General features: G+C 43.4%; 3 protein-coding genes across 4 annotated transcripts; 2 read left to right on the forward strand and 1 right to left on the reverse strand.

The window, feature by feature from the left end:
- The first annotated feature begins 10177 nt into the window (after window positions 1-10177).
- Window positions 10178-41199, forward strand: jam3b (junctional adhesion molecule 3b). The gene is made up of 9 exons (XM_023813597.2): window positions 10178-10315; window positions 34778-34846; window positions 35012-35125; window positions 35782-35934; window positions 36617-36819; window positions 37309-37408; window positions 37684-37813; window positions 38272-38326; window positions 38619-41199. Exons 1-9 carry the CDS (start codon window positions 10231-10233, stop codon window positions 38652-38654), a joined length of 945 nt encoding a protein of 314 aa, XP_023669365.1. The 5' UTR covers window positions 10178-10230; the 3' UTR covers window positions 38655-41199.
- Window positions 40601-57195, reverse strand: LOC140579388 (condensin-2 complex subunit D3-L-like). Of its 2 annotated transcripts, none has more exons than XM_072701892.1 (35): window positions 56613-57195; window positions 56093-56247; window positions 55814-55976; window positions 55291-55466; window positions 55026-55199; window positions 54517-54578; window positions 54329-54416; window positions 53766-53899; window positions 53156-53228; window positions 52913-53038; window positions 51877-52129; window positions 51643-51681; window positions 51377-51472; window positions 51006-51079; window positions 50767-50901; window positions 50452-50672; window positions 50065-50256; window positions 49816-49913; window positions 49597-49706; window positions 49273-49380; window positions 49040-49154; window positions 48203-48301; window positions 47400-47638; window positions 45838-45917; window positions 45349-45486; window positions 45123-45256; window positions 44716-44915; window positions 44384-44494; window positions 44031-44225; window positions 42500-42624; window positions 42251-42372; window positions 42093-42170; window positions 41692-41754; window positions 41554-41611; window positions 40601-41397 (listed from the first exon to the last, which is right to left on the reverse strand). In XM_072701892.1, exons 1-35 carry the CDS (start codon window positions 56662-56664, stop codon window positions 41328-41330), a joined length of 4356 nt encoding a protein of 1451 aa, XP_072557993.1. In that variant the 5' UTR covers window positions 56665-57195; the 3' UTR covers window positions 40601-41327. The 2 variants fall into 2 exon arrangements, with proteins under 2 accessions (XP_072557993.1, XP_072557992.1); XM_072701891.1 differs by having other exon boundaries at window positions 42251-42375; window positions 56613-57193.
- A 688-nt stretch (window positions 57196-57883) lies between these two features.
- On the forward strand, window positions 57884-62618 carry vps26bl (vacuolar protein sorting 26 homolog B, like). The gene is made up of 6 exons (XM_023813619.2): window positions 57884-58342; window positions 59367-59523; window positions 60005-60169; window positions 60447-60622; window positions 61685-61827; window positions 62342-62618. Exons 1-6 carry the CDS (start codon window positions 58120-58122, stop codon window positions 62474-62476), a joined length of 999 nt encoding a protein of 332 aa, XP_023669387.1. The 5' UTR covers window positions 57884-58119; the 3' UTR covers window positions 62477-62618.
- Window positions 62619-71587: the final 8969 nt, after the last annotated feature.

The raw sequence follows: 71587 nt of genomic DNA on the forward strand, positions 1-71587 counted from the left end.
AGTGTGACAGCTATTTTTCCTGTGCTAGGTTGGTGGGGGTGTGTGGACCAGCAGGTTAGGATGCTGGGTCTGTGTTACTGGTAATATAAAGACTACCAGCGGCTAAAAAGGCATCGTATCACCTCAGTTTAGTTCATTTTTTACATGAACCGGTCCATCCGGCTGTTAGCAAAAATTCTTCCACCCCTGTTTTCAGGTGAACAAATGGCTCCAGCCTGCGCCACATGCGCCAGTGTGGTAGGAATTTAGAAGTCGTCGGTTAATTTAAGAGTCTGACAAAACTTTATTTCTTTCGCGAAGCTTTGGGGAACAGACACTCAGCAGGTCTTTCATGCGTCTTGTGATCTGCTCCCCGAAAAACAGGTGCTTACATCTTTTATAGCCAAAAACGTGACCGTTTGGGGAGGGGTCTGATAGCCTCAAACACCAGTTACTTCTGTTGAGCCCAATACATTATCAGGTAAAAACTATTTTACCTTTTCATGATCACTTTTGTGATTACATCATCTCCTTAAAAACACATTTCTCTATTAGTTCGTTTAGTTCTCTTTTCCTGACTTTTGACTCCATATTTAGACAATTTTCTTACTGTTTACTGCAGTAGCCTTACTTCTTGAATCAAGTTGAATCAAGGCGGTTCCTTGACCTTTTACAAAAACAAGCTTTTTGTGCCAAAACATGTTAGTTCCCTTTACCTAGATGAAAGCCTATTATCTAAATGCAAGCTTATATTATATGTCTAGCAGATTAAAGGTATCAAATCATAATTCAATCATTACATCATCATATATGAATCAACAATGTTATCATAAGTTTAATTAGTAATTATTGATTAAATCTGTATTGGATTTGCATAATCGTGGATTTTTCTACCACACCAGATCATGGACCCCGTCCTGCATATACACGATTTTACACCTCAGGTTCCCCTGAGCCGTTTGAAGTCTTTTCTTTCTATTATGTCAATTATCATAATTATCTGGAATATCTGCAATAAATAGTGCAGTTTGTTATAGTAAAATATTCATCCTTGGGTTTGAATAAAAGACACCAGCAGCACAAATAAAGGTGTGAACTGTATGCATAGTCCAAAAAGACATGAAGCAGGAAATTTAAGTCCATCCCATCCAGAGTGTATCTCTGTGCTGGGATTGGCTGCAGGCTCCTCATGGCTCTGTCAAGATAACTGGCTGGATGATGGATGGATGGATGGATGGATGGATATTTGGGTCTACTTAATTGGCATACTTTACTAATCTACTTGATGGTAATTTGGGCATTACGGCAGCAAATATAAAAACAATAAAAGATAACAGAAAATAAGATACTCTGAGCCGATTTAGACGTCCTGCATGGTACATAATACACTCCACCTGTAATAGTGTGAATTAAATGGCTATTTCCTTGTCCCTCGCTTTCTTGTCCAAGTTTTTAAGGTGACGCTGTCACTCTTAGAATTATCAGGGACGCTCATCGTGGGCTAACTTATATACAGTTTTCATTCTGTCAACTCAGCCAAGCGTCCAGTCAAACTAATTATTATTCTAATTAAAGTACTTTCACCTTCTGTCTTCCTCTTAATAGGCCAAAGTCGGGATTACTGAGTGTTGTCAATCACTGCGTGCTGTCAATCACTGCGTGCTGTCAATCACTGCGTGCTGTCAATCACTGGCTGGTTGAAAGCAAGGCGACCAGTAGAGCAACAAATGGGAAGAGAGATATACCTGTGATTGACAGTGGCTCATGGTAATTCCAGCCACAGTTGGTTTAACTTCAAAGGGAGACAAAACACAGGCGCCTTAAGACCAGGGCTATAGATCCTTGCTTTCCAAATGCAGCTCTACTGTGCAGTTCAGCTTCTGCAGTACCCAGACCCCGGACTGCAACTCAGGTTTATGTTGTCATTTTGCCAATTCAGTTTATATGATGTACTTAACCTGGTGTGAAACCCATTCTTTATGTGTAATATGATTCCGACACCTTAGTTCTACAGTCTGTATTGTTTATATTACTTTATGTATATAATTTATATGTTGATTGTCTTGATTGTCCTTGCTTGATTTGCATGACATCCAAAAAAAGGAAACTCCCTGAATGTTGAAGTACTTGGTGATAAATGACTCTGATTCTATGGAAAAATCCCCAAAACCCATTGCACCCTTTAGGCAGTGCCAAGAGGAGCATAGCATAGCACTTTATAATCTTTGTTCCCAATTCGTAGTACTATATACTGTATCTAAAAAGGAGAATATGTAAAAAGAGGTCTTTAATTACTAGCAATATGTGTAATGTACTATATTTTCATCTTTGTGAAGGCATTCAGATGTCCTGCTTGAAACCAGGCAGCCTTATCAATTGATCTCAGCTAATGTGAACTGGTCTGCTTTCCTTATCAGCTGCTAAAGCTTGTAGTCAAATCTGGGCCATATCCACCTTTTCGGGGGCCTGGCCAAAGCTTTACTTGGGAGGCCCCCCTACCAAGAAAACTGATGATGATTCCACTTCCTCCACAGTGCAGGTAATTCGGGGGCCCTAGGCAGCTGCCTACTCTGCCTATAGCTAGAGCCAGCTGTGTATATAATATATATTTTTTCATGACTTTGTGCTGAATGGACTGTGGGCATCTGCCTGGAACTGGCCCTGGGTATGATATAGGTTCAAACCATTTTTAATTCCCACTTTGTTTATTCCCACTTTGTTTAATTCCTACTTTGTTTAATTCCTACTCCTATTAGAAGTATACAGGGCGGGGAGTAGATCCACACAGGAAGTAAACCTGATGTATGCTTACACATAAATCTCAGAATTCGCCACAGGATGAAATATTTGGCCGCTTTTACCTCCGGATTATATCTGTGTGGCTAAGAGTACGATAGAAACTCCATGCATGGTGTACTGCACAGCTGTGGAATTCCATAGAAGCATGGTGGCTCCTATCTGCTTGGAGGATCTGGTGCGTCAGTAGCCGTGCGATCTGGGGCAGGGAGGAGGCCTAACCCTAACCCTAACCCTAACCCTAACCCTTCCTGCAAACTTCCCCCTCGCGGCTGGGAATCTGCTTGCTGGCAGATGTCGGTGGTGCATCATTTGGCCCAGTATTCACCATGGAGGATGAGAAAAATGCAGGATTAAGGCTGGGGAAAAGCCTCGACGGCCGCTGCTGGGGACTGATGCCTCTCCCCTCTCCCAGCGAAGCCCACGCGTGCCTGGCATGCCGGGGACAGTGACAGCTGTGACCAGGAGGGTCGCCACTCGCTCAGCACTGGCGGGGTTGCGGCGGACAGGTGGGAAGAGCGTGTGCGTGCCGGGGGTGGGCTGAGGCCACGCCCCCAAGAGATGATCTCTTACCGTTACGGCGCATTCCAAGCTAGGCAGGGCTCAGCGGATTATGCCGACTGATAATCCACTCGCGACTAATTCCTGAAAGTAAGGAAGCAAGTGGACCGGGAGGAGACATCTGACAGCGTCAGCGGGGGAAGCCCCCTCACTTATCGGGAACATGAACAGGAGTCGACGCCCGCTGATAGCGCGGCGGAGTTGAGCGGTGATGCGTAACGGGAGGATACCTAGCAAAACACTCCTGTGCGTTGTACCCCCCCCACAGTTAGCGCTTACTGTTACAGCCTGCCTACAGCACTAAAAAAGGGGGGGGGGGAGAGAATTTTGAAATCCAGCTGCTGAGAAAACAGAGACTTTTAAAAATCTTTCAATTCTCATTCACATCAAAAGCTCTTCTGTTGTCCATGGATGGCATTACCCATAAGTCTTTGTGCTTCCCAAGAACCCATAGCCTAGATTTCAGTCGAATCAGCTGCTGCTAATCCCGCTTAATTTGGTCTCGTAAAACCAAGGAGAGCATATGGTTACTATGACCCAGACAACCTGAGGGAACAGGCACTGATGGGCTGCCAGCCTAATGTAGTTATTTGGAAGTGCTGTCAGATGAGGCTACCAGTGAGATGCTAACCTGTGTCCTGCCTCCATTCACTGTTGATGTGACTTGTGCAGTATCCTCATCCCACCCTGCCCCAGACCAGTGGTATTGGCCACAACTTGGCAACACACTCTGCCGGCATGTGTCCTTTGTGTGTTATCTGTCAGCACCCATTTCCTAATTGGAAGTGAGATGCTGCTGGACAGGGATCGCCATCCTGGCTGCGTCACTAGTTCCAGAAAAGCACCCTGTTTCCACCGGCCACCGGGCCCGCTGACAGTCCCTCCTTGCTGTGTCACGTTCAAAGCTGGTTCTCATCAGGAACTTTGGATTCACATTTCAGTTATGCAACCAACACATAGCACCCGGCAGCCAGTCTCCCTGAATTACTTTGCCTCCCAGCAACCATGAGACCCTGTCCAGCAAAAATGACTGGAAGAAGAATGTGTGGATGGAATCAACTAGTCCATCTGAAAACACACTAAAGTACTTACACACCTGTTACAACAGCCATGCTATCCATCCATCCTCTGACCACTTATCCTGGTCAGAGAGCAGGTGCATCGGGCACAAGGCAGGGGCACACCCAGGATGGGATGCCCAGTCTGTGGCAAGGCACACACAACTGGAATTTCAGAGATGCTACTTAGCATAACTGCATGTCTTTGGAAAACAGAACTTTAGTAGTCAGGCTGATGGCATCCTTAAACAGCATTGACATTACATTTTATTTCAACCAGTCTCTGGAACAATGGGGGGCGTGGACCTTGCTCAATGGCCCGACAGTGACATCACCAGGGATTTAGCCAGCGACTTTCTGATCCCAGGATCCATGGCCTAGTCCGCTGAGCCACGCGCCGCCCAGCACAACTCGGGCAGATGGAATTCACCATGAAACCACTGCATGTAATAGCTTGTGACATGCAGGACTCTCAGGGGAGACTTTGGACGAGACAGACCCTTTGAAACATTCACAAGGTAACTCTGTCGTGATGGAATACCAAATTGTTCTAAAAGTGGAATGAATAAAGCAGTTTGGAAGACTTCAAGGGAACAATAAATGTGTTGGATGTCTTCTCTTAAGTGCACCACTTTTTAAATGGGTCTCAAATATAGCCCTAGTGTTCAGGAACAATCTAATACACACACACACACACACACACACACCATCATAGTTGATAAATTTTAAAGTGTTGCAACTCTTGGCAATCATAAATATCGCAAATATCCATCTACAGACTCATCTGAGGGAACTGCATATCACATTGGAACACTCCGTAATGATAACAAGGTCATTATCTAAAGCAGTAAACATTAACTATGTATTCTCCCCACTGGGAGACTGATGTTAGGATACTTCCTAGCAATTACATATTTGTTGGCTTTTGCTCGGTGCTTGTCCCATGAGAGCGAGGGAAAGACACGGCCAAAAATGGAACCTGAAGTCGGGAGATGGTATTTCATAAGCAAGTTGGGCCCAGCAATGGATGGGGCGGTAGAATGGGCTCTTATAGGAGCTGTGGATATTTCCGGACACAGTCCAAGCTAATTATATAAAGAGGTGGCTCTGAATCAGCAGAAAACTGTGGATAACCTCCAGATTGTGCTGCTCCCAATTGACACTGTTCAACAGATGGGATTCTTTGGATAATTAGGAGGCTATGCAGACAGGATTATACCTCCAATGGTCATTTAAAAATATACTCATTAGCAATTCTGCGTGTGGGGGGGGGTTAGTTTCACAAAGAGGGTTACTGTGATCAGTACCAAGTGTGACAGTAGATGCATTCCTGGTTTTTGTATTGGTTCTAGGTGCATACAGAAGTGTGCACAGGGGCACTGGCCGCAGGTGAAAGCTGATTGGCCCGCAGAGTGCCTCCTCTCCTAAAATACTGTATATCATTGGCTAATGAAAACGTTGGCCCGTCTGTGTGAATTATGGCCCCATTTATATGCCTCCCCACCTTAAAAAAAAATCAGAGAATCGCCCCTGGGTGCATAGGTTAACCAAGAACATACTGCCTTATGAGGGGAGGCCTTGCTTTCCTGGAACAAGTTAGGGAGAGTTTTGTAAGGCTCTTTATGAGTTGGGTCAAATTACCAGGACATTCACTAGCATTTTGTTTATAATTCATACGAGGACAGAAATGAAGTGAATAAATAATTAATAGGGTGAAGGATACCAAGAAAGCTAAAATAGTTATTGTATTCTGACATCTGAATCTGTGCCCTATTATAGCTGTCTGTCTCTGCTTTAATGTCACTGCTTCTCGCAGGGGACTGTGATTTAGCAGAGGTCAGCTAGATGCCAAAAGAGTTATAGACCCCTGGGACGGCTTTGAGATGGAATCTGAAACAAACAGCAGCAACATTCTCACCTGAAGGCCTCGTATTTATGAGTTTGCAGGCATGTTCTCTCATCGCTGGGATGAGCTCACACTCACGATGCTGCCAGGTTAGGCTTTTCAATCAGTACTGTACTATCGCTGTCTTTCATATAAACCGCCACTGCTGACAAATTGACATGAGCATAATTAAAAAGTGCACTTTTTTGTTCTTTGGTTAGCAGACGCTTTTATCCAAAGTGACATGCATTTTTTTTTTCCTGATGAAACAGGGTCAGACAGTCCCTGCAACAACTGGGGGACAAGGGCCTGGCTCAGGGGCCCTAATGGTGACATCACTCTGCTGACTCTGGTTATTTGAACTGGCAACCTCCTCACTGCAGGCACATTGTCCTAATCCAGTGAGCCGCACACCACCCCCAAAGCACTGCGTTACATTAACAAACAAAAATAAGAGATTACGTTATAAGGATAAATACGTTATATGACAGCCTGTTCTTTTTTCTTCCTTGATTGATGGTTTCGGCTACGGTTTTGAGGGATTGCAGATGAGGTACGTCAGGGAATAGTATCACAAAGCTGGATTTTTGGGTTAGTAAGATACAGTAACTAGTCGGTAGTAAGATAACTAGTCGGCGGTAAGGTTGTCTGAGCAAAATTTAAGTGAAAAAAGATAAAGTCTGTTTAAACTGGGGTACCTTAAATCTGAAAAGTTATCTAGCTAACCAAAAAGTATGGCTTTCTAATGCATGCCCCTGGTTTGACCAGGGCCTACGGGTCATTTGGAGTGTCACCTTAATTAACGATAGAACCATCTGAGGCTTACATGAGATTCAAAACATAGAAGAGTTACATGAGATACACCTGAGGTGGAATGAGATCAATCTCGGCACATTATCAAATACATATAATCCAATCTGATAATAATCCATAATACTACTTTTCATATTCATCAATTTCATTTTAACCAGGTTCCGAAGAGGAACCGAAATTAGCAGCAACGTGATGAGCCCACTGCATCATGATTTAATTTTAATCTCCGTAATTGCTTTTTCAGTAAATATCTTCCAGCGTATTAACTCATGACTTCATGAGGTGGGCACTGTGTTTTCTCGTCTTGTAAACTCTATATATAAAACATGAAACTTCAGTGGTAAAAATACACTGGTGTGATATGCTTGTCTTTGGTGTTTGCCAGATAAAGTCTCATGTGGAGAGTTACCCCGGCACCAGGCAGAACACAAGAGCGCTGCTTAAATGGTGATATCGGTCTACTACTCTTTCAGTTAAACTCCCCAAGTCATCACATTCAATCCACCCTTTAAATATATTTAAATATATATATATATGTGTGTGTGTGTGTGTGTGTGTAGGATCTACCAAAAAAGGCGAAAATGAAAAAAAATGCCAAATTGTATAGTTCATGTGCATTTATCTCAAGCTACAAATCTTGTTGTTCGCTGTAGAAACTAAACAATGATTAACAGGAATAAACATTTCATGTGACAACTTGCACAATATGAACATCACAATGCATAATGTATTAAAATAATAATAATAATTTATTGTAACATTTTATTGCTTTTGAATGTCCTTCTCCTGACCTTGTACTGCTGACCCAGAAGAACGGAATTGCGTTTATAAAAACTTATATACTCTCACAGAGTGTAGTACTAAGCCAAATGTGTTTCAGAGCGAAGAAAACACATAAATCAAAGTTTTACACCGCGATAAAAAAAAAGTAATTTCTTGTGGTGTTGGATCTCCTCATCGGGTCAGAACAGGCAGGGTTTATAAAGTTTACTTAGAATACTTGACTTATAAACACAGACTATTAAAAAATAGAGGTAACTGTATTCAGAATGGTGCCGAACCTCTTCCTGATCCTCTTGTGTTCACATGAAAAGTCAATGCTGTGTTTCTTTTTTACGCCTTTTGTGCCTGTATTGCAGTGTGGATTATGTGTTTTATTGCATTTCGACCTAATTCATCATGTAGCTTTAAGGGAGAAGCGGCCTCGGAACTAACGTAGCTAGCTGAGGGTAAAATGTTACTTCATGAGTAATTGTAAAAGCAACATCTTAATACAAAAGAATAATAAAAAATGAATAAAAAGAGAAACGCAACAGCTTATTTTTATTTTATTTTTTTGCTTGAGGTTAATTCCAGTACACAGACATTATCCAGTAGGCCTATTTACACTTTTCAGGCCAGAAATGTAACAAGCAACATAGGCCTATGTCATTTCCCTAAATCGTTCGTGTACCTAGGATAAACCACATGACTAGACGTTTACAGGAACCGTTTTTAAAATAAATTACATTTTACATAGTCGGTGCTCAACATTAGTCTGTTCTTTTGTCTCCTTTTAAAACGCCTGTAAATGCCTTTTTATTCTTGTGAACAGAGGTGAACTATTTAGGTAAAATGTGTTCTCAGAAGCAGCTGCCAAGAGCAAGTTGACGAATGCCCAGCTTTCATAGTTATTACCTACATCTTTCAACCCAGTTGCCTATAAAGCACTGAGAGTGAGATGCAGCTGAATATTATTTCCAACACTCACTCCGCGGAGGTCCGCAAACACAACAAGCCCCGCAGCGCGTCCCACCTCCCAGGGCAGTAGTCAGTTTTAAATAAATTTTCATTTTCAGTAAGTTTTAAACCAGCAGCTCCGGACGGCTCATCACCATTTCACCGCCATAAAAATGTAGGAAATTACCTTGCAAAATTTGTTAATGTTGCAGTTGACCGTGTTAATATTCAAATTTTATCCTTATAGGTTTTGAAGCCTAAGTTTTCCAATTGCCAGTACTGAGCAAGTTTAAGTTACAGATACCGTGCTGATTATATAACGGTCATAAACACTATTATACAGTCAGTTATTGTAAGTTTATTTTCTCATGTTATATTTTAAAAGACGCACTACTTCATCTTATCCATGGCGTAGTTTTAAAATATTTTATTTGCCAAAAACACAGAAATCTGAAGGCAACACAAATGCAAGAAACCAAAAAAGAGGAGCATTTTCTGAAAGCTTTGTCACTGATATAATTTATATACTAGTATTAAAATGAGCCGAAAAGCCTGCAAATACAGCTAGCTGCCACGGGGAATTAGCAGTTTCTTTGAGCATCCTAAAATTTTAATTAGCGCATTTTCACGGCACTGAGGTGACTGAGAAGCCAGACCTGAGCATCACGTGACGGCTCATGAATTTAGATTAAGTACATTTCTTATGCTTGTGCAATATGTATGCCGTTTTAAACCCATAAGGTCTTTGTTTAAATGTTTCGTTTGTTCATTTTATAGAATTATTATTAGTACGTGTACAATAGAAATTTTAATCCAATTATGACAGAAATAGCCGAAAGGTTCAGAATATTGAATTAGTAAATACTAAATTAATCTTCTAAGCATCTTTGTTTAGAAGCCAAACCATAATTCTGAAAAAAGAAAGACCAGCAATAGCGAGAAATACGTATAGTACACGATAGGTAGTTATTATGAAAAATGTCTTAAAATAGTGCATCACAAAGCATATACACAACATTTTAAAAAGCGGTAGCAGTAACAATATTAGTCGCAGTACTAGTCCTATAGTAGTAATAATAATAATCATCATCTTCGATTGATTTCTACATTGAAGGATCAAAGCGAACTTAAAATTTAGGGTTTGAGTGGAAAGTGCTCTAAATAAGCTTCTACAAAGCACTAATATTAGGATGACAAATGCAATTGCATCTCACAAAATAAACCTGGACGGGGATAACGAGATTTTTTATTATTTTTTTGCTTCTTTTAAACAACGATTTACTAAATAATACATTACGATCATTTCCGACAAAGTGATGCTTTGCGTCGTCATGGCAACTCGATACAACAGGAGCCGCCCGCGCCCCTCTCTCTTTCCAGCCGGTCCACCCCATCCCCTCAAAACGCCGTATTTTGCGCATGTACCACCAAACGGGAGCATTCATCGACTCCAAGATGGCGAAAGCAGCGCTGGTCTCCTCTATGGTCCTCCTGTGTACACACTGTAAGTCCAGGCACTGCTTCGATTTTTACGCCTTTTCTGCCTTTATTACCTGAAAGAGGTCGACTGTTGTGTTTTATGATTTATTGCATTTCGAGCGGCTTAATCTTGTTGGTTTAGGGGAGCGACGGCGTCTGAACCAACTTAGCTAGCTAACGGTAAAATGTGGGATGCTCAGATAGTAATTGGAAAAGCAATAGAGTCACGCCGAAAATAAGAAATGAACAGATAAAAACAGTGATCGTATTCAGCAATGTTTGTTAGTTTTTTTGCCTGCACTTAATTCCAGCGAACAAACGTTATTTTCAAGTATCTACACTCTGAACGGTTCCAGCCCAGAAAGCCAACAAGCAACGTATCTGCTCTTGCTTAAATCCTTCTTTTGACTATAGGATAAATATCACATTTACTTAAGGTGACGATGTATCTTCACATAGCGGGTGAATATCAGCGATGAGTAGATGTTTTCAGGAACCATAAAAAATTAAATTACATTTTGCACAATCGGTGCTGAAGATGAGTCTGTTCTTTTGTGTTTTTTTAAAACGCGTGTAAAAGTTTTACTTTTGCAAATAATATCGCTTGCTTGACATGAAATCATTGTATTAATTATCCACTGTCATTACGTGTTTTCGGTGTATTACAGAAAGGTCGCGAAAGATTTAAATAACTCTGGAACATGACGAGACAAGCTCTTGATTTTAATGATAGAGATAACGGAATGTTTTTCTAGGGCTAGATTAAACTCAGCGAGAAAGAACCTGCGATGCATCACTATAGTCGTGTATTTAAAGACTTTGACTACTCAGGCAAACTGAGTGCGTTCTTATCCTTTTTTCTGCATATTGTTTTCGTGATTAAGTTATGGTGTCCCCATCTCCGCTAGCTTAACTAACCAGCGTATGCTTATTTATGCACAACCGACGGCATCCTGCTTTTGTTCTGTCGGCAAGATCGACAAATACTAACAATGTATCGACTTGGCAAATACTCGCAGTTGTTTTCGTTTATTGATTAGGGTGACTGCATTTTCAGTAAGTCCAAGGAATTAGTAGTAGTCCCAAGCCGTTAAGGAAGTCGCTTCGGAAGGTAAATAAAGTTTGACAAAATAAGTGCATTACGAAGCTGCTCTTTATTATTCGTGATGGCTGCAGTTATCGCTCTGACGAGCAAAAAGAAGTGGTTGAAAATTTAATAGGTTTAATAACGTATATATTTCGCCTAATTAGAGAGGAGCGGAGTGTTGCGCGTTTGTCCTTGAGCCCGAAGCCGCGAAAGGGGACCCGGGGGAACAAAGGGACGCAGAGCGGCAGCGGGCGAGCGGGCGGCCGGGGTGGGCAGCCGGGGTGCGGGCGGCCCCTCTGATCATTCAAGCGCACTGATCCGCCGCCTGAATCCTCTGCTCCCTGAATCTGAATCTTGTTTTTTATTCGCCAAGCACAAAGAAGTACAAGGAATATTTATTGATGCCGGTGGTGTTATGACAAGCAAAACTAAACATGCAACTAAATATCTAAAAGTAAAGATACAAGGACGAATAAGTAGAATAAGACAAAAAATAAAGCTTTCATTGGCGAAGGATGGTTTTCTTCATATTTCATTAGCATCCCCCTCCCTCCCCACTTTTAAGTCAAATGTGATTGGTTTGGTCTAATATAGCTGGCTGTTACGACAGTATGATCACAAATTTGTAAGGGATTTGCCTAATTTTCAGTGCTGTAAATTAGAAAATAGTATTTTACATAAAACGGGAGGGTGAGATCGTTTAGATTTTCAATAATAATTTAAATAATTTTCAATAACAAGTAGTCTATAAGCTACCTGTTATTAGGCCTATATGTGTGTAGTACTGTAACTATAGGCCTAACTTTAATTAAGGGCAATGTTATGTAGATCAAGTTATGATTTAGAATATATTAGCCTACACTCTTCGTTGCCGAGAAGCATTTTTAATTTAAATTTTAGGTTATGGAGGTGATCTTGTGTAATACCCATAGATGTGATAGGTCTGTCTCTGTTTCGCCTGTTATGGGATTGATTTGCCGCGTACGACTTGCCAGCTTTATATAAAACCAGAGAAATCAAGAGAAACGGCGATGTCATCGGTCGGTTTGATCCGCCACATATTTGAATCGGTTTACTGAAAAAGCGGTCTTGTTGCTGTGATATTTTTAGCACAGCTGTTTCCTAGTTACTGTCATGTGAGGAGCAATATCTCTGCTTTTGGTTTTTTTTATGTCCTTTTTTTCAAATAGTGAATGTTTGCTTCGCATATGAAATCTTTATATAGTTAAAATGAGTTGTTTGATTGCAGATATATCACAATCCACCTTTGGTTTTTCTATCTGTTTTCCGTCACGGCTGGACAAAGATGGAAAAATACTCGACAAATGCTGCTGGCTGGCGGCTTTCGAGCGCAGACACAAAATAACCAAGCAGCTGGTTTTTAAAGTACAGTCTTAAATAAACGCATCCAGTAAGAAATGGAGAGTTGTGACCAAGGTGGGGGGAAAATGTACCCCATCCTAGGCCAGAACTAGGGCTACTTGACAGCAAGATAACACACGACACACAGCATGTAGTATCGCTGTTAAAATCCTCTATAGAGAAAAAACTCAGGATGGATGTTTGACAATAAGCAGGGTAGAGACTCCAGTGCTATGAAACCTCATTATCAGCCCATCTTGGCAGCTATTAAAAGCAATCTTACTGATTTTTAAGAAGCAGGAAAAAGACCTGACCCCATAAGGTTTACGACCAAAATAAATGAACTTCAGACCAGGGGTGATCCTGGGCACTGTGTACTGCAGACGCCTTTTCAGTGCAGAGTAAGTCAGCTGAGCGTGGCAGCCTCTGTCTTCGCCTATGCATGGCTTTTATTCGCGGTATTTTGAAGGTATGTAATAGGTTGAGTGTGTCAGGGCAAATGGATGGGTTGGAAAAAATCTTCTTGAGTGTCTCATAACCAAATACTACAGATGGGATGCGGCTCGGTTGGGAATCTGGAAAACAGCTGCTGTAAGTCTTGCAATGTCTGCATTCGCGGCGCAGATAACATAACTGGGAACTTTGGTAAGCGCACTTAATTAATACTGGCATAATCATTACAGTCACACCTCAGCGCTGGTGGGAGGGTTTATTCGTTTGTATTACGAAATTTTGACAACAGGTTTAGTTGTCGTTTTTCCTTTTTTATCACAAAACAATCGATCGGATGTTTTTTAGGAAGTGGATTGCCTATTGTTTATATTTAGTTTTATAGGCTGCATCCGTGAGGGACTTCCTTACGTCTCCCCAGGAGACTCTGGGGAAAGTTTTGATCGCTTCCTGGCCACCTTTCTAACACCACCACCCCCCCCCCCCCCCCCCCACACACACACACACACACAGATTAGGCATCTATATCTTTGTGGGGACCATCCATTCATTTCTATGGGAAAATCTCTAATCCCAACAATGACAACCTTAACCCCTACCCAGCCCTAACCTTAACCATAAGTAGCCAAACAAAAAACATGTTTTTCTTTGGCATTTTAGTTTGATTGCACCTACAGATTTGTATACAATTAAGTTTCCCCTTGTGGGCACCAAAAAAAGTGGTCCTCACGTCACATGAAAATAGCAGGTATTTATCACACTGTGAGGACCAAATGTCCCCACAATGTAGTATATAGATAACACACACACACACACACACACATACCTATACACACAGCTTGTGAATAAATGCCTGGGACCAACATTGAAAGGACTCCAGGACCATCATGGCATCCAAACGGCATTTTAATAAATGCAAAAAAAAGAAAAAAAACCCATAACCCTTACTTTGATGCTGAAAGTCATCTTTGACGCCCAGTTTAATGTGTTTTTTATTTGTCATGCCGAAAGCAAGTGTTAATTGAAAGTGTTTGTGCAGCTGTTCCTTTTAGTGTGGATTTGGTGTAAAAAATGCCACTGGTTTTATGTAACCGGCCAGTCAGGTTTCTAAGCAGGGGGGAGCAGCCACGCTAAGATCTCGCAAATGAAGATGTCGCTGGCCTCTGACCTCTCCGCCAGCGTCCCCTCTTGGTCCCTCTGCCAGCCCTCGTCTGCGACGAAAGTTGCTGACACACCGAGTTCCAGAGCACATGCCTGGTGACTCGCATAGTCCAGAGTCTAGAAACAGCTGAGCTGATTTGGGTGGAAGTCACTGGAACCCCATCCATGTCCAGGAGTGATCAGAATATCCATGGAATGCCTTATAGCTGACCACTAACAAGCCGGCTTCTGACCATCGTTTAACCAGCTGCTGGCTTGAACGCAGGTGTGACATAACTCACTAACTACTAACTCAATAATGAACTCACTAACGTGACTAACTCAATAACTGAAGAATTTGAAGTATAAAAAACTGGCCAACAAAAATGGACCAACAAAAGATTAGGGGTCGTACACTAATCCAGTTTATAATTCCGAGATTTTTCCACGTTTTCCCCAAGATCTCGGAACTTGCTTTTATTATAATTTTTTCCCCCTTGACCAGCCAAGTGGGAGATGATTTGAGGGGCAAAGGCAGAGGCAGCCGTGTCAGGAATGGCAAACATGCACATTCTCGGAATGTCAATAACATGGCCATGTGTAAGATGGGCCGTGATCAAAATAGTGTCTGACCACCACGCTTAAAATACTGCTAGAAAATGCAGCTGTGCCTTTATCAAAGGGGTAAACATTTTTCTGGATTATAATCGTTTTTGTGCAGTGTAGTCTGGTGATATTTTAGAATCTTTTTCCCTGTTTGAGATTAAAATTAAATATCTCAGTGACAAAAGTCAGCATTGTTTTGTCTCTAAGTAAAAAATATAAAACAATCATTTTCTAGGTTGCAAGTGATCTCTTGCAAGTGATTTTGGATATTTTCTCACAAAATGCTGTGCTCTTTACTCGCCATGTGGATTATAATCTTTGGAAATGGTTCTGCCTAATCAGTTTTGCGTTGTATTTGTCAAGCCTAGTCTTGGGGGTCAACTGTTCAGAATGGTTTTAAACTGATCACTTAGTTTTGAAGGTTGTTGGGGAAGTGAAGAAATTAAGATCTAAATTTTGCATAGACTAGCAAGCCATTTGCATGTTTTCACAGCTATAAAGTGCAATGTTACCTAAATGCAATTTTGTACCTTTATTAATTCCTCTATTGTTCAAGCCGTTGAACTATTCCTCAGTAAAAGTATTATAACATAATAACATGATTTTTATTTACATAACTACATTTTAGCACTCCTGTTATTCTAAGGCTCAACGTGACCTGCGCAAAACATCTCAAAAAATATATTTATATATTATTTTTTATTCTCATGTGGTGTTACTGATTATGGGTTCAAATGGAAAAAACAGCAATGGCCAGAGATCCCACAAGATTTGAAAATCACTGAGTTGGAGAGATGTTTCAACAATTTCCTGTTTGTGACCTTATTGTTTACGTGCGGGGAAAAATGAATCTGCTTGGTCTACGTTAAGACAACAGTAATGGGGTTTCGGCCGTCAAGGACGCTGTTCACTAATGGACTTTATGTCTTCTTTTGTATTACCTATCTTAGCTCAAGCACATCACAACCATAAATCTGGGCTTACCAACAGGGGTTCAAGACAGAGGTTATGATGTCCCAAGGGCCCTTTTTAATCACATGAAAACAATTTATGCTTTGTTGTGTTTTAAGTTACAGCTGAGTAAACTATTCAGAAGTAATAGCATTGCGGTCTTGTCCGATTGGTACTTTTTATTCCTTCAAAATAATTTCAGGCGTTCAGATAATAAGAATAGTTCAAAATAATAGTGTTTACCTGCGAAGAGTTTTTCATAATATAGCTGCCTCAGTAAAATTTTGCTTTTACTGTAATGCACTGTCACCATACCAACTTAACAAGAAGAAAGGGTGTTTGGAAATAGTGTCCTTTTTAAACTTAATTTTGATTCGTTGAATCCTCTGAGCCACTACAAGGATTTTGAGCTTGAAGAACTTTTCAAAGGCACAAACAGGGTTTTGTATTTACATGTATTGATTTGACAGACGCTTTTCTTCCACAAGTGAGACTGAGCATATATATGAAACAAGCAAACACTTGACAGGAGCCTATTCCAGGTCCCACAAGTGTTGCTAAGCTAAGATTCCGCTGATTGCTCAGAAATAAGTGCAAGATAGTTGGGGGGGGGGGGGGGGGGGGGGGGGGGGGGATAGATAAACAAGAAAAATAACCTCACTTCACGGACCAGACCACCTCATTTGTGAGGGCTACTTAATGGCTGCCTAAGATCAGTCCTGCTGTTGTCCGCAAAGGTAAGAGAACACAACTGAATTAGAAGTCGCAATTGAATTATTTAGGGAATACAATTCGATTAGAGAATGCAATTTTAATTAGTGTCTGTGCATATAGAAAAGCATGCAGACATGCCTAACATATAATACCACTGTCTGTCTGTCTGCCTAATTTTTTTTTTGGAAGAAACACGCCTCAGATATATAGAGCATGTTTGACCAGGCTGAAATATTCCAAAAAAATTGCAGAGCATCATGTCCTATTCACAATGCACAACTTGGCCCAGGACAGAGAAAGCTATTTCTTGACTTTTTTTCCTGGATTTGTAATTTCTTTTTGAGCAAAACAAACTGTTTCTTGCACAAACTGGCGGTGGGTTTGTATATGTGTGAGACCCGGGGTGTTTCACGGTGCTTCCAGCCAATGACGCGGTAAAGCCTTTCCTTAAAGTTGACGTCAGAAGTGTTGGTTGTCGTCCAGAGTTTGAGTTTTATCGAGGGAACAAAATGAGGGCTGTCGTTGCTTAATATTTCATTGTTTATTTGGGCTGATGCCACCACTGTGGTCGAGAGCTTCTAAGAATATGAGCTGCTTGCGTTCAGGACATTTCTGAAGGCATCGACATCTCTGCTACACAAACCCGAGTCTCACCACCTCTCACCGCCTCCATTTCTGTCTCTCTTTTTGTGTTCTATCTTTTTATATGCCCCTATACTCAGGTTAAAAAATGGAGTTGGTTTTTTTTTCATCTGCTCAAAAAAAAGTTGTTTGTTTCCATCAGTGTTGAGATCCCTTGGCCACAAAAATGCTCTGTAGCCACAGAAGAGGAATTCTCCAGTGGTTCTTTTGGCAAACAGTGTGGCATATGTCCGGACTTTTGTAATATGCTTCTCTTTAATTTTACCGGACACTGTGATTCCGTGAGACTCACTTCGGCACATCTGGAGAAACACTCGCCGCCGCTGGACATTTTTGGTAACTAGAAGTGGCAAATTGTGGCGCTGTAAGCCTTGGAACGTTTCTTTGTTTAGTTTATGTTTGTTCTTTCAGCGCTTTTTGTCAGAGATATAAAAGTAAGGGTAGACAGTATGGTCTGCCAGTTTTGCGCAAACATTTCGCAACAAGGGCCAAACTGTGACATTGCTCTATCAATCACAGGATGGAACCAACAACCTTCTGATCACAAGCACAGACTCCTAACCTAAGAACCACCCACTGCCCATCTGCAAATTCAGCCTATTAGCGGTCACGTTAGTAAAATGAGGCCTACTCTGTTATTCTATTTCTATGTTTTTGGAATTGATAGCAAAAAAAATTCATCAGCGTTCCAAAACTGAGTGAATATGAAACATCTGCTGGGAGTCGAGAATCACCGCCTCCATGTTAGCGTGCAGCAAATCCGCCATTAGCACGAGGTGTGCCGTTTGTGCTCAGGCAGATATTGGGCAGCTTGACACCAGAGCATCTGGTAATCCATTGTTTGGGATAATATAAACTGTGATGATTACTGGCAAATGTCAGGAAAGTTTGTATATGTTTGGAAAAACACGGGATTTTAATTTCTTGGAGCTGAGCTGGTTTTACAACATGCCCGTCTAGGAAACGTCATTTTAATTGATTTTGTGGTGTTATTTAATGACCGTACCAACTTATAAAAACAGCAGTTTTATTTCCTAAAGCTCTTTTAAAAAAAAGAAACTACACATTCACACCCTCCAGAAAACAGAACCAACATATTGAACTTGATAGCTGGTCACATGGGTATCAGGTTTAATATATATGTTTCTCTTCTTACTTCCCAAGATCATGTAACAAAGGTAACTGTACATGAAGGTTCGAGGAGCATGTATGTCTTTTTCCATTGAAAGAATGTAGGTAGATTACAGTTTAGCGGTGAAAATCAGTTGTAATGACAAGTAATATTCTAGGTGGCACATTGTTTGAGAGACTGCCGGAACAGTGAGAATTTGTGAAACACTGTAAGGTATGGGCACGGTACAGCTGTTGTGATCAGAAGGTCGGCAGAGTCATTTCACCATTAGGCCCTTGAGCGAAGCCCTTATTCCCAAATTGGTCTGGCTGACTCTGCTTTCTTAACAATGTACGCCGCTTTGGATAAAACTGCCTAGTAAATAAATAAAAATGTAATTGGTTACTGTGGTTCCCTGCAGACGTTGGCACGTCTGTGAGCCGTGGACTTATTTTGACAGAAAAGTAGAACTGGGGAAGCTGATGTCATCTGACATCACTTTGACGCCAGAGTCGCGGGATTTAGTCCTGGGGGGACGGCCTGCAGACGCGGGTGCGGCCGGGCTGTGATATCAGTCTGCTTACCAGGCCACAGGGCAGGTCAAATTAGTACCGAGGCCTTGGGGGGGTGGATTTACAGGGACGCTGCGTAAACAAGTCACCAAGCCGGCGTCAGACAAGCAAGCGAGGAAGGTGCGAGCGAGGAAGTGCGATCTCCGCTTCTCATTGCTGCTTCTGCCATTTCCCGTACAGAACTTGGGAAGGGAAGGACTAAGGAATGAACTATGGAAAAGAACACAGGAAAAGAAGCGATAGATGGAACACTTGGTCAAAATTTGTATAATTTCCGTATTTGCAGTCGTCCAGGATGGTTAAAATGCGGTGTAATTGACTCAGCTGTGACCGTTATCTTATCTGGCTTCCTCCTGGTTTCCAGCGAGCAGTCAGCTCGATGATTTCTAGGGTAAATGTTTACACAGCACATGACCTGAAGAGGAAGGCCCACTAATGGGGTAATAGCTGGAAACAGTTATTAAAGGGAAAGATTAATCTTAACGTTACGTGGCGTAGAGTCACAGCGCACTGAGCCTTGATACACCGAACCTGTCACCAGAGCTCTTTACATACAGAGAGATGATCTATGAATTTATGCAAAAAGTATAACTTTTTTTTTTTATGATATTTTCTGGGGAGATTGCAAGTGAAGGGCTATTCCTTTACTGTTACATTAGACACCTGCGGTTCATCTCAGTGACACGTTTACTGCTGTCAGGCTTTTCTCCGGTGCCTTCACAAGCGTGCCAAGAAAACAGAACAGCTTCAAGAAAACAAAGGCTGCCACCCCATTTGAACCTGTGGCATTTCATCCCGGGGGGGCACAGTGACGGCTGCTTTGAAGTTGGGATTGAATTCACGGTAGCAGCTGCATTATTTTTTCATCAGTGTTGGTTTTTTTCCTTCTTCAGTTTTGCTCTTCTTCTTTTTTGACCTCCTCGTGAAAAACAAAGAACCTGAGTCCCTGAAAACGCCATTCGACCTGTAGCTGCAATGCTGAGGCGAGTCACAAATTCACAGGAATATTTAGGTGCTGAATAGATGACCGCCGTGTATAATCTCCCGGTGAATGTTATTGGCTTCATGTGGATTAAGGATGGAAATTAAATGTAAACTTTTATCTGCCAGCTGGCAATTGTCATGTTGATCACTGCATTAAAGGGGCAGTTCACCTCAAAACTGAAAAATATGTTTTAGAAGGGCTTTAGTGCTATCTATCCATCAAGGTTGTTCTGTTGGGAGTTGCCATGTTTTGGCGATATTGGCCGTAGAAATGAGGGCCTCTCTCAAATGTAATGGGACTGATTGACATTCTTTCTGTGGTGTTTAAAGTGCCAAAAAATAAATTTGAAACATTCAACAGCAATGTGTCTTACCAGAAATCATGATCGGTCACTCAAGGTAATCCACAATCTTTGTAGTGAACGATTTAAAGTAGGAACTATTTTCTTCTACCGAACTCCACACATCAATCATATCACTGCAGATGGTGCCGGTGTGCTCATACTCATGTCTTCTGCGCAGTGATACGATTGGTTGCATTTTTCTTATATATTTTTTTAGTTCTTTCACAGAGTGAATGCCATTCAGTCCCATTATATTCGAGAGAAGACTGACAGATACAGTGGACTCCTCTAAAACATATCTTTTTCAGTTTTGGAGAAAAGTGCCTCTTTAAGATCAGGAATGTTGCACAAAGAATGTGGGGCTCTCCATATATGTGAAAAACACATTTGGCTGCCATAAAATAGTATTCTTTATGCTGATTGTTTTCATGGTAATTAAAGTAGATAGTTGTGAAAATATTTGTTGTGAAGATCAGTTGATTTGTTCACTTGTCCTAATCTTCTGTGCTAAAGAGTAAAAAAGTTAAGAATTTGTTCTACTTTGTTTAAATTTTGTACTTAGCCTGTATTTTATGCTTCTTTGCTCGTGGATTTGGCTGTCATGTATGGGAAATCGTGTTCACGTACCAGCACAGAGGTACAGCAGATCAGACAGGCATTGTGTAAAGTGTTTTGGTCGCGTGGAGAATCTGGCCGTGATATAAAGAAGAGTTGGCACGACTGGGTTTTTTACAGCCCACTGTGCCTTGAAAACAGGATCTGAGGGTAGCCCCTGTTCTAGCTGTCAGACTTCAGAACAAAGGGCTCACACATGTTTTTGCGTGAAATATTATGATCGGAGTACAGTGCAGAAGCAGCAAATAATTGATATTGTGTGACAAACAAAAGCATTTAAAATCACAAAAAGGAAGTCTTTCAGCCAGGACTGATGTGTGTGGGCTCATTTGTGGGTCTTTGGGGGGGGGCAGTGTACAGTCTGACCCAAGGAACCTCAGAGGGCCTAGTGAGATGCATGTTCTTTTCCTGCTTCTGGCTGGATCAGGAACAGTTTGTTAATGACTTTGGAACAGGGGCGATTTTAGAGTTCTTTTTGAAGAGGAAGGCTAAGGAGGGGGCGTAATTCATACAGAGGGACCAACCATATCATTAGCCAATCATATTTATGGAATTAGTTAGTGACAGGAAGCTGGGACCAGTGCCCCTGCGCCCCACCCCTGTATATACCCCTGCTCCAGGGACTGTCTACTTTCTCTATTGTAGGTCACTTTGGGGGGGAAAAGCGGTTGCTGAATAAATGTGAAAGAGAGTGTGAATCGGTCAAACCGCCGTTCTCCGGTTTCCCTTTGCCGCCGCCAGGACGCACGCCTCGACTTTCCCACCGCAGACGGTGGGGTTTCCTTGCATATGTCCCTGGGCAGGATGGCAGGGGTAGTGTTTCCACTCGTCCGGAGGCGCCAGGGAGCGCCGGGGGATCGCTGGGCTTCCTGTGTCGTCTTACCCGCGCCGTTGCGCGCGGAGGCCCCAGATGTGGCGGCAGATATGTAGGTTAACGCGCCGAAACTGTGGCAAATCGCCTCTCCCCACGGAACCGTCTCTGGGTCCCGAGTCAAGGAATCGCACAAACAGCGGCAGGTTTAATTTGCACTTATCAGGGTGGGGCCCGTCTTATCAGGGCCGGCCAGGGATGGCGGTGGACCTATATCATTTCTGGCTCTGCCCCACCTGTCGGCCGGGCGACATTCCCGGCCTGGATTTCCAGTCGGCCAGTCCAGTCGGCCAGTCCAGACGGTTTGAATCTGAAGAATGCTTGTGGTCACATTTCGCCTGATGAGGGGCTGTTTGGTGGATTATTGTTTTTTTGTTTTTTTCATTTATCAAGGGGGGGTTGCTGGCTTGGGGATATCCAGCCTCTACCATCATTAAGCTGAGGCATTACACTCTTTAAATTTTTGTGAGAAAGTGTTTTTTTTTTTTTTTAAACTTTGTTTTTAACGACAAACAGCAGCTCTGCAAGTATTGGTTCTAGTTAATTTTCATAATATTGTGAATTTTACAAAAGATCCTGTAACTGAATGACTTTACCTAAGCTTTCTTGCTCCAAAACTGAGGAAGCTGGATGCCAGGAAGCGACAGAGCAATATTTAACAGATTCACCATAGCAGTGAAAGTCGCTGACGTCGCGGTAACCCAACCCCCGCGATGCCGTGCCCTCTGCCGCTCGGGGTCGTCGAGGAAGCCGGTGATGGAGCCCGAGGGTTTGATCTTTAACCCTGCGTACGCTGCTGTGGTCCCGCGTCAACTGTGACCTCCTGACCCCCACAGACAGGCACGCTTTCTCGATCAGGAATTCGTTACTGAGGGAAGAAAAACAACAAAAGAAAAATACATTGCTTTTGGATTGAATTGAATTAAATTCTGGAACTGACTGGCATTCTTTTTATTGGAAACATGTTGTGGGGCTTTTGTGATGTGAATTGGAACGTTTTTTTTTTTTTTTTTGGATACGTACCACTGTGCCATGCATGTATGAACACATCCATCTTGCATAACCGTTATGACCCATTGTAGGGGTACAGAGCCGACCCCAGGAAGCACACAGGATCGCGAGGCAGAGGAAGCCCTCTTGAATGGGATTCCAGTCCTTGGGGGGGCACACAGACTGGCACATACGCACACACATATGCGCGCAATTGCTCACAATGGACAATTTTAGAAACATCGTTTCGCCTGACTGCGTGGTTTTGGACTGTGGGAGGAAAGCGGGCGAGACCCACGGGACAGCGTGTGGACAGACGCACGCGCACACACACGCGCACACACACACACACACGCACACACACACACAGACACAGCCTGGGCACAGGAGAGATGAAGCTAGACTGCTACCCACTGAGCCGCCCACACGCACAACTATATACCGTGTTATTTTTATATTTAGATTAAATGGCCATTCTCTGGCAATCAGAAAAGAGCTTAGACATGGAATACAGGCTACGTTTATGCTAATGATAAGCGGCCTTCTTGCAGCTCCTGTCCTTATATAATGCAGAATAATTTCCAGTGACCTTATTGTGTGATATCGGGTCGGCATTATCATTTTAGAGCATCCCTGGCTGTGGGGGAGAATCGTCATAGTGCTGCAGCGCCCGCAACAAACGTCTTAACAGGTGCGGCATTCTTGAAACTTTTAAAAAGAATCTCGAAATTACATCGTCGCAGCAGGACGGATATTTGGATTGTGGGTCGTTCTCCCTGCCACCCTGCCTGGCCCATTTTCAATAAATACACTTTTGCATGGCGGTCCTATCTTACAGTACCTCTGTTTTAAAACGAGTGTAAATGGACAGGAAGTCATGTGACCTGCATGTTGAGCCCACCCCCCACCCCAAAGCATTCATGGTTTTATGTTTATTTCCTGGAGCTGCTGCGTTCCGGGTCTGTATCACGGATGTGACACCTCACTGTGCAGTTATCTAATGATTAAAGCAAACCGTGCTAAATAGCTTTGCTCCATGCCACCTGGCGCGTCTGCGAGGAGCGAATCTGCGAGGGCGATTGTTATTCTGGCCCAAGGCTGAGGGCCCAGCTCTGATGGCCAAGGTGATGTGAGCCCGCCAGATAGAGCGGGCCTAACTAACTCGACAGCATTTTAATTAGGTCCGCACAAAATGTCATTTGTTCGCGAGCGCAGACAAAGGATAATCAACGGGGGATTGGATCGGGATGGGGGAGCAGGCGGTGATGCTTGGGGGGGGGGGCAGTCTCAGACAAAACACAATGAGAGCGTCAGCCTCTCTGCTGGGCTGGCGTTCTGGGCCCGGTACGATCTGGGTGAGCACACAGCCAGCTGCTCTGTGGCCCGTTTTGTAGGTGTTGATGAGCTTCCTATGGTCATCTGGGTCCGGTCAGCACAGGGCTCATTTGCGAGAGGCTGCTTGTCCCCCATCCAAATTTATTTGTTACACTGTTATTGTTTTTTCGGTCAGCGAATCCTGGATGGGGAAATGTTGTTTATTATGGAGATGGATTAGCGAGGTCTGGACTGCGAATGAAGTGCTTTTGAGTTCCTGCAGCAGACTCATCCCCCGGCCTCCGGATCTGTGACGCCACCCAGATCTTACTCAGCGTTTCTCATTGTGTAGTACAGGCTGGAACAAGAAACGGACAGGATTAAGTTCCCTGGCACACTCTCTGCCTGACCCCCCCCCCCCCCCCACCCCCCCAGCCTGAGTCTCACCCCAGTGTTGCAACTGTTCTTTTCTGCAATTGAGCTGCTCTTACCTCGCAGGTGACCACCCCCACTGTCTGAGATTTCGATGGTACCTGCCCGCCACAGACTGCCGCCCTGGTGGGGGCCGGGGTGGGCCTGCATCAGTGCCTTTGCCAAATGCAGGGGCGCGCAGACCTGCATTGTCCTGAGTGGGCGGATATTTTGGCACCTTTCACAAGGAGAGGAGGAGTAGCTGAATGGAAGAATATTAAGAGGAGGGGCTTAGTAATTAATTACTTTGGATTTTAGCATTAGATTTTAGGTAAAAACCTTAAATGGCCAGTGAAATTGGAAGCCTGTTTCTGGTATCAGTTAGTGCATCACAAACTGTAATGTGCACATTTATTAAATGATATTTTTGGTTAGAAACCAGTTTTACCCATAAGGCCATTCCGGTTTAGTGGCTGTCGCTGTTATTTTTTTCTTCCTCCTCACACTTGGAAAAATCCCCCAAATGATGATCCTAATTAGGATTAAGGCAGAGGTCACTCAGTTTGGACCAGAATGGATGGTATTTTCAGCGAGCAGGCATGGGCCATCTGTGCGCAGCACAGTGAGCAGCTAATTCTGACACCGGGCACGGCGGGACTGTTCCTGGAAGCCCGAGTGGGGGACACACTGCTTGCCACAAAACGCCGCCTCGCGCCAAATTAGCTACAGCCTATTGTGTCGGAATTGCATCGCACTGGAACTTCGACCCCAGCAAAGGGAATGAAAATGTGTTTAATTCTGCTGACTTAGTACACACCTAAAAGCAGCAGTCATCTGAACTGCTGATAAGGTCTTTCCAAAAATTCTCACTTACCTGCGAAGTGACGTTTATATTCTGGACTTATATTCTACGTAGAGCGGAATTTACCTGAAATGCAAAACACCAGTGTTTTTTCTGATGTCAACATCAAGGAATCAAGAATTCAAAAGCTTTATTGTCATTTGTACAACCACAAAGAAGTACTTGCTTACCTCCCTTTATACTTAAACAACATATAGTGATGAAGCACAATACATCGCAGAACATAATAGTGAACACACGTACAATATACAGACAATATATACAATATACAAGCAGTATACAGTAACATACAAATAGGACAACAACATGCGGAGGTTAAAGTACTAGTGGATGATACTGTGAGTTATCAGTGTGTATTTGACATTCTTAATACTTTTGGGAAGAAGCTGTTCCTGAGCCTTGAAGGTTTGGTCCTGAAGGACCTGTAGCGTTTTCTGGAGAGGAGGAGGGAGAAAAGTACCTTTGCTTGGATGGCTGTGGCCTTTTGGTCTTTTCAGGCAGCCGCCTCAGTCCGCGGGTGCTGTGTTCCTGCTCTCCTGGGTTTCTTCATTTGTGTCGTTACATTTGGGCCCCTCGGCTGCGGGTTTTACATCAAGAGAGGTGACCTGTAGTCAACTGAGCAGAGTCTAGACAGGCAGAAGAACCCTCATTCGATGGGGCCTGCTGCAGAAGCAGATCCCAGTGGGAAGAGCAGTTTATTACTTGTGCTATCACAGACCGAGTCGATCGATACTTTGTGTAGATCACCATGACAGTGAGTGTGCCCAGTGAGGAAACCTAGAAGGGGCTCAGTTGTGCCGGATTTTGCCCTGAAGAAGCACGGGGTGGCCTTAATTTCATTTGACGAGGGGAGAGCGCTACATCTGTTTATTGTGGCCCGACAGGTGAAAAACGAGCCAATTGCGCAGATAATGATGGGTCGCGGGTCCGGGGCAACCATGAAGAAGCCAGTGATGCAACAGGGTGATTTCTACCTGAAAGTGTGAGCGATTAGCATGTGGCGTGGTCCGGGACTGGTGCTGACAGCTGCTATGAATAACCCGGCAGGGGGGTTCTCAAACGCTATCCTGCTCACTGACAGATTTGCTCCCCACCCACGCCTACAAATTATTCGCAGCCGTCATCCATCAGTTGGGCGTGCCTCTGTGTTTGCATCATGTCATCATTTGGGGGGGTACAGCTGTGTTTCATGCACTAATTCTGATGTGTGTCTGAGGTGTACAGTACCTCAAACTGCTGTATCTCAGTGGTCCATTTTCCACCAACAGAGATCTGGTCCTGTTGAGAAAACCTACTTTTGGTTCTGCGTGTTGTCACCAAAATAAAAACAGGTTCTGAACCAAAGAACTGGTTTGCATTGAGAACCAAGAAATAGTTAGTCCCTAAATGGGAACCATGATGAAATCATGTGTGGGCATGTACATATTTGTTTTGCATCTATCAGTGCAAAACAAATATGGAAGTGAATGCTTATGAATGCTTGTAAGTAAACAATGCTGTTGCTGGTGTTCTCTAAACTCTACCTACTCAGCTACACCCACCCATGATGATGCAATGGTGCTGAGCGCTGAGACAAAAATTGGTGGAAATACAGGCCGGTTCCTGGTTGGCACCTGGTTCTAAACTAAACTTTTTCGTGAAGCGGAACAGAACCATTTTTTTGTCTGTGGAAAAGCGCTAAGTGTTTATCAACCCAGTCCTTGGTGACTACATCTTTGCTGCATACCAGCTCACCACAAACCTGTATCAGGTATTTGGTGTTCTTGATCATTTGGTTTGGTCTTGATTGTTTGGTTCATTCTTGATTGTTTGGTTCAGCTGATCTGGGAGCTAGGAGGGAGGAAAAATGTGTACTGTCTTCGAAGACCCGATGGACTGGGTGGAGACAAACGGCTGTAACTCAAAGACAAGGGACAAGTATGACTGACACAACAGGGCATGGTGTGTTTGCCGTTCATGTTGTAGTCTACTGAACTCATCGTTCACCAGGTTGAGAAGGGCAGATGTTACATTCTTGAAAGAAATGACATCTGATTTGGTGTGGTCCTTCTGAATGGCTTTGAGCAAGGCACCAAGTAGAAGGAGTTTCTCGTACCTTCAGCGGAGCAGCAGAAGACAGTATTTGTTCCAGTGTGTGCAGACTGCCTGCAGAGTGAGAATGGGCACTCTGCTAGCTCCTTATGATAAGATTAGTAGATTATTCAATATCACCTAGCCTCTTTATTTCCGTTCCAGGATATGCTGAGAACTTGGCCTTTCCAGAGTCCTATATACAGCTTATTCATTAATCTATCCTCTAACCCAGGACCATTCAAATCACATTCCTCAAGGTCCAAGCCCTGCTGATTTCTAGCCTTCCTTTGCCTGGGAACCAGTTGTGAAGCCTCTGGCTAATCAGAATCAGTACTTATTAAACTAAGTACATGGAGGAATTGAAAACAAGGGCTGGATTTGGGATTGAGGCACATGATTTGTAGAGCCCTGCTCTAATGTATTATCCTGGTCATGGTCAAAGGGAGCCTATACCAGGTAGCACAGGGCATAAGGTTGTGCTACACCCTAGATAGGAGTCCTGTCCCAGGCTCACACATACAGTCATACTTTAGAGACACCAGTTAGGCCAGTGGTGTATTTTTGGGTTGTGGGAGGAAAACAGTACCCAAAGGAAACCTCACATGACACGGGGAGAACATGCAAACACCACACCCAGAGCAGAGCCAGGATTCAGGCCTCCTGCTTTGGAAGCTTGAAACAACAGTGCTAACCACTGAGTCACTGGGCCACCACAGTATAACTTCTGGTAAATGTGAATAATGAAATCTGAAAATATAGGCAACAGCTGCTTAGCTCTGTCGCAGCCTTGTCTACACTGCAGAAGCATATATTTTTATTTGCACGGAGGAAGAACTATTGCACGTTTACCACGATGGCATTGCAGAATGATTAAAACAGGATGGTTGTTAAAAAATTAGTCGGGAATTTGTAGTTGTCTGTAATTTCTTTTGGCATTTGCACCATTAATTGTTTTCAGTTGTTCGTTCTTAAAATGCTGTGATTCAACTGTGCTCCAGAACAATGCTCTCTGATGGAGGAGGTAACCTTCACGTCTTGTTTTAAGACTCCTTTCCAGGGGAACATTAAGTCTTCGGTTTTAGGCCAACAGTCACTCACGTGGTGTTTTTATTTTCTTAAACAATATCAGACCCTTTAATGTCAAGAAATAATTCCTTTCCTTTGAACCAGTAGTGGGATGGGGCTACTGGCCCCAGCTAAAAGGGGACACTGGCCCCAGCTAAAAGCTGATTGGCCTCTGTAGAGCCCCCTCCCCTGTCTCTCACTGATTCAGTATATCTCATTGGTTCATGATTGGTTCTATATGAATTAAGGCCGCTCCTATGCTCCCAACCTTAAAAAATCCTTGAATCGCCCCTGCTTGAGTAAAGCCAAATTTGAGATGCTTTAGGAAGCAAAGTGGACGGATGAGGATACAGGACTTGCCAGAGAGGGAGAACCATGTCCGGCGGAGCTCTGAATTGGCGTGAACTTGGAATACTTCCGTGAGAAGGACACTGCTGATGCCAGCCATTGTCTTGTTGATTTAGCATTCATTTACTCCCACTGGTTGAATCTGTGTTACAAAACAAAGGCTACCACTAGCGTTTGCAGTGGTTTTGGCTGCTTAAAGCTAGGTGTCATGGTGCAGTGAGGATACTCTTTTCGTAGTGGGGGAAAAACATAATGATCGGGTCAGTGCATTTTTTGCAGCATTTTTTGGATGCTGTATGTTATTTCGAGGTTGCAAAATGAATGCATATGGGCAACTGGAGAAGCAGACACATCATTTTACCAGATGAGCCAAGCCAATGTCTTCTTGGGGGATGCAACAGGATAATTCTGCAAATAATGGTGTTGGTTGTGGGCAGGCGAAAGTATGCAGGATTCGGCCAGCGTGGCTGATGTGAAGTGACATGTTCCCAGGCACCCTGAAACACAGCCCATCCTCTCTCTCATTGGTCGTCTCAAGCCCCGTAAATCAGTGAGAGCTCACCCCCGCAGGCGGGACTGACGTTGCTGGGCAGGAGATTTTATGTCGTCAACGGACCCATTTTGAGGGCAACAACATTACGGTGCCTTTGGAGAAGATGTGCGAGGAATGTTGGAAAGCTGGCCACCTCACGCCAGGCACATTATTTTTGTGTGTTTTTAAAGAAATGTATGTCAGAGACCAGTTAGATTCTGTATCACTTGTGCATCCCCAAGCAGGGCTTACTACTATTTATAAACATGTTTATAAAAATGTTGACTGAGGTGAAGAAAAGGTGAAGTCATCATACTGTACCATCACTGATTTTTTTTTTGTTTTGTTGTACAGTAAGCAGAAAATCATAATTTTTGCGCAAAAAAATGCCTCAGATCGTTACTATGAGAGATGAAAAACAGCGTATTCAAAGTCTGTTTCACAAAAGAAGGGGAACTAAAAAAAGACAATCCCTACATTCATTTAAGGTTTCCACTTGACAATCCCTGCATGGAACGGTGGAGGTTAACGGAAAACCCTCTGACCGCAGCCTTAGGATATACGCAATGGTAGTGTTTCCACCTCCTGAGAAAAGGCTCTAAACCTGCTAGTCTTAAGTACCTTAATGACAAAAAAGCCAGAGGAACAGTGCGTAAAAATAGTATGAGTTGCCTTGTGTGAGGGAACCGACTGCTGGAACCAGCTGCTCGCGCCGATAGAGCCAGACCTGAAAGTGGAACTTTCTCCTCATCCACAGCTGTGACAACACTCTTGGAGAGGGCGTGTGAACTGGCCGTGAACGCAGCGTGCGTGAACCTCCTCTTTGAATACCGGGACCCTCACTTCTGCTGCAGTTTCCCTAACCTTTGTAAACCTAGAGGCTGATACCAGAAGCTGGTGAAGCCTGCAATGAGCTGGTCACTAATTACAGTCTCTGCTTTGCCGCCATTTTTTCCACGGCACAGCATGGATTATAGAAGCGCGGCTGTGAATGGTTCAAAGAACCTTGGCGCACATCATCTATTGCGATGGGACATTTAATTGACCTTTATTTATTTCTTGAGCTTTTATCTAAGTGGCTATTCTGTCGGGCAAAACGGAATGTAAGAATTAGCAAGGTCATGCCTAAATTCAGAAATGCAATCATTTAATATTGAGGTATTGTGGTCGCGTAGCCTGATATAGTCGCTTCCTTTGTTTTCAAAGGATACTCTCGGTATTCCTGAATTTAATGTCAGAAAAATCACCATCTGCTATTGGATTTAAGCTCTTCCATAGCCTAGGTGACATTCCAGTCGCCCATTCTGTGTCACCCGGTTGTGTTCAGGCTGACCAATGGGGAAGCTGATACCTCAGAGAGTGAACATAGCGGTAAGAGTTCCACTGCTGAAAGTATACATGTGTTTGTACAAACCTCCTAGCCGAAGCACATGATGAAGGCCTTCATGTGGACCACTTGTGGTGCATCACTGCATGTTCTGACATCAGCTGGGACTTGGATGTTTCCCCTCCATCATGAATTCTTCAGGGTAGCATCTCTGCCGATCCATTTAATCCAGCTGCCCGCCTGCTTGTTACCCGGACGATGTTTTCTGGACGACGTCCCTCCTGGGCCCGGTGTCAGACTTGAGTGCACAGCTTGTGATTCAGTCATGAAACAGAGCCAAGATGCGGAAGTTTCAGCTGAGGACCTCCAGTCCAGTCCAGGGGCTCGGTGGGTGTGACAAATTCCTTTGCGAGTCCTAGCTTCCCGAGCAAGGACAGAGCTTTCTTCTGAGAGGAATTCAATCAATGTGGCAGTTTAAAAATAACACGGAACATCATTCACTCGGCTCATTGCCAGACGAAGTGGATGGGCCGAATGGATCACGACAAGCTCTAACTTATTCAGTTTCGGGTCCAATTCAAGATCGGTCCAATAACATTCTTTTTCTGTTTTGCATGAACTTTCTTCGTGGTTTTATAGGATGCTGTCGGAGGAAATCGTTTTTTTCTAAACCCGGTCGGTTACCTGATATCGGAAACAACCTCTCAGAGATTTATTGGTCTTTCGTCCCCTGTAGTGTTACACTTGCTTTGTACCCTGTGGTGAAAACAACATGCATTGCCAGGAGTGATATTACTGGGTTCCTACCTCTGCTATATCGAGTTTGGGAATTTTAAGTTTGCATTCATAACATTGAGATTCTCCTATATAGACAACTTCATCGAGCATTCATGAGTTTTTTGTTTCTGGGGAAACCCGCAAGTGGGCTATTGTAAGCCACCGTAACATTAGGCTTTCCAGAATATTCTGTGCTGACGTCGGAAGCCAAAAATCGAAGATCTGATTCTCGCTCAAGGGGAGAGGGCAGGGACCGATGGATCTGTAATGCCGGGGATTTCATCGCAACATTGCACCGAGATTATAACGGCAAGGCAAGCCGTGTTCCTGACAGTGGAAAGTCAAAGATTAAAGTTGTTGGACTTTATCCAGCTCTGATGTTTAGAAAGAGCAGGGGGTTTTATGGGGCACAGAGAACGTGCAGTGTTTTAAGGCACGATTATCCCCTGGAATGTCCAGCCCGCGCATTATCCCCGCGATAAGGGCAGGCATCCTGTCTTCCTGGATAATGCCTGCCAGCATTCCTCCAGGTGTGAAAGCTTGGTTCAGAGACGACTTGGGGGGGCTTCTCTGCATTGTGTGAGCTCTCCCTCCCTCGCAAGCCCCGACCAGACATCCTTTCCCAAGACCGAGCTCAGGATGACAGGGACATCTGGGCCGCAGGATGCGACGGTGGAAGTAAGAAGGAGACAGGAGGCACCTGCCACCCGCCAGGCATTCATCATCACTTCCCGCCGGCTGGGTAACTGCAGCAGTGTTCGCAGTGCCAGCGGGCTGCTTCAGAGCAGCAGCTGGGTACCCTGTGCCTGAGGAGGATGTCATCATTTGGACGACACGTCGGCAGCCCTTAGCCCCTCCTACGTGTGACCTCACATACAGAACCTAGCCTTAAGCCCCCTTGCGCTGCTAGACGAAAGTCAAACGTCTACACATTACAAGTACAGCCTTGGTTTGTCCTAGTGTAAGATGTGTGGATCGCTGTGGGTTTGCAGGTAACAGCTTGGATTGTACGTCAGTGGGAGCCTTGTATACACGCTCTAAGCATGGGGCTTGTAAACCATGACGATATTCATTCCGATTGAGGTTTTGTTTTTTTTTGTATGTCCCCCTGAGCGACACGGTATCCCACACGAGCTTTGCAACCTTTTAGCTGAATGTCAAGCTAACTTAAGCCTCGTTGCTATGCTAACACCGAGTCGACAGTCTGGCCTGTGAAGCACTGGAAGACATGTCCGTGTCTGACTTAGTAACAGGTTTGGGGGAATGTAGCGACATTTAAGGATGTGAAGTGTCAATGCTATAAATGGGCCGAAAATGCTAATCAAAGTCGAACGTGCCATTTGTAAACATTGACTGTACTTCATATAAATTATAATGTATTTATGAGCCAGGGTGTGTTTTTCAGTGATCCACGTGTTTTAGATTATGGTGAGAAGGCAGTGCAAAACACCCATATGTGAAATCCGAAGCCGTCGCCCCCTATCTGCATACCGAGGACTGGCACATTTTTGGAATGGATTGTTTTCACATGCAATTAGATTTCTCATTATTGTGTTTCGTCCAAACCAGGTGTTGTTAAGATACATATCTCACAGTTATTATCAGATGAATGGCAATTGGATAACACGATAAGTGACATAGCTAATTTAATTAGAGCTCACAGTATCTCCCAGTATTCTGTTACCATCTGATGTCTGGTTGCTTAGTTACAATGAAATCAGATGAGTGAAATCAGATTAATAATAGTAATGAAAGATTATTCTTGGGTGATACTTGAGTTAAGTGACATAGCTCTTAGTGTTTTTATGTTGAATATGAAGAGTCCTTTCTGTATATTAATACATCTGTCAAGTAAAAACGTAGGATTTCTAATGTTTAATCATCTTTTTTTCCTTACCATTCCTTTTTACATCATGTGAAAAACACTGCATATTGAAAATCCAATAAACTCCTGAATGCAAACCCCTGTTTTGCTATCAAAAAATGTTAATATCAGAGATGAAATTGAGAGGATGGGAAAATGGAATATTTGTTTGGATTACTTTGACAATTATCTTTGCTCTTCTGGCTAAGCAGCTTAGATTGTGGCTTTAAAGTGATTTTTAAAGCAAAGCTTTAAGAATCTCGGATTCCCATTTGTAGATAACAGTGGACACCTGACAGTATAGGACTCTTGCCTGATCTTTCCCTGAACAGAGCAGTCTATAAGGTGATTAGGCAGGAATGGTTTTGGCATTCTGATAGTTTACATTAAGAGATTAATGGGTAGTATGACTGTTGTAGTATGTTACTGTCTAAGATGGAAGAATTTGACCATTTCTGGTGAGTTAACATCTAGAATTTAAATGGTTAAGAACAGTAGAACCACTCTAGCCTTTTTATATAAAGCAAATCCAAATATGAACTAAACGGCTACAGTTGCTGAAATGCATCTTGATGAGGACCTCTTCTGCCTCGGCAATGTTGCTCATTCAGTGAAGTGGCGTCTCTTTCGGACAACATTTGGCGTCGTCTGTGTCTTGTGGCGCTGGCGTTGAGCTGAACAGATCCAAAAGCAGTTGGTGGCATAGTCCTGTACAAACCATATATGTCACTTCAAGAATGTTGATGCAGACGTGCTGGCAGCAGAACCCAAAAGACAGACTTGGAATGTTCTGGAAGAATTCTGCATCTGGGGCCATTTGCTGGTTATTAATGTTGTTACTGCTCTGGCTGTGGGCTATGAGGGCTAGCCGCAGACCACGAGGAGCGCTGGTGACCACGGCTGCTCATCTCTGCTCCAGGAGATTTACCACCCTGAGGAGCTTAGGTGCAGCCCTGATTTAACACACCTGATAGATGATCAGGTCCTTCAATAGCATCTCGGTGTCAGATGCCATTATATGCCAGCTATATTGAGGCTCTCCAGGTTGGTAGATCCAGGAGCAGGAATGTGCAGCCTTGATATAGGTGGTCTTCAGCCCGCCCCAGCCGACAAGACTGCAGCGTCGGGGGCAGACAAACGCCGCCAGACGCACTCCATACGTTTTGTTTTCAGAAGTGGGCTAAAAATGGACACAAGTAGATCGTGTCAGCAAGACAGAAAGGGCGTGTTTAGACAGAGGTCACAGCGATATGGGGGGGGAGGTTGTGGTATTAATGTGGAGTTTTGATGCTCATTCCTGTGGTAATCTGCATATTTCACATACTTCTCTTGATGAACCATCTTCATGAGAACCATCTGGATAGAATAGTTTTCGTTGGATATCATTTAATTACTGGATACTGATCATATGCATATATATGTTTTAGCCACTGTACTACAGTTGTACATTATATGTTGTTTGCTTTTCTTTTTAGGCTACGTCACTATCATGGCAGTGAACCTCCGAAGTGAAAATACTACACCGTGGACCGAGGAATTCGGCTGTAAGGGAAAACCATTTCTGTTTTGTTTTTTTTGCTGCTAGATGGGTAGAAGGACTGCAGTGAAACTATAGAAGTTTGTTGTTGAGATGGAGTCGATTTTATACAAGCGAGTGTCTCTCCCCACATGCCGCTGCCAAAACTCAGTCTGTACTTTTCCTCTTTCAGCCATCGAACTATCGTGTAAGATAGAATCCATCATTACAGAAAAACCACGCATTGAATGGAAGAAGATAAAAAATGGTGAACCCAGTTATGTTTATTTTGCGGACGAAGTATCAGGTAAGTTAAGCACAGCTCTCAGCATCGTTATTGTCCTACCATACCTTTTTAGCTGTCTCTTTTGGAGGGAGCTCATTTCTCTTCAATTGAGCTTCCCATCCTTTGAAGTCCTTAGTTAAATTGCCCTAATGAGATGCGTAAAATATCTGAAAAATATCAAATTATACGAAAAGTTTATAATATGAAAAAAAATGTTTTTTTTTTTTGTGGAAGCTGTCAGTGGTTTGATTTTAAAGGCAAGCGCTAAAAACATCCATCCATCCATCTTCCAACCCGCTTATCCTACTGGGTTGCGGGGGGGGTCCCTATCCCGGAAGCAATGGGCACGAGGCAGGGAACAACCCTGGACAGGGGGCCAGCCCATCGCAGAGCACACTCACACACCATTTACTTGCACATGCACACCAAAGGGCAATTTAGGAACTCCAATCAGCCTCAGCATGTCTTTGGACTGTGGGGGGAAACCAGAGTACCCAGAGGAAACCCCACGACGACACGGGGAGAACATGCAAACTCCACACACATGCAACCCAAGTGTGGAGACTCGAACCCAGGTCCCAGAGATGTGAGGCAACAGCACTAACCACTGCACCACCATGCCGCCCTGCGCCAAAAACATAATAAGACCTATTTAAACCTGCTTTTGCTTCCTGCAGGGGATTTAACAGGCAGAGCGAAACTTATGGAACCCGCATCCTTATTTATAACCAATGCAACCAGAACAGACACCGCGCAGTACCGGTGTGAGGTCACCGCCCATAAGGATGACAAGATTTTTGATGAGATTTTGATCAACCTTACTGTAAGAGGTATGTGTGTCCTGTGTTTCAATTTTTTATGTTTATTTGTTTTGTAGCCTTCGATATAATGACGTCTGTGGACCCCAATCGGGCATTAAAATGGCTTTCTTTGGATGCTCAACATAGTGCCAGAGGTTGAAACTGCAGCTCAGCTGCTCAGAATAATTTAGATGGGCAACCAATTACAGATATATTCTCAGAAGAGATTCTTGCAGTTTTGTTGTTGCCAGTAACGCTCCCCGCAAACTTCCATGCGAAGCGTATACTGTAATCCTGCGAGACCACAGCCCATCCTTTACCTGTAAACACGTGGGAGTTCCAGCCATTTTGCGAGGGGCGTTTCTCAGTTATTTCCATCGAAATCCATTTGTATTAATGTCCCCCACCTGTGACGCTGTAAGCTGACACCGTATTGCGTGGGCCGCCATTTCTTGGCCTGAGCCCGCGCTGCGTTCTGACAGGCCGCCACCCAAGGCGTGTTCTGGGCTATATAGGGAAAATCTCTGAAACCGCATCCGAGTTTAACCGGGGCTAAACATGGACGGTGTAGTATGCTGGGTTGGCAAAGTTGAGATCTGTGCTTGGATGCCCTTCCGCGCAGATTCATCGATCTTTATTTGCCCTTCATGGACCGTGGGTTCACCAGCCGTTGGCCGGCTCGATTTCTGACCTTCTGCGGCATCTTCCGCAGTGAAGCCGGTGACTCCCAGGTGCAGCGTGCCCACATCTGTGCCCGTGGGGAAGACGGCCGAGCTCCGGTGCGAGGAGAGCGAAGGATACCCCAAACCGCAGTACCAGTGGTTCCGGAACAATGACGAACTTCCCCTGGACCCCAAGACCAGTCCCAAATTCTACAACTCCAGCTACAGCCTGGATAGCAGCACAGGAACGCTGGTCAGTGGGTGGGGTTTGTTGGGATGTGGAGGGGGCGAAGGCGGGGCCTTTGGGTGGAGCAAGGGTAACAGGAGGGCATTTGAGATATTTTAGGGAGACAGTTGATGTACAGGAGGTCTAAACCACGTAGGCAATCTGCTGTTATCGTGTTCGCATTCCAGGCCTCACTGATCTGTCGCGTGCACTTCCATATGGGCGGCCAACCAGCTGCACCCCCTTCTGAAGGTTGCAGTTATGATACCTCCAGTGTGTACCAAAGAGGGTACAGTAGGCTACCCAAGGAGAATTTCAAACTCTTCCTGGGTGCCTTATTTCTGTATCTAGAGCTCCAGAACCTGCAACCCCTCCAGCGTGGGAGGAGCGTTCTAGCGGTTCCCAAACTGGACCGGAAAGTAGCCCATCATGCGTATCCGGTACTCCACCGCATACTCCATGGAGCCGTGGGGCAGAGCTCTGCTAACGGGTCTTCCTAATTTGTTTGGTCCGCAGAGGTTCAGTGTCGTCAAGAAGGAGGACGCGGGAGAGTACTACTGCAGAGCAAAGAACGAGGCAGGGAACTCACAGTGTGGCCCTCAGAAGATGGAAGTCTGTAAGTGGGTCGTCTGTCATGGCAGGATCCTCCAAAACTATCAGCCAAGCCCCAGGGCTAACTGTTGACACAAATCATGAACACATGAATGAGCCGCAATTCTGGTCAAAGAACTTCCTAACAATAACTTTGATGTTATATCAGGAAATGTCTGATCTTCGTGGACTTTGGACATGCAGTAATTTAAGACCACCTAGGTGTCTGACTGTTTCTGTTATAAGAGGGCGTCTTCCGGACTGCTTGTTGATGTTTTTTTTTTTCTTGCTCTCTTCCAGATGATATCAATGTCACAGCCATCGTACTGGGAGTGCTGGTGGTGGTCATTGTGCTCTTATGTATAACAGTTGGCATTTGCTGCGCTTGCAAAAAGGGCTACTTCGGAATCCAGACACAAACAGGAAACAAGTGAGTGAGGAAATTACGACGACGTGAAAAATAGGGATTGCATGTAAAATTAAACAATTCTTACACCTATAAAGTTATTTGGTGCCAAAATAAATTTCAACACCTTTTTTAAAATTTTTCATTCCTTAACGCTTTAAGAAACAAATATTTTCATTTTAAGGAGCACCACTTTAAGTGCCTGAGTTCAAATGACTTTTGGAGGAAATGCAAAATTAGGCCTACAATTATAGTAATGAGTTTATTTGAGATGGGTGAAAATTGGCACAAGATTGAAACCCAGGGGTCTTTCCAAAATGACCTCAGACTTGCAGATGTACTGAATCTCACTTTATTGCCTTTGTATGATTTCTGGTTACCCAAATGAAACAGTCTTGCCCTTCAAAGCCGTATATTTCAGGTATGATGCATGTATTGGGGTGCTGTGACATTTATGTGTTTTTATTTGTCCTGTCTCACAGCTACAAGGCCCCATCCAAAGGAGATGGAGTGGACTACGTTAGGACAGAAGATGAGGTGAGTGAACAGGATTTGGGGATTGACCATTCCTCCTGGGGTAGACTGTGGATAGAATGCAACACCAGGCTTTCACACTGGCTTTTAACTAAAGGTCAATTTATCAAGCCACATCAACTTTAGAGAAAAGGTCAATTCATCAAACTCCATCCACAAGTGACTTAACATTCATGCTGTTTCTCACCAAAATTTTAAAAAAATGCTAGATGGGTGGGTAGTGGAATCTGTGGTTGTGGCGGTTGGAAAAATTGTAAAGCGCTGATCTGATCTCTTCCTGATTATTTTTCCCCAGGGTGATTTCCGGCACAAATCTTCGTTTGTCATCTGAGATGGGGGAGGAAGTGGCCGACGTGAGATTAAGCATAAGGTGCAACACACCCTCGTGAACCTCTGGGGTCCCGTGGCAGCGTCCAAGTGGCTAATGTACACGCCTTCCACTGACGCTTAGCTTGCCTGACAAAACTGATGAAATAAAAAATGTATCATAAATAATTGGAAAAGAAACAGCCGAGATGTGGAATTACGACCTTCGACTTCTGTATAAATCTCCATGTACTCTTTGTCCTGTAAAAAACCCTCTGTCACCAAAACAAACGTCGTATAGCCACACTTCTATTTTATGGCAGTGGTATGTTTTTATTATTATTTTTAAATGTAGATGGCAAATTCGAGAGCGAAAAATTAGAAAAAACAGCCAACAAGCCTCCTACATTAGAGGAGATCCAGACTAAAATACCAATTTATACGGTAAACACTGCTACTTCAACCCTGTTGTTATGTGTATAACATAACCATTTTTTTGTACCAGCAAAATTTGTCAAACTATTTTTGATGGAATATATTTTGAAATGTCTATAGATAAAAGGTTTACTTTTTTAAATGTTTGTAAAATACTAACACTTAAAAACCAATGTTTTTATTATTTGGTTGTGAGAAGATGTCAACATTTCAGTGACAATTCAGTATTCAGTTTCATTTATACGTGATGAAATAGCCAACTTTTTATTAGTAAATTGTCATATCAGGTTCTTTTTTTTTGTTTTCGATTGATGGTCTTACAGTTTGTTTTCTGCTGGGATTTAAATATGTTGATATTTTTTAAGAAATTTCATGTCTTGTAGATAGTCCAAAAACAATACTGAGGCACTGCATTAGAACGTTGTCGAGCACTAAGGTGTCAGTGCAGAGTATCCTTGATTTAAGTGACCTTCTGTGTTTGCTGTTCATCTTGTAAATATCAGATTTATCCACATAGGTGTTTTTTTTTTTTTTTTTAGTTGGAGGTACTTTCAGTATTATGTGAAATATAACACAGGGTTTGTTTGTCGGCTGATAAGTGTCGTATTAGTTGTAAATAAATTAGCTGTGCAAATCAGCAGTCCCCCCCCCCAAAGATATACCGTGGCAACAGAGGAAAGCGAAGAGTCACATCCCTAGGTGAGGCTATATGATGCTCTTTACGTGGTTCTAAGGAAGCCAGTGGACGACTGGTGGTAGAGGGAGGATCTGCCTTAGCTGGTGCATATTGGCACGAGCAGGGACTGCTTCGTGAAATTTTAGCTGTTAATGAACTATTCCATTCTCGATATCAAACCGTCACACTGCTTGGAGAATATTTTCAACTCAGTTGTTGGAGTACACCCTAAGCCCTTAGCATAGTTTGACACCTTCAGGAAGGGTAGCGAGGCAAGTCTTCATGCCACTGTTAATTTTTTTACAGTATACCGAGTTGTGCGGGCCAGCGCCACTCTGCGTTTCCGTGACGGCACTGAGAACGTTAACCCGTCGATTAGCTACACTGCTGCTCTCAAGTGCCTTTTTATTCCAGCTGCACTGGGTTCGAACACAATCCAGCTCAGGAGACCTACAGGCAAAAACGGAGATCTGCTTGTATTTGGCGGTGCTGATTACTACTCTGCTAGGACCCATGAGTCTTTACACTCCTGTAGCATGTTAATCGTATAGGTATCCACCCTAACCCTCCACTTATATTTTTACAATTAAATAACTTTTATTGCATCAGACGCTATGGGGATTTTTGCATCCCCATGCCACAACCAAAAATGAAAAAGAATAATCAGAGATTCATTGGATCACAGAATCAAATTGTGGTACAAGCCAAATCCTTTACTAAGCAACAGTCCTGGTCTATCCACGGACAGCTATTAAAACATTTAGTTTTAATAAGGATTTGTCTTTCTGCTTTTTAGTTCTCCACTCTCAACAATCCTCTCTTAATGCCACTGTAACATTTTAGTTTTTGCAGAATTAAAAAGTTAATCTTTTACTTTCAAAAAGTAGATTTTATTATGTAATAGTGCCTGAACAAAGTGAATTGTTATTAATATGTAGCACTAGTTTGCCAATGCACAAGCAGACATGCATATTCACTTAGTCACTCAACATACACAATCGGTATATACATTGTGAAGTGAAACTTTAAAAATTGTGTCATGTTGGCACAAACACAATCAATGTGACAATGAGGGAGCAAATGTTTGGGATTAAGCAATGACTGCAGTAAAAGGGAACTCCTGACATTTAACTTATTAAAGATGAAGAGTTTCTAATGTACAAAAAAGAAACCAGTAAAGATTGGAAAATAATTCCTTAAAGGGGGCTAAGCAACAATGGTCAGCTAGGTCCACAAACCCTTTAACAGTGTTGATGTTACACACCCCCTGTTGATTTCAGCGGCGATACTCAGCTCCACTGGTTTGGACATTAAAATCGCAGATCTTTCTGAAAGGGCGCCGATTCCCTGCTACTGGTTTTCATGTTTGTCTCTGGAAATGTCCTCTGTTGGGGCCTGGTACACATCTTGTGGGAGTTCTCCAACTGTATATTTCGATTAATAAAGTTAACTCCTAGTGCGCTGTCGTGTCTTTATTTATACACTCCATGGAGAAAGAAAAAAAGAAGAAGCGGGTGTACAAACGGGACATCTTATCAGAGGGGACTCCCCCCACAAGAGGGGTCTCCCCCCACAAGAGGGGTCAGCCTACAGCCGACGTCCTCTAGTCTTCCGGCAGAGGGGAGACTCCACATTCCACTGTCTGGGAGGGGCACGTCTGAAGCAAAAACAGCAGTGGGGGGGTAGGGGGGTCAGAGAGAAATCCTTTGGGTGACAAGGATACTTCTATCCATTTGAAGATCTGCAGTCACACATCGACACTGAAAGTTTGAGTCGTTCACGTCTCCCTCACAGACGTTAAGCGTTTACTCACGGCTTATCCGGAGACATCAGGAAAAGCACGTTGTCCTGGCTTCCCGGACTCCTAGGCTCTGTTAAAGCAGGGATGCGAGTGAGGAGCCAAAACACACCCAGGCAAACCGGATGGCAACACAGACAGCATCGGGCATACCTGTCCCATGGGCACTGAAGATGACACTGAGACCATCCCCAAAGGTCACCTCACTCATGGTCCCTGGGGGGGGGTGGGGGGGTGCATAGGTCAGTAGTGTGAATCTAGAACATAGCGTGTCACTTTGGGGCCATCAAACTGAGTTGCAGATCTAGAACAGCACCACAGGAACCTATGTGTTAAGCAACACCAAACTCCTCTTAAATCTGTCTTCAGATGCCATCACTCACGTCATGATCTCATTTAGCCTCACGCTTCTATGCCAAAATGGAGGAACCTCAAAAGGTTCTTAATTTTAGAGGTGTTCCTTCAGTCCACATCTCATAATATTCAATCCAATTCACAATCATAATTTTCTGATGCAAGGCATGAACAGTCATAGGATGGGCTTTGATATTTACTTTGCGGAGTACTGATGGCCCGGTTGGCAACAGAAGAATCTCCGGTGGTGGAACCCTGAAGATGCCTGGAGATCATTGCTGAGGATGGAGCACAAACAGTGTCACAATGAGTCTGCCCAGACTACGTTCTAGGTGTAGCTCATCTGACACCGCAGTACCTGAACCATTGACGGGAGTGTTTTGGTCGCTGGCCGACCCCGCACGACCGCGAAGCAGCCTACTCGTTCTCGCTGCTGTCCGGGCCTTGCTGAGTACCTCGCTGGTGCTGAGAGTCTGACGCCTGCTGTTTGAAAGCAGAGCGATACCCTGGGGCTGGTAACCATTCGCATGATGCAAGGTGGTGGCAAACGAGACCATCTGGAGAACTGCATTCTTTGACATTACTGTAGCCTGTTTAGTCTGCTCACCTGGATGAGCCCACATTTTTCGAGGAAAGGAAGCAGGGGGGCGCAGAGCCTGGCACCTGGGGTGTGGCCTGGACCATCAACACTGCCCTACCCACAGAAGGACTGGGGGATGCGGGAACAGGAGCCTGTAGACAGACATGAAGCTGCATTTCTTTGTATCAAGTCACTAGATCCTCATCCGCTGATCAAAACTAACAGACTGGTCTTTGCTTCACGTAAATCCACAGAAAAGCGAATTACCCACTCCAGTAAAACACATTATAGAAATAAAAGACTACCGTCCCCACCGAACTTCACGTGTGGAGTTAACATGCTCCTTTGCTTTCTTGTAGGTGAGGTAGCATCTATAAATGGCCACTGATGTGAAATGAAGGGACCCTTCACTTGCCATTTGCACAAACGCGAGTAGAGGTACATTAGAATTCTTTAGTTTTCAAATATCCCATCTTAGTCTCCTTAAGACAGACAGACAGACAGACAGAGACAGACAGACAGATGTAAGAGCAAAGCTCAGAGGTGCGGTTATAGGATTCAACCTTTGCAATAAGTCAGTTTGTGAAATTCCTTCCCTGCTAGGTATTCCACGGTCAAGTGGAAACATTTAGGAACGACAAACTCCGCCACGAAGTGTCAGACCACGTAAACTAAGAGCGGGGTCGCCAAGTGCTGAGACGCATTGCGTGTAAAAGTCGCCAACGCCCTGTTGACTCAATCACTGCAGAGTTCCAGACTTCCTCTGACATTAATTCCAACACAAAAACTGTGCCGCGAGCTTCATGGAATGGGCTTCCATGGCCGAGCAGCCGCATGCAAGCCTCACATCACCAGCACAATGCCAAGAGTCAGATGGAGTGGTGTAGAGCACGTCACCACTGGAGCAGTGGAAATGTGTTCAGTGGAGTGACGAATCTCACTTCTGTGTCTGGAAGTCTGATGGACGAGTCTGAGTTTGGCGGATGCCAGAAGAATGTTACCTGCCTGACTGCATTATTGCCAACTGTAAAATTCTGGTGGCGGAAGGATTATGGTATGGGGTTGTTTTTCAGGGGTTGGGCTGTGTTCCCGAGCACAATCTTTCCCCACCAATCAGCCATTTAATCCCCTAGAGCAGGGATATTCAAATCACGGTCCTCGAGGTCCGAGCACTGCTGATTTTCCAGCCTTCCTTTCCCTGTGAGCCAGGTGTGAAGCCTCTGACCAATCAGAACCAGTAATTATTAAACTAACTACCTGGGAGAACTGAAAACGAGGCCTGGATTTGGAATCGAGGTCCAGATTTAAAGGGCTCGGCCTTAGAGCATCGCAGGCCTTGTTCTAGAGCCCAATGAAGATGTAGCTATTCTGACATAACCCACTGAGCCACAGGCCACCAATGTGGATCCCGGTGCCTCCCAGGTATTCCCCACTCCTCGTGCTTCCAGGGATAATCACCAGGCTCACTGTAATCTTGCAATGGATGAGCAGATACGGAAAAACTGAACAGATGAAGGATGAGGGGTGATTTCGCTTGTGTGTAAATGCGGGCTATTACCAGAGCAGCTCCTGCCATGACGTTGGAGGCCAGTGTGCTGGCAGGGCGGGAGTCAGTCAGTCCGCAGCTCGACATCTGCTGCTCCATCTCCTGCTCCTTTTCAAACCTCTTCATGTCATACTCCAGCTCGGCGGCCAGCTGTTCATCTGCCACGAAGAAGTCCTTCACCTCGCTGCGGTAGTCCTGCATCATCACCTATGGAGAGCGGGGGGACACAAAAGCCCACTTGCTGCATAAGACAAGTGCACAAACAGTTCATCTGAGGAAAGTCGGAAGATCCGTTGCCATGTTTTAGTCACAGGTCAGTTGCTCATCCATGTTACTTCTTGCTGACAGAAAACATCTCTGCTTACCTGCAGATAGCCCATGAGGTCCTTCAGCACTGGGAAGCGTTTCTTCTCAAGCATGGTTTTCAGCGCAATGATAATAGGAATCACATTCTCGATGAAATTCTTCTTCTGGACCTGAAGCATGGAGGCCACAGCAGTTTTACTATCAACAGCGCCCTCTGGAGGATTTTAGCAGCAACTCACAGCAACTGTGATGCCAATGGCCTCCAAGCAATGTACCGAACCAGAGAGGAAAAGATTGGGATCAACATCCATCCCCACCCCCCCAACCCCATTTTTGGTAATAAGTGTGAGGACTCTCTAGCAGGGTCTCCATCTGGCCTTGTTGTCAGTACCTGCGAGATGAGCTTCTTCTGGGCCACCTGCATGACGGCGTTGGCCATGGCCAGCTGCTCATCGTCCTGCTGCTCGTCCCTCTCCACGGGGCTGCGCATGGCCGAAAGCTTAATCTCCTTCAGGCTCAACACGTCAAAGGCGTCCGAGAGTATCTCGGCCCCCTCTGCGTCCAGAGGCAGTATCCCATCCACAAAGTTTGCTAGGGAGTTGGGGGGGAAAATGGGGACATACACAGCCAAGAATAATAGTGACACACGCCTTGGGTCGTCTACACTGTAGAAGAGCTCCCAGGAAAGCAGTTACTGTATTCTGGAATAGGATGTTTAGCTTACAGTACTCAAGCGAAGAAACTTTACAAAGTGCTCCATATGTTAAGCAATAATAATGAATATGACCTGACTCTCACCAAGAATAGTCTGGCTGATTTTGGTGGTGATATTGAAGCGTTGCTCATCCGTGAAATGCTCCAGTAAGAATCTGTAGATCTTCATCCTCTTCTCCTTGTTTTTTGCCCCTTGCAAAGAGAACTGGTCTCTCTCTCTGAAAGGCCACAGTGCCGATAGAACTTATACAGGCAGAACGACCAATCTGCCGTGTATGCGAGATGGAAATTTTTGGGACGCAAACCTTACCTGGCCGTTTGCGGAAACTTGTTGTACTTCTCGTGCTTCTCGTAGGAGTTGAAGTGGAAAATGCACTCGATGAAGTGCTGAGAGAACATGGTCGGGTTCCTTTTAAGGAGCAGGTGAACTAAGCAGAATTCGCAGAGACTGGGGAGGGGCGAGGACAGACAGACAAAGACCCGTCATAAAATGCTCTAGAAATGTCACATAGATACAGAGCTGGAGATGAAAATTGTCAAGAATCTGAACAACTAATAATTCAAGGAGATGAAGGAGCAGAAATGGAATTTCTTTGTATATGTGCATTCAGAAAACCCTTTTCTGCAAAGAAGCCATTAAATTATGTTCGGAGCATCTCCTACTGACAGCCCTGAAGTCAATTAAAAGCTTTGCTGAAAAACAGGGTTTTCCCATCCTGGAGAAACAGACATAAGCAAAAGAGGGAAAGTAGGGAGACAGCAAATTAAAGCCCACAAGAGATGGAAGCAGGTCCAGTACCTGGCAATCTTAGGCTCGGGGTCCACGAGCACAGCCACGAATCGGAAGAACAGTGAGCCCCTCCACTTCACAAACTCCTCCTGTGAGCAAAGTGCTGGATTACTCATCCACAACGTGCCAGAAACACCAAACACTGACTTATAATATTTTAAATAGTTTTTCTTAGGATTTCACTCTCTTCTCTGAAGTGGCTCCCATGACACGCAACATAACTCAATGGTGAACCAATGTGGGAATTTTGACCAACACCAATAATCAAAATATTTTTGTCTAATATCCATCCATCCATCCATCTTCTGAAACTGCTTAATCCCCAACTGGGGTCGCGGGGCAGACTGGAGCCTATCCTGGGAACAATGGGCTCAGGCGGGAACCAACCCTGGGAAGTTGCCAACACACCACAGGGCGCACGCACACACGCACACACACACACACAGGGCCAATTTAGACTCACCAAATCATCCTATCCTGCATGTTTTTGGACTATGCGAGGAATCTGGAGCCCTCGGTGAAAACCCACACGAACACGGGGAAAAGCACGTGAACTCCACACAGAAAGGACCCAGGACTGAACCCAGGACCTTCTTGCTGAGGCCACAGTGCTAACCACTGCGCCACTGGGCTTTTGGTCTAATATGAAAAACAGATCTGCAGCCAGATTTAAATAATGAATTAAACACACAAACACTGGTAGTTTTAGACGTGATTGAGCTGACAAATCCCTCACCCTCTGTGACAAAAAAAAAATGGCTGACCATCATCTGCATTATTTTAGCCATTACGTTTGCAGCTTCTGTGCCACTAATTCTGCATACTGCCTAAAGTTAAAATAAATCAATCAGCAAAAAAAAATATCAATGTTTGATTTTTAATAAACATCAGCAAATACCAAATACGTTAACCTATATATTGTGCAAATCAAAAACTCACTGGTCACCTCTAGGCCTGTCACTGTTTGGCACATTGAGACAGAACAGCTCTCACGTGACAGAAGGAAAGGGTTCGTAATCCCGCCCTGCAGCAGCGATTAAACATCTAACATCAAGTTTAAACATCGGTGGGGTTCGGAATGACATGAAAGTCCCGTTTACACCACTGAAAATAAATGAGCCAAATTAAATACCCATCTCACTTTCCCTTGCAGGGTCTCTCTGGACACTATCCTAGCAAAAGTCATGGCACCACACACTTAAAGGGAGAACATAGATTCCGCAAAGGGTGCAGATCCATGGTGAAGCTGAGCTCAATGCCCCCTTAAAGAGTTAGTGAAGCAAAAACACCATCATCCTTACAGCAGAGCATACTATAAAACTCCACAGCCCTAGACCAAAACAATAATTAAGGCAAAAAGCAGACCAACATGCTGTTATTATCTTGGAGTAAATGAATACTTATGAGTAAAGCCTGCATCCTTAATTCATGCAGAGAGGCCAACCTTATCATTAGCCAATGATACATTTTGAATCCGAGTGACAGGGGAGGGGGGCACTTGGGAGACCAATCGGCTTTCAGCTGGGGCCAGTGGCCCCGTTGCCCCGCCCCTGTGTGATTCCCTTCCTCACCTGCAGGAGGTTGGTGAGCAGGATGAGGGTCTGCTCGCGGATGAGCGGCTCGCGGTCCTTCAGGCAGGCCGAGATGTTGGGGATGTAGCGGTCCACCATGGTGGTGTAGCGCATGCACAGGTCGCACATCACCACCACCACGTTGCCGCGCACCGGCACCTCGGTGCTCACCTCCAGCTCGCGGGCCAGCGCCGGGATGCAGCTCTTGGCCAGCTCCTCATTCTGCAGACACAGCTTGCCTGCCGTTCCCCGGGGGAGAAGCGGCAGAAGCAGCGTCAAACCCCATCTGCCCCATTAACCGCCACTGAATCATAGATAGCCAACTGCTATTTTTACCGTCTACATTTGTGTGGAGCTACTGCAAACCTTCAGTTTCCTTTGGTAATAAAAGAAATATCCATCCATCAATCCATCCAATCACAAAAAGAAAAACAAACATGCTTCTGAAGGAAATTGTGAAAAATTGAATGATAAGGAAAGTGAAATAAAAAATAGGTTTCATTTTTTTGTCCATTTCAGGCAAGGCAAAGCAGGGACTGGAGTGTGATGAGGATAAACAGACAAACACCAGACATACGATGCTCTAGATATGGTCTTTCAGGAGATCAACTGCTGAACAGTGTAAGAAGGGAACTACCAACTGAGCGACGGATCAGAACTCAGAACAGAATTTCCTAGGACCCTGAACAAACATGATGTACCAGTCATACTTATTTCTACCACAATGCTCGAATTCCACTCCGAACTATCACGCAACAGCCAGTCTGAGAGGGTATACGAGGAAGAGCAGTACGTGACGTTACCCAGGGTGATGAAGGCATGAGCTCGGACCACAGTCGGCATGGAGGAGGCCTTGAACTGCGACAGGGGCTGACTGGCGGGGAGCTCATCCGGCTTGTCAGCTTTGAGAGACACAACGGGATTTGTACCACATTGAAGTTTGAGGGCCGATGTGTAGGATAGCATGTCACTGATATGAACCTGTTAAACCATGAGTTTTGATTATATTTACATTTTAATATTTATTATTCTCTTTATTTAAAGTGAGAATTTTGTGAAAGCAGAGCCAGATGGTAACTGGAGTAACTGGGAGTTCGGGACCTTGCACAAAGACCCAAGAGTGAAATTACTCCGGCAACCACTTGGACGGGCAGCTGTCTGATCGCAGGCACAGCGTCCTACCCGGCTGAGCAATAATCGTTTAAATACAATTTTTCTTATGGTTGAATGGAACAAAAGACCAATTGACTTTAGACCTCTATAACCACCAACAATACGGATGGAAAGAGGCCAGGATACAAGATATCTTACTGACCAACAACTGCACTGGAATGATTCAACCACACCCAGTATAAGGAAGAACAGTACACAATAAAGAAAAAAATACACGTGCATTTTAACAGTGAAGGCTAGTGACACTTTACTCTTCACATAATATTCAGAGTGCAATAATATTTCTGCAGTCAGCTATTCAATCTGCTGACACCTCAGGTTGTAGAAACTGTAGCCGAACCTGGTAGTCAGCATTCGGAGGACGCAGAGACTCTTAGAGTACGCCAGGGGTGAGAGCAGCCTGCAGCCGTCTGACCACGCATCTCCTACACCCAGCATGAGGAAACGCTCACCTTCCAACAACCTACCTGACGGGAGCTCGACGTTTGAGGCCAGGATGGACTGAACGAGGAGAAAGGTGCGTTTCCCGACTTGGGCGGGACACTGAAGGGCAGCGAACCCAAGGGTATACAAGTGCTTGACCTTTTGGGAAAGATTGATAGGGAGGGGTGTAGGGAACGCACCGAGAAGAGCTTCACTATTTCCATGCGCTCATGCAGACGTACATAAGGAAAGGGGTGAAGCTGTGGGATGCGCGTACCACTAAATCTTCACTGAAGTTCTGCAGGCCATCTTCGCTCAAGATGACACTGGAGAGGTAGGACTCACAGATGGAGACTAGCTCCCCGCAGTGTTTGTTCAGCACCCTCTGGAGAAGCAGAAGAGAACCCAAGACTCAGAAGGGGACGTGAGATTAGCCGGTCCTTTGCAATTGCAGAAAGCAGCAGCTCCCTCAGTCACACCCCACGCCGTTTTATATTTTTTTAGAGCCATTTTTCAATAGCTTTTGCACGTTGTCATTTATCAAGTTCCGTGCCCCAAGTGTTTCGCCATCTGTGCCGTCTGTGGCTGCGCGCTCGCTGACCTGTGTGTCCTTGACCGCCTCAACCTTCAGCAGCTGGAACAGGGTCTCTATAGAGGCACCAATGATCTCTAGGGGCACCTCGAAACTCTTCAGCCACTTCATGATATCGTCTGGAGTGGGGGGAGGATAGCAGGGGTGGGCAGGAAACACCACAGCATGATCTATGATGCGTTCATTCCCTTCTCCCAAGAAAGTGACAGATCTTGATTAGTAACGCACCCACAATCCTGCCCTTCGTTTCGTCATTGAGATGTGCGGCAATGTCCCCGATCACGCACAGGATGTGACAAGATGTGGAAGCTGGGACATTGCTTGTCCTAAAGTAAACAAACACAAATACAGGAAATGCCTTTAGGGGACGGACATGTGCTTTTTTTTTTTTTTGGGGCGGGTACCATCAGGAAATGAACAGGACACAAGACAGACAACAGTCCTTCAGTGGCATGAATGGCGTGTGGGGATGCATACCTGATCATTTCATCCCAGACATCCAGGATCTTGCCATAGTTGAGCCCGGAGCAGGTACCTGACACCTTGGAGAGTAGCAGCCAGGCGGCCGAGGCGTGTTCCAGCCCCGTGTGGGAGATCAGGTGGTTGACAAAAGCAGAGGAGAACTTATTCTGCTTGGACCAGATGACGAAGGCCTTGCTGAAGTAACGGCTGACAAAGAGAGAAAAGCTAACGGAATGGCAATTCCATGCTTCCTCATGGACTTGAAAAACAACCAATTCTACCTCATACAATGCTGGATAAAGATCAATAAAAGATGTGTAATTAAAAAATAAAAAAAAAGGGGTTGGGAAAATATAGGTTTTAGATGTGACAAGTACGACCACAGCAGGGAACCCCACCTACCCAAGGTCCTGGCTCTCTCCACACAGCAGCCCAAGCAAGTCCCAGGCTAGCTTCTGTGGGACATGCTGGTCGCTGTATGCGCTGCCACTCTTAATCTGGCTGATTATGGCCTGGTCCAGGCACTCCAGGGCCTTCTCCTGGACCGAGCTCTCGGAATCGACGACCGCGGGAACTACTCCCCTCAGCCAGGCCATCTGCACCAGACCGGACCCAGGCAAAGCCTTGGCACGATGAAGACCACACCCATGAGAAGATCGTGTGAATTGAGAGGCACCAAACCCAAGGTAGCAGCATAGTGGTGGATGGGACACTCACAGTAAGAAGGTCCATGAGACACTGGAGGGCCTTCTTCTTGACGGAGACAGCAGGGTCCCGACAGCGGTCAGATAGGACGGCCAGGTTCTCCTGGGTGCAAGGGATCACGCTGTGCTTCAGGAGGCTCATCAGTGCCTGGATGGAGCAGTTGTGTTTTGAAGGGTGACATAAAAAAAAAGATCAGACATCTGGTAAGGTTCTCCTGGCTTCAGAATCCATGGTGATTCAGGAGACTGCACCTGCAAGGCTGACTTCCTCACATTGGTCTTCTCATCGCTTGAGCGTCTCTTCAGCAAAGCCATCGTCTCTTTTGCTGTGTGGAAGCGGATTGACTTTTATACATTAATTCACTAGGGCTGAGCGGTATCTTATCGATATTATATCGCACAATGAAATTCTTACTTGAGAACTCCTCCCTCACAGACAAAACATAGGACATAATACACAGAAGACATAGAACACAAGTAGTGCAGCAGCAATAAATAATGCAATATTAACCGGTGACCTTCTGATCTCAGGCACAGCATGCAAAGCCATCGAGTCCAATACCAGCAAATTATCAGAAGAAGACTTGCCCATTCACACTATACTGATGACTCGAGAACCTTACATTCAAAAGTGGTCACTTCCCCCTTTCCAGTCATCTCTATGGTTTTGAAGTTTATGCCCATCTTTTGCAGGTTTGTCTCATGGACGTTACTGGTGACTGAAACGGAAGTAAAATGAAAACAGAGCGACACTGGAATTAAAGCGATAAACTGCACTTTGGGTAAAAAAAAAAAAAAAAAAAACATCATTAACCAGACATGCGTACTTTAGTCTGCTCTGATAAAACACTGAATAAAAAATATATATATTTGATTTAAATGAACTTACCCTCACAGCCTTCTGTCTCAAGAACTGTCTGTGCAGAAGCTGAAAACATCCAGATAATTATATATACACACCAAGTCAAGCCCATGCTTATCAAAAACACTACCCTTAAACAGAATGGTGTTCATGCCTCAAAAGTAAGTCATTCCTGATCCAAAGGACAAGAGTGAGCAGCAGAAGCAGGAAGGTTCTAGCATCGTGGGGTCGGGGACACCAGCGTGAGATCGGGATGCTCACTGGCTGAGAAGAGCTCCTGGATGTTCTCCACCGTGTTGGGAGACTGCAGCTCCAGACACTGAGCCAGGCAGGAGAGGGCGTGGCCCCGCACCGAGGGCGCCCGGTCCGAACGCCGCCCGAACACCATCACTTGGACCAGGAACTTGTGCTGCAGGAAGACAGCCTGCTCTGGAGACAGGGAGGCCTCAGGTTGGCGTTCGGGCTGCTCGATTAGGGCCATCACCACGTCTAGGGCAAACATCCTGCGTGCGACCTGCCAGAAAACAAACACACAGACTTTCAGAGGTGGACATTTCAGGTCCAGAAAGTAAAAATCCAAACCAGGATTTTGTTTCAACCAACCAGTTGAGTACTATATGGCTGTGAATCTTTATACTCAGTAGGTTGGTTGAAATGAAATCCTGGTCTGGATTTTTACTTTCTGGACCTGAAATGTCCACCTCTGCAGACTTTCTATAACATATACTTACTAGATCAGTATTATACTTTACTAAATGGCCCTAGGTTGTATCCTTTACAAGTAAGAGTAATTTGTTCTGGTGCAATATTTAGTGTATTTTTGGTAAATGTTAGGTGAGTGACATGCAAATGTAGAAAATCTCAGTGCATGCAAAAACTTTTGACTGGTAGTGTAAAGGTTAAGCATGATGCCATTATCAAATCCTAGAACAGTGAGAATTCTTCTTATTAAGCGTCTTTGGAAGACACTGCGGATTAACATAACACAAACTATTATTCTACAGGCAGTTCACCACTCTCAGAAGTAATCTGTCCTACAAACCCCGACAGAAGTTTAATTTTACTGCATATCATTCAAGACACCTTATAGCAAAGAACATAAACCAAAAATACACTAGTGACATGTACCAAAGAACACATATTAAACAAACAAGGAAATAAAGTTTGAAAATATTAACACTGTAAACACTGAAGTTAGGATGCGTTTAGCCCAGATTTACATGAGCTGCGTATTGCCCATACGAGCGTATTGACAACGAGGACTGATGAGCATAGAAATATGAAGCCAGGAATTCACCTTTGAGTGTAAGGAGAAGGCATGGAACCACTTCATAAAGGAGGTGTACTCGGCACAAGGCATTTTGGCCAGCAGTTTCACAACGGCCTGTGCTCCACTGTTGCGATACTCCACCTTGTCAACCATCTGCAGGCCAAGAAAATGCTCGGTCATCGAGTGCCTTTTGGCAGGGGGATAAGGCAGCGTCTGGCAGAGTCGGGACAGTTTTATGGAGGTGATAAAACACCAGCCTCCCCTCCCTACCTGCACACAGATGTGTTGGAGCAGGATGCAAAGGGTCGGCAGGACGACTTCTTTCAGCTCGTCGACAATGTGGCTATGAGGAAAATAAGGAAAGCAGTTACCCATCAGAATAGCAGAGGGCCTAAATAGCCAAGATACTTTGATGGCATAGCAAACACATGACCGAAATCAGATGCCACTTTATCAATCCCCAGAGGTAAATTATTATTAATATTCTGATATTAAAGAGGCAGACAACGAAAAAGAGGAACAATAATTAAGGTACACTTTAAATAAAATGGTGCAAAAAAACAAAAAAAGCTAAATATACAGATTTTAAAAAATACTTCAAATATACAGATGTAAATAAACTACAATTTCAACATCTTTACTTCACAAAAGCAACATGCAATTGAAAGAACACAGTCCCTGCAGCGATTGGGGATTAGGGGCCTCACACAAGGCCTGACTGCGAAGTCACTCTGCTGACTGTGAGAGTTGAACCGCCGACCTTCTGGTCACAGACACAGCGTTCTAACCCACTGAGGGATACACCACCCCCACAACAAGATAGATAAAATGAATAGGAGTGCACTCTTGTGAGGAGTGAAGACCCAGCGGTGTCCCTCACCATACAAATTTAATAGCCTGATCTCGGGCGGTAAACACGGCCGCCCCGGGAACCAGCAGCGAAGGGTGAGATGAATCTCCTTCACTCATCATGAGCAACACGTACAGGAGTCTGTGGAAGACCAGCTTCACAGTCTAAAGCAACGCATATGGGGCAGACAGAAACAAATCACACATGAATTTAAAATCGGCTTTTATGACATGACACTTTTACTGTCACTGTGAAAACATACAATGAAATTCCATGTGGAAACTAATGAAGAAAAGCTATAGAAACACTATGCACAGCTGAGAAGTATTAAAAAGGCACAGTAAGTGGAAATATAAACAAAACCATTAAGTTATAAACATAAAATAGTAAGTAGGAGTATTAAAATAATTAAAATTATGACTAGCAGCAACGGATGGGATAACTGGCAGCAAGTGCATATTTTCTGGTAATTTGTAAGACTGGACAGAAAAATCTCAAACAAAGCATTTCTAATAAGCAGACAGATGTAATGGTTTCACTTGTCTAAACTGCAAACAAATTTAACGAAACACCATTTAATTATAATTATGTACCTCAGTCCCTTCTCCGTGCTTTGGTAAGCAGAGAAGTTTCAGTCCATGGTAGGCCAACTCCGGCAGCGACCCCATGTCATCAATGACCCTGTTTTTAAAAAAAAAAAAACACATGCATCAATAAACTGGTTTTTTAATGCATAAGAGCTCCCAACTCCCGTTTTAACACAGAACATGGGATTACTTACGGTTCCTTCTCAAACGCGAGTTCACCAATCACCGGTTCGAAATGGGTGAGCTCAGTGAAAATCTAAACAAAGTATTTGGCACAAAATTACAATTTACACCACCAAAACCATTTCAAGGGTTTAATCACACATCATGAGACAGCAGCAAGAACAGGACAGAGGAGTCAATCATTCACATAGATAATCAGACAAAAAAATTAACTATTATGCCAATACAATGCACAACCATTTATTCATCTGGACTTTATTTCCTGGTACTACAATGTGGCACCACCTACAGTTTGACCTAGGAATGTTCGGTTCATTTCCCCAGCCACAACACTACTGGTTGCCCAATAATGAGATGGAACCTTTCAGGTCACAGTTACAAATAAATTACCTATATACTGTAACTGACTCCTTTCCTTTATAAATGCAAACGTGTTTGAGGTGTTTTTCAACTGAGTGTTAAGCTCCAAAATGGCTTTACTGTGACCGTTTGCCTGAACGAGGGGTAAAGGCACACACACCTTGGCACATTTCAGAACGCACTGGGGCTTGTCTTTCAGGGAAAACCTCATCAGGAGCTTCAGGAGAGTTTTGACAAGAAGGACAATTCCATTCCTGATCTCCAACAGATCTCGGGCAGAGAAGAACATTTCCTCATCCTGGTTGTCTTCCTCAAACACGTCGGTCTCCATCTCCTGCCGAGACAGAAACATGTGGCAGTGAGAACACGGCAGAAAAGGCCTTGTCCCACAGTATGTGAATCTAGAGGAGTCCCTAGTCCCTTACTTCCTCATCAGCCCTCCTATGGGGTTTTGGTCGTTTCCTGCCTTTGGAATCACCCTGGGAACTCTTGAATGCTTCCTTCTTGCGCTTCTTGCCCGAATCCTGGGGCCAGCACTTTTTTGCCAAATCCAGACAGGCATCAAACAAAACTGGGTGGAACACTTTGTTTGCTACACTACCTGGGGGGGGGGGGGGGGGGAGACACGTTATATATGTATATAAAAAAAAAGACAAAAAAACAGAACCCTTCTCTATATCATTAGGTATGCAGAATATTTCATGCAAAGAACTTCCATCTGATGGCAATATACTGACATGCCTTATATTTTTTGTCTTAATTCAGGCTGATATTCATTGAAACAACAATTATCTTAATGAGGAAAAGGACACTGAGTTGTCCATACTGTGTCTGAGTATAAGCCATGCAATGAACTGGTATCCCGTCCAATGTGTTTCCTGGGGTTAGCTACAGTATAGGGGTCACTGTAAACCCATAATGGATGGATGGATGGATGGAGCAACTTGCCTGGCATTCCTAGAAGCAGTAGGTAGATTGAAGCTGCCTGCAGCGCAACCAAACGATGAGTAAGATTAGCTGTTTTGAAGTTACGTCTAACCACAAAGTGGGACAGCACGGCAACCAGGCCCTTGGTAGAAATCCCACTGTCACCCAGCACCGTCCAAACATTCTGGGGATCAGTGACATCGGACGAAGTGGGAAAGAAAACAGAAGTAAATTACAACGGACGAAATTACATGTTACTTTCAAGCATCACTAAATACGGAGAGAAATATATACACTTACTTCGGCGTTTCCTTCGCCGTCTGTCGCAAATGGCAGGAGGAGTTTGTAAACAGTTCTGAAGGCATCGGGCCCATTACTAATGAGCTCATCTTCAACAGCTACATCTAACGGTTCCGCTTCGGTGAATTCCAAGTCCCAAACACCGTCTACCCAGACTACAACGAATTACATACAAGATAGATTAATCAAATGCATATACAAGACTTTCGTAAGCTGCTACCTAGAATGTCAGCTAAACACCTAGTTAAGTTACGTTTTAGCATGACAACCTTTAAGGAAAGCTAATAACATCGACATATAAAATAGCTTCCTTAAGATAAGATCCTTAATAGTGCTAGTTACTCTACCTAAATATTACTGCATATTAAACATTAACGCGACTACGCTCTTATTAGCTAGCTAGCAATGACAGCTGGCAGGATAAAATATATTTGACGACTCTCTAACCAAACTGCACAGCCTTTTCATAAATGTTCCGATGGCGACAGTCACATCAGCGCATTGAACATATGCCACTTACCTCTTGAAACGGTTTTTATTTTCAGCAAATCCAGCGCGCTTACAAGCTCCATGTTTGCTTTGAATCCACGCGCCAAAACACTAAGCGTTCCAGCGCATGCGCAGTGTCACACCATGGCCTTGATACCACTGTAAACCTAGTGTGATGGACTTTGGAGGAATTTGTTAATTACTGCTTAATTGCCAGTTAATGAATTCTTCCGAAGTCCGTCACACCACGTTCACCTCCATTTTATGCCTCGTATTTTTGTGTTCGGGTTATTATTAATTTAGTTTTTTGCATATCTGACTTTACGTGGCGATTTCCCTTTGCTTTATAGTTATAATTGTCACTGTTGGTGTGATTAGTACTAATAAACCGTCATAAGGTCAAACGAATATCCCTAAAGACTATTTTTGTGGGATATAATTTGGATTGAAATCGTGTCGCTGCAGGCTAAACACAAACACATGAAACTGGAAAGAGAATAACACACTCCATTTGGTTACAAGTAATAAATAAAGCATTTATCCTCTTAAACTGGAATTGCCTAACGCGACTGTCATTCCAAGCATGTTAAAACATTAGGGACTGCGAACTTTCTCGACATGTGATCATTTTCAGCGAATCAAAAATGAATGCGGTTGTCATACATTACGGAAATGCTGATTAATACCTCTGCACATGTGTATCGAAATAAAAGTTTCGCTAACAATGTCTTCGTAGCCTACGAAAAGCGAAATGTTTGCAATAAAGACATCACATGATGAATATATATTCGGGCCGTATGAGGCAAAATGTTATTCTGTATCGTCAGTATATAAGTCGTATGTATAAAATAGGGCCTTTCGCTTTTTGTCTAATATTTTATATGTGCTCCCATTTTTTAAAATGAGATTTTACTTGCATTGTTAATGTCTTTTATTTTGAAATCTTCTAAAACTTCATATTCCTACCACCTCTGAAGCTGAACTGCACCCTGTCACAGGAAGTGATCTCAAAATTGAGGGCAACGTTCAATTTCTAAATTCTGTAAAAAATAATTAAAAAAAAACTATTGCAGAATATGAATATCATACTTTAGAATATCTGCCACTTCTTGATAATTTTATCCAAATGTCGCTATATAAATATGTTCATTACAAATTTAGCGTCTATTATATTTTACGTACATTAAACTTTTATTATTAATCTATGCGTGTTGGGATTTGCAGATATTAAAATACATTTTAGACACCCTACGCGAAAAACGCTTCCCGTATTTGTGCCACTGTGACGCCTGCGGTGTGCGCATGCGCTTGCAGAGAGGAAGCAGCTCGGAAGTGTTATCTCCAACATTGCTACAGTCTTTCAATTGGTAATATTTACAGCAACCTGCATTATTTGCTGTAAGTCGACTTGTTTTAAAGAGAAAAACACTATTGCCGCAGCTTGGTGAAATTCAGTTTGGAGACGAAGGTGGCAATCTTGATGAGTGACTGAATTCGGTTTTTACAGTAAGAGGGGAGTAAAATCCAACGGTGTAGGGATGAGCTTCTTTGGTTTTGGTCAAAGTGCAGAAATAGACATAGTCCTGAATGACGCTGAGACAAAAAAGAAAGTGGAGCACAAGACAGAAGATGGCAAAAAGGACAAGTATTTTCTTTTCTACGATGGCGAGACAGTGTCTGGGAAAGTAAACGTGACGCTCAAAAATCCAGGGAAAAGATTCGAACATCAGGGGATCAAGATCGAATTCATTGGGCAGATTGGTAAGTGGCATTCATATATATATAGGCCCATTTGCAGAGAGCTGTCGGAGGCCACGATGAATGCGGGGACGATGTGTTGCATTTTTAAGTGGCCCGATAAGAACTGCAACAGCGCTGAAGGGGGCAAATGAAAAACCCACAGCTAGATGCGTATAAACGTGGTGAATTTCCAACTGCACTACGTTTATTATTTTTTTGGGGGGTGGAATTGAGACGTGCATACATTCATGAGTAGGGCTGATAATGAAACTGACTTAAGTCTCGTGACCAGCTCGAGCGTTAATTTGCGCTAGAAGGAAGGAAGGAAGGAAGAAAGCAACGGCCCAGTCGCATAAACTTGCGGGGAAACACCAGACAGCGGAGCTTCCCTGCAACGTGCACATGCATCTTAGGCTTAGATGGAGGTAGACCAACAGACAGCTATTTCTGCATTAATTTGTCTGAGTATGACTGCGGCACCATTCCCTTATCTACGGGCCCGTCACTGCAAAGCAACGCCACAACGTCGGTTTATGAGTGTGGATATTAATAAGTGCTTCAGATCGCGTTTATCTTACTGCTTAATTAATCCTTGCTAAAACGCATTCAAAGATTGACGAGCGCTGTCATGTTTTGACAAAAACGATAATCATTAGGTTCAACAGGTACTAAAGAACACAAGGAATCTATTGAAATGTGTAGCTTCACAGGTCAACTGGTGTCTTATAGTTTGCTGTGTTTTGATACCTGGGTACAAAGAAGAATAATGAACAAAGATAATTAATGTAATTAGCTCAGTTTGTTTTGATGAGTGATGCCAGTGTCGGTTTTAAAACCACATTCAGTATTTTTTTTTATTAAATATGGCCTATAAGTGAGCTTTTTACGTCTCCCCATGAAAAAATCTCACTTCTACTAAATTACATGGAAACAGTCTCAGTTGTTTTGGGGAACTGAAAAAAACTGCACTGTGCCAGGTAGCTATGAGTTGTTCTGCATCTTGCCTTTTGGGGTCAATATGGAGTGACCGCTCCTGTCTCCACAGAGCTGTACTATGATCGAGGGAACCACCATGAGTTTGTGTCTCTAGTTAAAGACTTGGCACGGCCTGGTGAGCTCACACAGTCCCAGACCTTTGATTTCGAGTTCACGCATGTGGAAAAACCGTACGAGTCCTACACCGGCCAGAACGTCAAACTACGGTAAGCGCCATGCTCACTCTCTTTCACCTCCACCTGCATTTTCCAGGGGCTTCATTTAATAGTATTGTGTTAGACATGTGGCAAGATAAAATCTGGCCTCATTTTCCTATACCTGGTTATATGAGCCAATTAACTTTATGCACATAGAAGACTCTGTCAGTGTTTCTGAGGGCAGCAATACGCAGGAGAAGGTAATGAGAGGCCTTTGCATGATCTCATACACCAGACTGTGTTGTTTCTAAATTTATCATTTAGCGCAACTCCTTTTAGCTAGCCTGGTAAGCTGGTAATGACACCTTGATTGAGCCCATGTTACAAAAGATTTGTCCTGCTGACATAATTAAATGACAAGCAGAAAATGAACCTTGCGTATCGTTTTGGTAATGCCAAAGTCAGACCGAAGCTTTGCAGTCCACGATCATTTTTGCGCAAGGATTTTTCATGGTTTTCATCTTCGTTGTGGATGTTTTGGATGCTCTAGGTATTTTTTAAGGGCCACCATCAGCAGGAGACTCAATGACATCACCAAGGAGATGGACATTGTGGTACATACACTCAGCACATACCCCGAGCTGAACTCCTCCATCAAGATGGAAGTGGGAATTGAAGACTGCCTGCACATTGAGTTTGAGTACAACAAATCTAAGTAAGACAGGAACTACATTACTTTAAAATGTTTGTTCTTTTTGTTGTTGTTGCTGTTTCGAACTTAAAATACTTGCTATTCTAAAGTTAGTAACTGAAAAGTGGAACTTAAAACTACAACTAACATCACTGCATCGTCAACCCAAATTTCTGTTCTCTGTTTTTATTTATTTCATTTTTTAAACTTGTCCACACAATGGTATATTCCAGTCTGGAAAATAAAATAACCACCCAATAATAAATTATTTCTTTTTTGATGTGGGGAAAAACAACTGCAGGTACCACCTAAAAGATGTCATAGTGGGGAAGATCTACTTCCTTTTGGTACGGATTAAAATTAAACACATGGAGATCGACATCATCAAACGGGAGACAACGGGCACCGGTCCCAACGTATATCATGAAAATGACACCATCGCCAAGTATGAGATCATGGATGGAGCACCAGTAAGAGGTAATGAACAGTTGCCCTTTCTTATTTCTCAGAGTCAAGTTACAAAACATAAACAAATGTGTTGATTATAGGGCTGCACGATATGCCCACAATTTGGTAAGCAGATTAGTAATGTGCCTAAAATATTAATGAGATGCGTATTGAGACACCCAAAAGTCAGTAGTCTATATAAATTCGACATATCCTTATGTTTATTAAATGTGGTTTGTGGAGGACGCCACAATGTTTTGGTAAATCATGGAAGCGAAAAGCACTGAAGTGGCGGTGAAGAAAGGTGGAGCTCTGCTCTTCTGAAAGAGGAGATATTGTGGATAAACAAGGTAAAAGACCGTGGTGGTACTTTTCGCAGTTTAAAGTCCGACACGTTAAACATAAGGATGCGCCGGATTTATATAAAATGATACATGTAAAGTCCTGGTGATTATTGCAGATGCACCATATAATCGTGATGTGGGATCGTGCAGCCCTAGTTGATGATTAGAAAATGCTCCACCAGGAAACATGAAAAGCATTAGCTTTGTGGAACAAGGGTGCATATAAATGTTTTTGATGGTCATTCTTTTTCATGCTAGGGTGCCATAATTGTTAAAGGTTACACTGAAATGGATTATGTATGAAATGAGTTGCATTCTTGCAGTAACTGTACAAGACCTTTTTTGTGCTTTTCTTTTTTATAATTTTGTGTTCTACATAAAAAAAGAGATTCTTTGACATTTACACTTTAAATGAAAAAAGAATGAAAGGGCAATGTAACAGTATAGAATTATATCAGTCCATAGCACCTGCTCATGTAGTACATGGTAGATGATATGGAGAAACCGTGTAAGCATGTTTTTCTGAAAAGGGGAAAGATAGAATGTGTTCAATTATTCCTGCTAATATATTTATTTCAGGTAGCAGCATTTCAGCACGGGAGTCTGTGCTGTGCATCAAAAAACATTTACAGAAGCCCGAGAAGTTTAATTCTTCATGACAGTGCCAAATCGAACGTCCGGCGTGTGTGCGGCTGAGACCCCGGTACCCTATTGAATTCACCACGTCTTTCTTTCTTTTCTTTTTAAGGGGAATCCATCCCTATTAGGCTCTTCTTGGCTGGCTATGAGATGACCCCCACCATGCGAGACATTAATAAGAAGTTCTCTGTGCGCTACTACCTGAACCTGGTGCTGATAGATGAAGAGGAGAGGCGTTACTTCAAACAGCAGGTATCGCTCTGGTGATGCAGGTCCACATGGAAAAGGCTCGACATGTTTTTGGATCTCTATCATGACCAGCTTTAGGGAAGACCAGATGTCAGTAGCTGGATTCTTTGGGCTTCTGTGCTACAGTTCAGTAACGCTTATAACAGCTGGTTTGAGTAGTTCCCGTCGAAATAACGGAAATCCGGAATCCTTTACAAAAAAGCAAATCCAGCATGTTCCTTAAGTCTTGTGGTCTGGAGTCGGACACGTTTCATGTCATTAGGGCTTCCCAACCTTTCCATGACCGTGGACCAACAAATGTTCTGCAGAAATGTCACTGATCAGTAAAGCTTGTCGTTCAGGATGTGGGGGGAACTTAACCGAGCCCTCCCCCAAACTGGGGGTTGGGAACCCGTATAATAGAATAGAATCCAGAAGATGCTACTTGTCCAGTTGTTGTGGGGCTTATTGCAAAATCTCCGAACGACAAGAATTGTATGTAAGCACATTGGTGAAGCGTCCGTCCTCCCTCCTGCAGGAGATCACCCTCTGGAGGAAAGGGGACATCGTGAGGAAGAGCATGTCCCACCAGGCCGCCATTGCCTCACAGCGCTTCGAGGGCTCGGCCACCGCAGAGAAGGCTTTAGCCCAGGCCAAGGAGGACAGCAATTGAGTCCCTCTGCCCAATCCACCAGCTCCTTAGGAAAACGGGACTCTGTGTCTGTGTGTGTGCTGGTGAGTGCGTACGTAACGGCAGCGCCGCGGGGGGGCGTCGCCCAGCCCCCAGAAATTACCGCCAACCATGGTGTGAAAAGCCTCCCTTTTAATTATGGCTAAAGAGATTGGAGAGGCTGAGGAAGGACTGGGTTCATGCTATGGGAACAAACGCAAAAGCTGTGTTACAGTTTAATATTACTTTTCTTTAGTTTTTAAATCATCGTGTCGGGAATTTTTCCAATTGGCTGTTTCCATCATTGACAAGCTACGTGGCTTTTTTTTTTTTTTTTAATCAAGTGTGCTTATTCCAGTGGTCATTTTAACCTTTAGTGTTTTTGTACGTCAGTGTAATGACCTGCGATTCCTTCCCCCTGAACACTAATCAAATTTAGCAAAAAAAAAAAAAACATTGGCTAATGCAGGCATTTTGTTTTGCATTCCTTTTCCTGTTTTCTTCCTTAAAGATGTCTTTGTGTGCGACTTTGTCATATTGATGTGGATCATCACCAGATGGCAGCCTGTACTGCACTTTCGTTGTCCAGTGCTTTGAAGTACAACATAGAATATAAACTCCAGTAGCTCCTTTTCACGTATAAAGACTTCAGTTATAACTGCATTTCTTTGCCCGACCTGAAATTTGAAAGCTTCTGCTAAGCTGTGACTTGGGGCTGGGGTGTGTTTTTAACGGCTGTTTTTGCTAATTGGTATAAATAATATACATACCTGTAGTTTAGATCAGTGATTCTCAACCTGGTTGTCATGGACCCCAAGACAGTTCACATTTTCGCTCCGGGAGCTGGGAGGGAGCAAAAACGTGGACTGTCTTGGGGTCCATGACAACCAGTTTGAGAAACACTGGTTTAGAGGACTATGGCTAAGATGCGTGACCATCTCAGACCATTCCAAAATGAAAGTATTTGCATATACATTAGGGTATTACAGTACTGTCTGTCATCTTCTAGTACCATGCCTTCATTTTCATTACGACATTTTTTTAAATTCATATCATACACACACTTAGTTTCTATTTTAAGCTGAAGGAAGGCCAAAATGGGGGGGGGGGATTATTGGTAAACAATTAACCATTTGCTTTATTTTTCATGGTTCTCTGTGTTTTTTTGTTTTTTTTTTTATCAAAAATGGGGAGGTAATCATCAGTATTATAACTATGTATACTGTTTTAAATATAGATATCCACACGCGTAAACAAAGGCTACAAAGCATGCAGCTGCGGACTACATATGTGACATTCCCTAGTGAACTAAAACTCAGATCCCATGCAGCTGTCTTGTACCCGTGTGGTGATTCCGGAGAACCTCAAAGCGCAGACATGTCTGTTGCTCTCTGTGTTTCTCTTCGTCTTGAAAATCATATCCGATGTTGAAGCTACTCCTGTGTTGGCATCTGTTGTACTGCAGTGCCTGAGTGAGAGCAGCTGCCACAACTGTGTTCTCATTTTGAAGCTTGAAACATGTCAGACGTCGGAATCACCCGCCTCAATTAAGTCTAAAACTCATGATGTCAAAGCAAAATTTATATATATTTAACAAAAATGTGAGCAGTTAGGTTTTGCGCCAGAGAAGTGAAGATAGACTGTTTGGCTTTGTTTAGTTGTTTGTTTGTTGATTTTGTTTGTTGCTGGTGTCAAACGGCTGCTGTGGAATTTACATTCCATTCATTTTGCAACAAAGGGGGATAACGTTTGTCTCAATTCTGCCAGTAACCAGATGCTATACTTTACTAACCACCCAGACCTTTCAACTTGAAGTCTATCCAACATGGACTGTTTTGTGTCTTTCAGCTACTCCACTGGCCTGTATAGTTAATTTAATTTGACTGTGTGTATTCAGAAGTAGTAGTGTGATTATTATACCAGCACATAACATAACACTGTCTGATCTGCGTGGACTGACGTACAGCATTTTATTTCCTCTTTACTTAAAAAGTTCTCTGGGGATAGAGCAGATATGAAGTCTTTAAACTAATTATCACGTGTCAAACTAGAATTGTCACCTCCCAATAACCTATAGGTGTCATCTGTTTAACGAATAGAAATTTAAAACTGGAAGTAAGGTGTGGACTCAAGTACTCATGTACATTTTTTAAAATGTTTCCTTGCGTACTATTTTTAAAAACAGTTCAGTTCTTTGTTCTCTGCTTGGCAGTAGGTTGAATTAGTCTCCTAATGTTATATATTGTGCAGAAAAGACTGCTTTTAAATGGCATTAGACACATACCTTTTTATGATTATATATGATGAATGTTATACGATTATATGAATATATATATATATATATTTACAGAGTTGTAGGTATATATGATTTAATTAACATCTAAAAGAGCCAGCTTTAAGGTACCAGGCAGTTTGTGAAAGGGAATCTCACCACACGCGTATTTGACTAATAGAACCTTAGATCTCAACACAGGACATAAGTACACTGCTTTTTTGTTCCTCAGTTAGTTGTATTTTGCGTCTCTGTATTTTAAATTGTTTTTAATCCCTTTTCTTTGATTAAAAAGAGAACTGTCAAAATGTGTGTCCCTGAACCGGTTCCTTTAGCCATGATAATGCGTCTGTGTTTCTTCACTTCTCTGTGGTTCCTGTGTACACAGTTCATCGGAAATATCCTGGCTCAACCGTCAGTCGCCACAGCGGTGACAGGCCTGTCCCCAGCGTGAACCTTCAGTACCACAGTTTCAGTTAATAGCAACAATCCTTGTCTAGATTAGTAAACCATTACCAAACATTTTCTACGGTGAATATCAGTGTATATGAGCAGAATCTTTTTTTCCCCCACGTGTAAATGACTGACTGGCCATCATCGTAAACCTAGTAGATAAACCTAAAAGATCAAAAACAATGTTTATATGTCGTGTACAACAATGTCCGTCTCGGATCTGAAACTTAAAACTGAAAGTTAAACTCAGTGTTTTTAAGCACAGAGCTACCAGTATTAACCTGAATTATGTTTTATACACCAATAATCTGAGGATTAATCAGTTGCAATTTTGGGATCAAGCTTACGTCACTGGTTATGATTAACCATGATTAACTTGGATTCATGAAGATCTGACTTGACTCTATGATAAACCATTACGCCTTCTATTCATTGTGAACAGGCTGTAAGTCATTCAAACACACTCCCTTCCCTTAGCTTTTTCCGTGTTACTTTGACTTCTGAGCCTCTCAATAAACTTTGCTTGTAACTTCATGTTTGGGGGTAGATGGGAGTTTCAGGTGCATTATGGGTAGCCAGCAGGGGCTCACCAACACTCAAGCCACGCATTTGTCCGGGGTCACCACACTGCATGTAAATTTGACATCCTCCTTATTCAGGATATGCCGACACAGCATTTTCTGCTAGCCAGCTAGCTAGCTATGATCTTCTGATTTCTTCTGTTTTTTCCAGGTCTTTTCTACTGTGATTGATGACTAAGGGAATTTGCCCTGTGTGTGACACACACTCATATTCATACCCCAGTGAAACATGGCTGGCCATCTAAGTATTTGTAATGACTCGGATGGACATGCAGCATAAAATATGATTGAGAAGATACTTTGGTTGCGTTTCACTCGTATGACTTTCTAAGGGTCCCAATAATTTTGATGCACATGCTTAAGAAAAATATAAAATGTGAGCCTTTTTCCTTTAAGTTATTTTACTTCAGATAACAACTTAATATTTTGAATGAAAGATCGAGATGATAAACAACACTTTATTTCACAGGCCATTTTGCTTTTATTTACAAAGGCGGCCAGTCATTCTGGAGGACAATGTTCACAATGCCGGATCATGCAAAATTAATCTTGTGCAGTTCTACTAACTACCCAGATAAGGATGTTGACCGAAAAGGCTGCAGTACCAGATGGTTATCCACCCAGAATATGCGTTCTCTAGATATCATTCAACCGCAATTGCAGTAATACATTAAAGTATTGACACACATTAAGAAATCCCCCAGCTGTTTCTTCATGAAAGCAAACAACAGATCAGTTTGCTCTGTGAATTAGGGAATTTGTCAGCATCATATATCAAACTGCTTTTTCAGTGAGTAAGCATTTTAACACACTTATCGATAGAACCGTGGGGAAATTAACTTTAACTGCATTCACAAACTACTTATAACTGTGCCTGGTAAATGTGCACGGGAGGGCTGGTGTGTGTAAATAATATGGTACTACTTAATTCACTGAATATATGTATGAGGTTGTGAGTGTGTGTGTGACTGGGCGGGGGGGTGTCCAATGCTGATTAACAATCATTCATGTGGTTTCATTTTAGTGCTCACTAATTGAACAAGAACAATACTTAATAAAAGTCCTCTTTCTCTCTTGTTTCTTTACACATGCATGATATATGCAGATAAGCCTTTAATTCAGTTACACTTCGATTAACACTCACCATAGTGTTTTAACACCTGCCCAGGTCTTGCGACTCCACCTTTCCTCACACCTGAGCCAGCGAGCTGTACCTACTTCAAATAGCCACTAGAGGTCTCTCCTTCCCACGCGAATTCACACCTGAACATGGTGCACCCAGTGCTTGAAGTGAAAGCTGAGGCGAGTACAAAAACTGAACGGGAGTCGGCTGGCTAGTAAACACACAAAAAAGCATGAAAAAAGCATGTCAGACTGGCAAAGTAACCCATGATATATAATTACCACATGTTTTAATTTTGATACACCAATGGGAGAAAGAATAGTATAAGATACTATTGTACAGTATTGTATAGTACTAAAAAGTATTCTGGGCCAGCAAATGTTTGACTGAACTAGCTCAGTTGGATAGTAGCAAAAATTCCATGTTTATGGGGCTAAGACTCCAGACCAGGGGTCCCCAAATTTTTTTCCTCAAGGGCCAAATAATATCAGAAAAAAAATGCACCAATCACGTAATCCGTCTTCACTTATATTTTGGTCTGTCACTTGGTGACCACAGACAGTCCATCCTTTCTACTGGTTAGTTTGGAACAGTTTCTTTAATACCTACCAGTATGGTACCAAAGTCCCACACATCTTACAGTTTTTCAATTCTAAATATTTTCCCTGCTCTTGTCTCGTTTGGCAATGTTTCACTGGCCGATGTGGCGTGTTATAGCTTCCAAAACTGCGTAAAACCACCAAAATGCTTCCAGTATAAATTATATTTATGTTCCTCAAGGTTATGGTGGAGTGACCAGTTTCATGCGAGTTACTCGCTGGATGCATGTGAGTTACTCGCTGGATACATGTGAGTTACACATGTCCGCTCGTAGACTAGGTTGCACAGAGCCTTCATTTGGAACGGTGACATTGTGCGTTATAGAGGTGCCTTCCTCTGAGCTGAAACGTTCAAGCCGGGCCTCCATCAGAGGCATCCAGTCAGAGTTCTTTGCCTGTTCTTTGATGTAAGCTGCCATTTGCCAGGCAGGATGCAGAATAGGACCAACTGTCACATCACTCTGACTGAGCAAAAGGGCAGATGGTTGCCTGGGGTCCTGGAAAGACGGATCAAAACAAATGAATTCTGACTCCAAGTGCTGGGGAATCAGTAAGCGTGACCTTAGTGACCTCTGTGTGCCCTCAGGGCATACGCCGCAGGCATACCTAGCTGAGGTTTAGCATTTCCCTGTGCCAACACTCCAAACACATCATTTCAGACCTCTAACTATCTTCTCATTTGCAGTGCATGGTAACTGACCGCTTTTCCAAGCACCAGGTGTACAGTATACAGCAGGTGGCACCTGAAGCTTATGAAATCAATGGACTTGGGTAACGCAAATACGCTTCCCCTCATGTGACAGCAGGCAAGAAAATCAAGAAAAATGCCAGCATAAACACTATTTAATTATTGATGCTGGACCAATTTTTATAACAACGTTAAGTAAATAATTCATAGTTGGGAAAAGGTAAGAGATGACTCAAATTGATCAGTCAGATTTACTCCTAGCTGGAGGTGAGATGAGTGTTTGTCATCATGGATCGTGCTTATAAGTCGCCTTGGGATCTTATTCAGTTACTATTACAAACCTCACTTCTGTGCTGCGTTTCAGTATGAAAGATAACTATCACTAGCATGGATGGGTGTTCAACAGAAGAGTAAGGTGACACCCTTGATGGATGGATGGATGGATGGATTCTTTCAGACCCTGGCTGCACTTTGCCCAATGAGCACAGTATAGATTCAGACTTACTCTCTCTCTGTACTCTCCACTGTGATGATATTGGGGCTGTCAATAAAACTAACAGCATTATGCTTGGACGCCCAAATCTGCATGCTCTTGGCCTCACACACCCCCAGGCTACAACATGCAGGCCAACTGGGGCATAAAGCACAAATAATTTAACGTGTGTGCCTTTAAGATCCCTTATGAACACATTCACTTTCCAAAAACTGAACTCGCTCTGTCATTGGAATGAATCTGGACTCTATTCAGAGTAATAAGTCCTGTCCTCTCAGCAGAGACCTGCTACACTGCAAGTGCACCTCCAGATGCAGGTGACTGAGTGATTCTGCTGCTCCTCTCTTCCTACTGCCATTCGTTTATTCCCCTGTACATTTGCCACCTGCACCGTTGTTGTTATTCGTTTGTAAGTTCGGGAGGGTTTCTTCGCTTATTTTTGTAACGTTGCTAGACAACGAAAAAAGCGCCCAGCTTGGTCTCATGTTAACTTAAGTGAATGGTCCATTAATGCAATCCCGGTACCAATATATCCATGAATTAGGGGGACACTACATTAATTTCATTGAAATAATGCAGCCATCCATCTTCAAACCTCTTATCCAACACTGATGACGTGCAGTGCTTGATGTTTTTCTCTGAAAATGTCTGCCTATTCATGAAGCTAATGAAGTATTCTGAGGAACATTAACGGAGTGATAACAGGGATGGTTCTGGTGAGGGGAAGGTGCCCCCCTGACAACATGCATGCCCCCCCCCCCCCCTACTGGGGACTGAAATAAATGTATCATTATTATTACTGTTATTATTATTTACATTTATATATGTGTGCTAAAATTCTATGTACTGGGAACAGGTAAAACACAAACATAAGCACATTTTCTTGGCAGACTCGGTTAAATTGATAACAGAAAAAAATAACCAAGCATGTGGAAGCAAGACAGTCTAAACAAGAAATCAGAGTGAGTTACATGTTTGTAAAAACTGTAAAACGGGACTGCAAAGCACTGCAAAAATAACTTGTCAGTTTTCAAATTTGTGTTTTGCTTCTTAATGCTGGCAATCTGGTTTAAGTAATGCTTGGAGGACATTAAGATCAAATGCATCTGGCCTGGCCCCCCCAACAGAACAACTGGCCCCAGTCTGTTCCCCCCCAGTTGAAATGGTCTAGAACCACCCCTGGGTGTTAGTCATAAGGCATGCTTTTGTTAATTTTCCAGGGTGACCACTGTCTGAGATCCACCATCGCCCCAGAAACGCGGTCCTTACCTCGCCAAGTAAAACGTCACACCTGTTTCTCATTGCAGAATATTATGATAAAATATTAATCAGTAGTAATACAATAGCTCTTCAAGGTTTATATTCTGGGAACCCTACATGTATTGATTTTGTTTATGTAAACTTCATACGAATCCATTTGTAATTGCTACCATATGAAGCAATGATTCTATGTGCTGTTCCTGGTAGTGTATGCATTATTTTAAGTAATGGCCTTATTATACATTAATCAGGTAATTTCTGTACAAAAATTACTTTCAGTTAGTTAAGGATGTATAATTTCATAAACAAGACCTGCCACAACTTTCACCAATGATGTAAAGCTGTAATACAACTACAAATTGCATATGGATTATTAATTATTGGCAAACATATTTAGAAGAAAGACACAAGAATGGAGTAAACAAATATAAAAAAACTGCCTGTAAGTTACATACTGTAACACATGCTTTCTCCCGCTCGCAAAGGTAAATTGACATGGCTGGGGAGCCCATTAAATGGCTGTTACTAATACACCTGTTAGCTTTTTTCCTTGGTTCATTAAATCCTTCAGTAGCTGAGCATTCTTTGAGAGGGATTGGTTTTATATATAAAGCATGCACCCTTTCTATGGAGGAAACTATTTAGCTCGAAAGAACCAAATACAGGAACAGAGGGTTCCTTGGAGTCTGGGTTGTGAGCCGTTATCCCCGAGTGGAAATCTCTGAAGCCTTTTCCGACTCCAGCTGCGAGTAAAGTATGTGACTTGCTTCCGCCAGCCAAGCGTGGAGAGACCCAGGTGCATCGGCCTGTAACGGCGGCTCACGGTGTGCGACGCACGGGTTCTGATGTGTGCGATGGTACGAGGATGCCGTGTTGTCGCCCAGGTCGACCTGTTCGAGATGCTGTCGCGGTGCCCGCAGAAAGTCACACTCTCACGACCCCATGAGCTAATCTGCAGACACAGATCCTGGGATCAGTGCCAGCATCACACCTGCCAAACCGTGAGATAAGACAATGTGCAGGAGAGGCTAAATATCGCTGCCCGATCAATGGCGGTCCATTCCACTTGGTGCTTTTCTCTTTGGATTTAATTAGCTCGTTTCGTTAACATCTATTCTTAATAACTCTTGGAAAATGAGCATATAAATAGCTCTATGTTCCCCATCCCTGACGGACTGTTTAGTATTTCAAAGCACTTTCATGTTCTTCAATGCAAATACATTTTAAAAATATTTTTATAAATAGCCTAAATGCCCTCATATTCCCCATCTGATTTTCATGCCAACTCAAATAGCAGCATGTTTTTTGTTTGCTTATATTTTACATTTTTACATTTTTTTTTTTTGCTACTCTCACCAGTTGCAATTTGTGCAAGTCTGGATGTAAATAAACTCTATATTAACCTTGTAAAATAAACTTTTATTAAGCACATACTCAGCTCCCAATATCTGCTTCTAAAAAATAAGTCTGACAGTCAGCAAAGGTTTTGGCTTTTCCGTGCCTGATGCCCATCACCTTCTTCTTTCATCGGCCTAGATATTATTATTATTTTTGTAGAGATCAGGCTTGCACACAGGGACAGGGGCTTGGGCGCTCCTCATAACCAGTGCTACATTACAGAGAGCGCAACGGCTGCACAGAATGG

This window comes from Paramormyrops kingsleyae, chromosome 18 (genome assembly GCF_048594095.1).
Source record: "Paramormyrops kingsleyae isolate MSU_618 chromosome 18, PKINGS_0.4, whole genome shotgun sequence".
Taxonomy (NCBI): domain Eukaryota; kingdom Metazoa; phylum Chordata; class Actinopteri; order Osteoglossiformes; family Mormyridae; genus Paramormyrops; species Paramormyrops kingsleyae.

Excerpts from the sequence above, each read along its gene's own strand:
- jam3b (XM_023813597.2), top strand. The coding sequence starts at position 10,231 with ATGTACCACCAAACGGGAGCATTCATCGACTCCAAGATGGCGAAAGCA. Across the intron at positions 37,814-38,271 it reads CAGACACAAACAGGAAACAA|CTACAAGGCCCCATCCAAAG; the intron begins GTGAGTGAGGAA and ends CCTGTCTCACAG. Across the intron at positions 38,327-38,618 it reads ACGTTAGGACAGAAGATGAG|GGTGATTTCCGGCACAAATC; the intron begins GTGAGTGAACAG and ends ATTTTTCCCCAG.
- LOC140579388 (XM_072701891.1), bottom strand. The coding sequence starts at position 56,664 with ATGGAGCTTGTAAGCGCGCTGGATTTGCTGAAAATAAAAACCGTTTCA. Across the intron at positions 53,900-54,328 it reads AGCACGGAGAAGGGACTGAG|ACTGTGAAGCTGGTCTTCCA; the intron begins GTACATAATTAT and ends GCGTTGCTTTAG. Across the intron at positions 49,381-49,596 it reads AGGCGGTCAAGGACACACAG|AGGGTGCTGAACAAACACTG; the intron begins GTCAGCGAGCGC and ends CTGCTTCTCCAG.
- vps26bl (XM_023813619.2), top strand. The coding sequence starts at position 58,120 with ATGAGCTTCTTTGGTTTTGGTCAAAGTGCAGAAATAGACATAGTCCTG. Across the intron at positions 60,170-60,446 it reads TTTGAGTACAACAAATCTAA|GTACCACCTAAAAGATGTCA; the intron begins GTAAGACAGGAA and ends AAACAACTGCAG. Across the intron at positions 61,828-62,341 it reads GGCGTTACTTCAAACAGCAG|GAGATCACCCTCTGGAGGAA; the intron begins GTATCGCTCTGG and ends TCCCTCCTGCAG.